The following is a 71243-nucleotide window of genomic DNA, read 5'->3' on the forward strand; positions in this document are numbered from 1 at the left end:
GCAAGACTTTGTGGGGTAAAGGAGCCTCTGTAACTGTCAGGATGGAATGTAAACCCGAGAAGAAGGGGACAGGAAGGAGGAAAACCTGTCGGTGACTGTGAGTCGGGTCAAGGTCTGACAGTGCCCCGTGAACAAAATGTGCTGGCGGGGTAAGCTACGCAGAGGAAGAATGGGAGGTGTGGCCGGTATTTCAGACGGAACGCAAATTCGGGCCCCAGGAAATCTGAGAAATGGCTGGACAGTGTACAGGGTTGGGTATACCGAGAAACCAGATGTAGAGCAGGCTATCCCACATGGCTAGCTAAATCCTAAAGCCAGATGTAGAGCAGGCTATCCTACATGGATAGCTAAATGCTAAAGAGGAGGAAGAGGAGAAAGTAGAAGGGGGAGAAAGCTGGTCTCAAAGCTGACCTTCAGTGTACGAGAGGGGAGGAGGGACATTAAATACTAGTAATGGAAGGAGCGCAAGATTTAAAGACCCAGAAGAGAGCAACATGATTTGAAGGCAACCTTGTGGTGTGAGAACTCTAACTTTTAACCCTGAGGTATTCTTGGTGTGGGTGAGAAAACAGCATGCAGTGACCCCAGGGAAGGGCCATAAAAAGCAAGGCTGCCAGAGCTCAGACAAAGTCAAGAAACAGGTTGAGGTCACAGGGCAGTGCGCAGGCGGAGAGAGAGGCATGCAGGGTTGGGGCCGCTGATGCAAAGACCAAGAGGCCAGGAGAAGGCGAGCAGAGGGCTTGTCCAGGGTCCTCCACGCGAGGTGCTAGAGGCCGTCATGAAACAGCCCGAGAATCCGCATTTCTGGAAGCTTGTGTGAAGGAAGCAGGTGAAAAGGCCTGTGAGGCATGGTACTTCTTGTCCCTTAGAGCAAGGTGGCCATGACTCTCAACGTAAGCTGTCAGCTCTGTCAAGTGATGTGAGTCTTAGGGCTAAGGTGCTCCACAGTATTCCCGGCGTGCTCAAAGCTGCGTTCAGCCTCCAGCACTGAAAAGCAAGCATGTTAAGTCTTAAGGTTTTCTCTAGTGAGTTGTGCCCCTTCCCACGCCTACTGCTGTGTGTCAGCAGGCCTGGCTCGTCCCCGGGTCTGCAGAAGCCAAGGTCATCGTCAGCATGTCCTCACCTCAGCTCATTCCCCCAGCATGGCAGTTCGCCGGGCATGCCTGGCACTTTCTACCCACGCCCATCTTTCCCACCCCATCTCACATGTTCTTGTGCCCGCTCCCTCTTCTAAATCGTCCCTTCTGTCTAGGTTCTCAGAGTAACAACCAACGGTACTCTGTACTGAAGCCCACTTGACCACCGCTTTGAACGGTCTCCCTGCCCACCTCCGCCAGTTTGCTCTTATGAGCGTCCTAGCTCCATTCCTGCAACTGCGCATGCTCGCATCCTGGAAACGCGCTGGATTCTCTGGACCAAAAATTAGCTCTTGTGCAGGATGCATCTGCCCATAATGCTTTGTACCAGAAAATTCTGTCAGTTGGATGAATGTGTAGCATCAAACAACGTACACCTATTTTTCACCATCAAGATGTCTCTCCGTTTTCTTCCTGTCCTTCTGCTTACCTTCTTCCGCTCTCTAAGGAAGCAAGCCCAGGAATTCCCTTTCCCCTGCATTCTTCCTTCCGGATTCCTCGCTTCCCTCTTCAGCTCCTCACTGTCTCCTTCCTGTTTGCCCCTTTGCTGCCAAGTGAATCCGGGTTTTAATTTCAGTCCGCACACCACAGCCCCAATCTTGTGGCTTCTGGCGGACGCTTCATGAGCTATGTTCCATCTCCGGCAACACGAGAGACAAAAGCACCTCCAATCTTCTCCTCCGCCACCTCCGCTCTTCACAGAAATGCACAGCACAACCTGAACAGAAAGCAAGCGCTTGAGGGAGAAGAAAAGGACTTCCTGACAGTCTCTAATTTTGCAAGGGTGTACAAATGCCAGCACACATTCTGGAACTACTCCTTGTTCGGACCCATTTATCACCTTAGGGAAAGGCTACCTTCTCAGGTTGTGACTTGTAGGCAGTAATAAATGTTAATCTTCCAGCCACAAATGTGAAATCTAAATGACTTACATGTTTAATTGGTAGACCCGTGAGAATATGCCAACCTGTAAATGGAGCCATTTTTAGCTCGGCTTCCGAGGCTCACAGACCCTAAAAAGCCCAACAATGGGTCCAATTTAAAATCTGTTGAGAAAAAAAAGAATCAGGATTTGGTAGTATAAAGTTTCCCGTATTTATAGTTTTCATTTCCTTAATGAAAATAGACAATGTTAAAATTTATAATTGTTCAAAAGCCAATCCTATTCTACATACAGCTTAAAGGCTATTGTAAAGTAGATTCTTTGCACAGTGAACTTGTCAAAAACTGACAACACTGGGTTAGAAATTATGACGACACAGGGCACTTGCTTTTCCCATCTGCAAAATGGAGTCATTAATATTAACCACGCATTCTGCAGCACACAACAACATTTGCAACATTCTAATAGTTGCAAACTTCCGGGCCCCTTGGGGGTAGTCTCTCATTGAGGTTATTGTTTCCTTACTTAGTCGCAAAGTAGATACAATGGCTCGGCTGTTTCTTCAGCGCTTCTGTTTTCTGGGAAGGAACACCTGCCTGGAACGCACCTAAGGAGCGATTCCTTTGTTTTCTGATAATTAAAGTACTGCAGTGTTGATGGCCGACATCTGGATCCACTTTTAGCGCGCTCGCTGTGTTTTTCTGGCTCCTCGGAGACTCCGGAGGTATAAAGCAGTAGATGGGAATGCGTGATGCGCTTCACTTCGCAGGGGCAATTTACTCCTGCCTTGTTGTCTCCCCACCACGGCGAGTGGGGGCCCGCTGCTGCCCTGAGCGCTTAAGGGAGCCGAGCTGAGCTCCAGAAATTTAATACGCTATATAATGCCTGATTTATTTTTATTCTGGCTTTGACTCGACTTGATAAACTCGCCTGGGACCTTTGTACGGAATTAATACCCAGGGATTAATTTTTTTTTTTAGTTTTAGACAGTTTTAAAAAGTTTATTTTTGACATTTTTAGATTCATAGGAAACATTAAAGTTCGGGTCTCCTGCGTCTGATACCACTAGAGGAAAAAAAAAAAAAAGAAACTTGGGAAGCCATTTTAATATTACATATCATTTCCACCGGGGTTGGTTTGTTTTCTTTAACTGTACACCTTGGTTTCAAATTATAATTTCTTAGCCTGTTACACACAATAGAACCTATTCTGACTGCGTGTACAGAAAAGAAGGGTATTTAAAAAGTATCGGGAAAAGCATACCGTCCCTGGGACGCCAGAGAAGAGTGGCCCAATAAGCTAACTCGTTTCAGGGCTTAGAAGTCTCCCTGACCTGGCCTAGCGAGAGCAGCGGTCACACTGATGTGCCCACACTAAGTCCAGGTGAGGCCACTCCTGTTGTCCAACAAAACTGCAGCCATGTTTGGGATCCGGCCTGACCGGGGGCCTTTAACACACGCTGGACTTTCTGCAATCTCCTTCCCTTTGGCTTTTAGCACCCAAATCACCAGGTGAAGCCGAGGCCACAGATCTGCGCCTTTAAGAATCTGAAAGCAATTTTAGGGTTCTCCTTGCAGGAAAAACACACCATGTGTCTCTTATTTCCTTTTCTCGTGGCTTTGATAAAGCACCCTGAAGAAAGCGGCTTACGGACGAGAGTATTTAGTGTTGCTCACAGTTCAAGGTACTGTCCTTCATGGTGGGGAAGGCAAAGCAGCCACGGCTTGGAGCAGCTGCTCCAAACTCGGGAAAGATGGAGTCACAAATGCCCTCCTTCACTTAGACAGTCCAGCACCCAAGCCAGGAAATGGCACCACACACAGTGGGCAGGGCTTACCACCTCAACAAAGCCAATGGGACCCCGAGGAAGCCTCGCCCCAACTTCCCACCCTGCTGTTTTAGATTCTATCACGTTGACAATTAACCATCATACTATATATGGTTAAAAAAACAATCCCAGGGGGGCAATGGTGGCATACACCTTTAATACCAGCACTTAAGAGGCAGAGGCAGGTGGATCTCTGTGAGTTCTAGGCCATCCTTGTCTACAGAGTGAGTTTCAGGACAGCCATGGCTGTTACACAGCGAAACCTTGTCTCAGAAAAATCAAAAAAAAAAACCCTAAACAAAGAAAAACACATTTTTAAAACTTTGGATACTAGAAAATATTAAGATGTTCATGACAAGAAGGAACTACATTTCCTTAAGAGTACATGATGTGGAAGTCTCCTCTGTGTGCTGTGACTACCATTAATGAATAAAGACTGCTTTGGACCTATGGGGCAAGACAGAACTTAGCTAGGAAGGGAAAACTAAGCTGAATGCTGGGAGGAAGAAGGGCGGAGTCAGAGAGAAGCCATGGAGCCACCAAAGTCAGACATTCTGAAACTTTAGCCAGTAAGCCACTGCCACGTGGAGATACACAGATTAATGGAGATGGATGGGTTAAATTAATATGTAAGAGTTAGCCAATAAGAAGCTAGAGCTAATGGGCCAAGCAGTGATTTAATTAATACAGTTTCTGTGTGATTACTTTGGGTCTAAGCTAACCGGGCATCCGGGAACCAACAAGCGGCTTGCTTCTTCTCCAACAAGTACACGCTAAACATTATTGTTTTAAATCATAGTTTTTGATAGTCATAAAATATATACTGCCATGATTTTAATTATGGGAAAAACTGAGGCTCAGAATTACTTATCCCAGGTCATTTTGTTGGTAAAACAGAGAACAAGATTCATATCCAGGCCATTTCCTTTCAAACCTTGTGAGTTTTGCAGGTATTCTAATTTCTATTTCCCCATTTCTAGCTCATACAGAAGAAGGGAATTCCAAACCGTGCATTGGAAAGAGGCGTGAACGCATCCACACTGGGAGATGAAAGAAGACCTGTGTTATCTGTGAGAACACAGAAGTGCAGCTATACAGAAACTAAACAGGCCTGCTCTTTAGAAACGTTAGAAGATGTTGCAAAACTTCAACTGTTATGGGATGTTCGTGCATTGTTGTTGTGCATTGTTGACAATGTGCTGCTGTGATTAGTGTAATAAAAAGCTGAGTGGCCAATAGCTGAGCAGGAAGGACAAGTGGTTCTTGGTGGGGGCGGAGGAGGGGGGATGGAATGGCGGGGGGCAGAGGGGTTGGGGAATGGAACTAGGGCTGATGCTGGGTGAGATCTGATAAGACACCGAGGGAGTCAGATTGCAGACCAAAGGAGGGTAAAAAAACATTCCGCAAGACAGAACGTAGATTAATAGAAACAGATTGATTTAAGTTATAAGTACTAGTCAGGAACAGACCTAAGCTACAGGCCTAGCTTTCGCGATCAGTAAGAAGGTATCATTTGAGAGCTGACTGGCGGGACAGAGAAAGCATCGATACAATCAGCACTAACCGGACTCAGCAGTAAATGGTCCTTCTTCTTGGTGATGGTGACCTGCAGCGTTGGTTGGTGCCTTGGGGCATGTAGGAAGTCCTCAATTCAAGCCTCAAAAAATGCGGAAAGTTTATAGGCTGTGGATGTATGTAACTCACTGGTGACTTGCCTAAAAACACAAAGCCTCAGTTCTAATTCCAGTCCCAGTATCACCATCACTACTACCCCTACCACCAGAGGAGGAGTCTGAGGAGGAGGAGGAGGAGGAGGAGGAGGAGAATGACGTTATCCCATAGAACTTGTAAGATGGGGGGGGAGGGGAGGGGGAAGCAGCCAATTAATACACGATGTGCCTGAGACGCGTATCCTTCTAAAATAGTTTCCAGGAAACTGCAAGCTCCATTTAGAAGCAAATCTCTCAGTCTAAGCATGAGAGGAAGATGGTTCCTTTTCTCTCCTGGCAACATGAGAACCTGATAGAAAGGCAGGAGCTCCGAGATGTTCCTTTGGCCTCAGAGGTTCTATTGGGAACGTAGCTGTTGGCGAGAAGACAGCTCCTGGCGGTTTACCCAGGGGACAGGAAGCAGTCAGACATCTAGGTGTATCTCCAGCTAGTCGTGAAGATACACTTTATGTTATCAGCAAATTACATACTGAATTAATAAATCTGTTGAAAGAACCTGTTGGAAATGTTTTGCTTTGGGTTTTCTCTTGGGGGGGGGGGGGGTGAGATTTCCTTGTATTTCCAAGGATAACCTCAAACTCACTCTGTAGCCCAGGCTGGATTTGAACTCAGTCATCCTGCCTCAGCCTCCTGAGTACTAGGATTATAGGCCTGCAGTCCTATGCCCAGAAAGACACTTACAGAGCTAAATTTAATTTTCAGAATTTCTCCGTTTCTCCATACTGTAAATAAAGAACATTAGTGTTGTTATTGTGGTTTATTTTTACAAATATAAACTTCTGATTGGGTAAGAAATAGCAGAATTTGGTGTCACATCAATTAAAAAATTATATTGCATATACACAACAGCCGTTTCTTCACTGTACCCCCACAAACACCTCCCCTAACAATGGAGCACTGACAACAGCCGTTTCTTCACTGTACCCCCACAAACAGTACTCCTCTACCTTTGTGTTCGACCATTTTATTTGAAATTCCCCAAAAGAAATAATTGAGTTGTGATCTCTCTGCTTCTCTTTCTGGTTCCTTTACTAGAAGCACTGACTTTGGCAATACCACAGCCCTGGGCACCTCTCATGAGTCTTCTTCTTCATAATCATGTTGTAGACATTTTATCTCCGGAATGTCTTTCAAGAATGTTGTTTTTCCTTTACGGCCGATTCAGACCCGAATACCTCTCACCTAAACCACCTTGACGTGCTGCAGGCTGGTCTCCCTTTCTGCCCGGCAACCTTGGTTCATTCGGATTCATTGTCCTTGAGCTGTTGAAGTCATTTAAGAAGGACGTTATGAAATTTACTTGCTTCAGGTGTACAGTGCAAACTCTTCTGACTGGGTGTACGGAAAAGAAGTTAATTGAAAGAAGGCAGGGAAACCCAGAGAGTCACTAGGAAGCCAGAGAACAGTGATACAAGAAGCTAATCATTTTAATGCTCAGAAGTCTCCCTCGACCTGGCCTAGTCAGAGTGGCTGTCACCAGCACTGAGTCTGCGCGAGACTATTCCCATCACTCAGCAAAGCCGCTGCTGCCTTTGGAATTCAGCTCTCTCAGAATTTCTAGCAATTATGAGATTATTATGAACGTTATGAAATTTACTTAAGATCTGCAGCCTCCTCTGCTAGCAAAACTTTCCCAAAGATATAGCTGCATCTTACTTCTCTAGTTGCATCCCTAAAGATGTTCTCAGATCCCAACACTGGAGTACCGAAAACTTTGGAAGTCTATCCTGTAAAGTTCCCTTAGCCCTTCCTGCGCGTGCACAGGCTGCTAATTGAGCTGGGTAACCTGTACTGGTTCCCTTTCAGACATCCAAACAGTGTTGAGTATGCTGGGCTCTCTGTTCTGTCCCATAGCACAAGAGAAACTACGGGAAAGGGCTCGTTCTCTTGTCTGGCCTGCTGGCTCGTAAGCTATTATTAAGGTGGTGGTTTTGTCTTTTACCTTTGGAAATGCAAAACCAAGCAAGATGTTGAGTGTAAATATTATGTGATTAAAAGCCGGGTCCCATGTGTTGTACCGATTGAGGAGAGGACAATCTAGATAAACCAAATACATATAACCAAAACAGAAGGCATAAGATACAATCCCAGAGAACTCCAGGGCTCTTTCTTTTGTTGTTACTTTAAGGAAAGAATGCTTAATTCCAGTTTTAGGATATAATGGGGGCACACAATTGAGAAAAATTAAAGAAAAAAAAACATGGCAATTGAGAAGATTAACAAGTGTAATTTCAATACTTCAAGATTCCCCCAAGTTGGAGGAACTGTTTGGGCTCCAACCCTGATCGCATAAAATGGAGTGTAATATAAGCCTGGCAAGTAGTCCCACTGAGCATGTAATAGAGTCCTGGAAAAAGCTGACGAGGCAAGCTAGGCATTAAATGCTGGCTAAGGAGACATCATTGCCTTTCGAAGGAACTACAGGAGGCGACAGGCCATGATCAGCAGAAGGGTATTTCAACAACAGCGCTGGTCCAGGTGAGAAGAACAAGGCCATGTGTCATCGCTCATCGTCTGCCACACATCGTAAGCAGACGGCGGTTCAAACGCCGGCTCCCTTAGTTATTACTGAGATGACCTTGAATGTGTTATTTAGCCTGGCAATGACCTTGAACGTGTTATTTAACCTGGCAATGACCTTGAACGTGTTATTTAACCTGGCTAAGTCTACAGTTCCTTGCTTATTAAATTTATATAATGAGGTGTTCAGTGTTCAGATAAATGACTGATTTATTTCAGTTGCAAAGCATAAACGTCCAGCCAAAATTAGCATAAATAAACAAACTGTTACAAGACTTCTGACTAGGTCAATGGAACGAAACAGAGATAGAGGCCCCTACCAATGTAGTGATTGATCTCTGATAAAGGAGAAGGAACAATGCAAGGGAACAAAATCCATTTTTTCCCCCAAAGATGGTTGAGCACCTAGAAAAGCTAGCTGTGTATTCACATGAGTAAGTCTTGACACAGGACATACAAATTTCAGAAACACTAATTTATCAGAGGCAAATCTGATATGCAAAAATTAAAAATTCTTGGAAGATTATGGGGAAAAAACCCTACAAAACCTTTGGCTTGGAGATATGTAGTACTCAAAGATGCTGCGCAGAAGAAAAAGGAGAGCCCTGTTAGTCTAGTTAAAGTCTTCATTTGGTGAAAGATGTTAATGTAGCTGCAACATTTTTTTTTTTTTTTGGAGACAGTTTTCGCAGGATACTTCTCCAGTGAAGGACTGGTATCCAAAAGAAAGAAGAACTCTTACGTTGAAATAAGATAACAGACAAGTCAATTAAAACGGGCCAAATATGCAAAAATTGTATCAGGAAGTGGGCCACAAGCTATTTGTGTTACATTGTGGCTACAGATAGTTACATTCTGCCTGTGTCCCTAGAACTAGAGTGACGCTCAACTTAAAAGCCACCGACTGGGGATGCAAATGGCTCAGTGAGTAAAAGCCCTCATCACACAAGGTTGACAACACCAGGGCAATCCCTGTAATGTATGGGGGAAGAGGAAAGCAACTCCAAAAGATGTCACGTGTCAACATGGCAAATGTGCACCTGTGCCTGTAAACATAAATCACACGCATGCATGTGTGTGTTCACACAGTTTTTTTCTTTGTTTGTTTGTTTGTTTTTAGTTTTTCAAGACAGGGTTTCTCTGTAGCTTTGGAGCCTGTCCTGGAACTAGCTCTCTAGACCAGGCTGGCCCCGAACTCACAGAAATCCACTTGTCTCTGCTCCCTATGTGCTGGAATTAAAGGCATGTGCCACCACTGCCTGGCCTACACACACAGTTTTTAAAGTAACATACAAATGTTTTGGTAGAAAAAGTTTTGGGACAGGACAGCATTCAGGTGGTGGCATGGTTACCAATCCCAGCTCTTATTCGGGTTTGCAGTGAGAACAGACATAAAACTACAGTTTGGTAAATAAAGGAGCATGGCAAGTTTTAGATCACAGAATCCACGGGATCAAACTATATAAAGAGAAAAAGAGAGAGAGAGAGAGAGAGAGAGAGAGAGAGAGAGAGTAGGTGGAATCAGCGAAGCATGTAACTGTCAAAGGAGGCAGATGCTATGTAGCTGCCCATGAATGTAGCGCATGAACTTCGTGGCAATACATAAAATAATAGAAATGGGTTAATTTAAGATGTAAAAATTAGTTAATAAGAAGCCTGAGCTAATAGGTCAAACAGTGTTGTAATTAATATAGTTTCTGTGTAATTATTCAGATCTGGGACGTTGGTAATGAAAGAGCGGTCTTCATTTACAACCAGGAGCATAAATGTCTTTTGAGGAAAGCTGCACACATGGTACAGAGCTAGACTGAGAGAGATTTCTTAACTTGTGGGTGGCAGAGCTGGAGGCGGGGATTTTGCAAGGCTGCCGGGGCCCAGACGATTCCATTACAAGCCCCAGATGTTAGAAATGGAACTGAAGAGTGTGGTGCTTGTCCTGTTAGGTGTTAGTCTTGCTTTGATTTGATATTTCTTTGCTATGTCTCTACTGCTCCCTCTTGGAATAGGAATGTTTATATTGTGCCGGTGTATATTAGGGTATGTCTCCTTTAAAATAAGAAGCACTGAGATTGCTGTGAGTCTCAAACGAGATGTTGGTTTTTAAAACAGAGCCAAGCTTGTTAGACCATGCAGACTTTTGAAGTTGTAATGGATGCATTTTATATTATCAGATAGTTGCACACTGCTTGGGACCAGGGCTACGATGTTGCCATTTGAATGTGAAACATTTGCGTGCTCCTTTGTTGGCACACTGGATTCCCAACGTGTGAAGCTGTTTTGAAAGGTTGTGGACGCTTTAGGAGGAAGAGCCTTGGCAGGAGACGTGGGCCCTTCCAGGACGGCCCTGGGATTTTACATCCTGGTTGCTCCTGCGCATTTCTTCTTGATTGCGGACACAATGTAACCAGCTGGATTGTCACAATGTAATCAGGTGTACACAATGTAACCAAATGGATTGTGGCAATGTAATCAGCTGCCATGCCTTTAGGAACTGTATCTCCTAAAATGGTGAGCCACAATAAGCCTTTCTGTCCTTAAGTGCTTTTATTGTGTTCTTCCATTACTATATATGGAAAGTCTGTTCAGTGTTTTTAAAAACTATCAAATGCTCATCAACAGCAGTTCCATCATTTTTATTAGCAATGCATGAGCCTCCTACCTTTTCCACACCATTGTCAACACTGGTTAGTGGATGTTGTAGCCCTACTAGTAAACGTGAAGTGAAACTAGTAATAGTTTGGATTTGCATTTCCCTAGTGACTAACGTTGTTAGCTCCTGCTAGCAGAATTACCGTCCAGTTGGATATCTTTTGTAAAACGGCTATGTAGAACTTTTGCTTATTTTTAAACCTGCCCTATCTTCACTACTGAGTACCAGAAATGTCCACGTTTTGGGATCGTCTTTTTCACATTTGACTAATATCGTTCGAAATAACAAGTTGTTTTATTTAGCTAAAACTCAGCTTGTCTATTTTCCCTTTTGACTCTTTTCATTTCATGTTATTTACAAAGCATTGGCTAGCTGAGCCCAGTAACTTTTACTTTCCTATGGTGAGCGTTAGGCCAGAAAGTTTGGTAGCTTCTAGAAACTTCTGGAGTCAATGTCATGGCTTGTTCTCTCAGTCAAGGACACTGGTATTAGAAAACCGAAAACCAAAGCTCCATCTTCAGAAACCTATCTGTTACTCTCTTTTGCTGTATTTTCTTGAGCTGGGAATTCTGAGAGGGTGGGCTGGCCTCTAACTCTTCCATCCCTCTCTTTGTCAGTCTCTGCAGGACTGGGACTCCAGGAGGAAATGGCATCCTGCCATCCTGGATCTTCACAGTGGGCATCTCCTCCTCGTGGTAACTTGGGCTATGTGGAGTCACCAGGCTCTGAGAAGACCTGCTATCCTAACCCTCTCCATTACGACTGTAGACACCACTTTAATCAACACAGCATTGCTGTTTTGAAATGGAAAATTGTGAGTCTTTCCCAAGAAGGATGTAGATTATATTTTGAACCCCTGGCTCTGTGCATCTCAGAACCAGCAAAATAAGATGGGATTTTTAATGTGGGTAGCACTGAATTAACAGATCGATTTTGAAAGAAGCAGCAACTTCAACAATATAACATCTTCTGAAACATGGACGTTAGCTTTATTTCTATCTATTTACGTTTTCTTTAATTTTTAAACAGCTTCGTGGCTTTTAGCATGCACGTTCTACATTTCTTTCATTAAATGTACTCATCAGTATATTTTTACTAGAGTAAATGAAATTTTTATTACTTTATTTTTAGATTTTCCATTACCAACAGCTGAAAAACACTTGATTGTTACATATTGATTTTGTAACACTGCTCAACTCATTTATTACTTTCAGTAGGTTCCTTAAGATTTTTCCATATACAGTATCAAGGCATCGGCACAGATTTATGTCTTCATAAATCCATTTATGTCTGGATTCTTTTTTCCTTGCCTAATTACTCTGCTTAAACTTATAGAGTGATACTGATTAGAGGCTGCAAGAATAAACATTTTTATCTTGTTCTATTTTTAGTGGAAATATTCAATCTTTTACCCATTAAGTGTTACATTATTGTAGGTTTTCATAATGACTTTTATTAGGTCGAGAAAATTCTTTTATTCCTGGTTTGCTGAATGGTTTACATCATAAGAGCATGCTAGGCTTTGCCAATATTTTTTGTGTATGTCTATTAAGATGTCTATGGTATTTTTAGTTTTATGATATTCATATGGCATATAATATTGATTTTTCCAATGTAAAACCAATCTTTGATTCCTAGAATAAATCTCAAGATTTATTCAAGGGAGCAATCTCTTTTTTGTGTCCTTTTGAGACAGGGTCTTACTGTGTAGCCATACTGGTCTCGAACTCATATTCCTCCTTCCTCAGTCTGGGGTTATAGGTGCACACCATCATGCCAAGCTACACACCCCACTTGGTTGTGATGCATAATTCTCATTACACATTGTTGAATTTCACCTAATAATATTTTGTTGACAATTAACTTGCTTTTAATTGATTATATTTTCCTGACAGTGAGTAGTGGATAATATATTCAAATACTGTTCACCACTACATGCAGGGGTTTCACTGAGTGCTCGTCTATATAATCGTGATATGCATGATTCATATTTCCCCAAAGTATATTCAACTCATGTTACAGGAAAGTAAAACATAAAATGTGTCATTTTTAGCTAGCAAAACTTGTTGAAATAAGCTTTCAAATCCCTAACTGGACTCGTTCTATATCTTTATTCCATTTAGAGTGTTTGGGGCAAAATTATATGTTACAGTGGCGTGCATGGAGACTTGTTAGCACACACATGCACTCACACACAATCACTGCATCGGTTGACCTGGAGAACCAAACCATAGGAATCAAAAGCTACATTAGCAATACAAGTCCTACTTGAGCTTGGAGACTGAAACCTAACAGTCCTTTGCCTAGAGAAAGTAACACGTGACTGCAGAACTGAAGTCCAGACTGGCCTCCTTGGTGGGATTATAATAATCATTGTACAATTAACCCCTATGTCTTCTTAACTAGCTATTTTATAAAGCAATCTATATGCTTTGTAATAGAAATTGAATAATATTTTTGGTTTCTGTCTTACTTTTCTATTGCTGTGATCAAACAAACAAACAAACAGACAAAAAACATGACCAAGGCAACTTACAAAAGAAAACATTTAATATGAAGCTTACAGTTTTAGAGGGTTAGAGTCCATGGCCATGGGGCAGGGAGCATGGTGGCAGGCAGGCATGCGGCTAGTGTAGAAGGTGAGAGCTTATGTCTTGGTCCGTAAGCACGGAGCAGAGAGCAAACTGAGAACGGTGTGGGCTTTTGACACCTCAAAACCACCCCCAGTGATGCGCCACCTCCATGTGCACACATCGTAATCCTTCTCAAATGGTTCCACCAGATAGAGGCTAAGTGGTCGAATATGAGTCTATGGGGGTGGTCATTCTCATTCACTAAAGAAATTTTATTTTATTTTATTATTTGCTAATTTGTGTCTGCTACAAATACAAGAACTTTTAAAAGGCAGAATAAGGCTGGGAGGTATAGTGCCCCATTCTTTCTCTAAAGTGTGAGAGGACCTGAATTGAATCTCCATCATCCACAAAATACTGAGAGTCCAGCGACCCACATAGGTAATCCCAAAGCTGGGAGGGCAGAAACAGGCAAATCATTGAGGCTCCTTGGCTAGGCCAGTGTAGCCCACTCCATGAGTTCCAGCTCAGTGAGCTGCTGTCAAACAAGAAGTCAACAAATAAAAACGTTAAAAAGATGGAGAGGGAGGACACAAGACACTGCTCTCACTTCAAAGGTGAACTGAGTGAGTGAGCTGAAGTTTTACAGTATCAACATAGAACATCCTACATAAATTAAGTCTTTCCAAAACATCGGTGGAAACATCAGGCGGAACAATCTCTTTTCTGGCCCCACCCAGATGTAATCTGTGAACTTTCTTAGCTTCTGGGCTGGTGGAAGCTGACGCCCTGCTAAGAAGCTAACACATTCCAAAGGTCTCACCTGATATTCACCAGGAAGCTGGCCATTCAGGGACACAGGTGGGTAAGGAAAGGCTAAAGGCAGCTCAAGATAGATTATAATGAGGCTCTGGACTTGCGACAGTATAACTTCTCCCCAGTCGCTCAAGTTCTAAGCAGTTTTTCACTCTTGCAGAAACTTCAATTTAAGTTTCGACTCCTTTCCAGGACTCTCACTCCTCACACCCAAAGTCCACCTCAGGCCTACACCGGTAAACAAACCCACGTTCATGTCCGCACAAACAGTGTTAAAAGAACACTTTTAAAAATATTTTTTAAAATATTTTTCCCGTCTTTAGCATAAACTTGGCCCAGTACTCATTCGACACAATTAGACATCAGAAGCTGCTGTTCTCATAGCTTTCCTATAGTTTTCAAACTGGTTACAAAACCCTACATAGAAAGTCCTACTGGCTGTACACACCCGCTACAGTAAATGTGTCAGCAAGCAGGGCGATCCTCAGTCTCCTCAATGTGCCCTGCCCCCTCTACCAACGGGAAATGCACACATTTTTTTGTTTGTTTGTTTGTTTGTTTGCAAGATAAAGGAGATCGCTTCCGCTCGGGGGCACGCGAAAGACTTCCAGAATTATCCTGCTCTGTCCCTGACCACATAAACCTCACCGTGAACTTCTACCCACGACGCGATAGCTCAGCGACCCCGAGCAGCCGCTACCGCTCAGGAGCCCGAACCGCCGCCGGCACCAGACTCCCGGCTCCCCGACTTCATTCCGAACTTCCCGGCGGGAGCCTCGTCCACCAATCACAAACGTCCTTCCCCGGGCTCCGCCCCCTCCAGCCCCGCCCCCGACGCATGCGGCGCGCTGACGCCATCGGCGAGCCGGGGCCGTTGGGCAGCGGAGGCCCCGCCCTGGCCGCCCGGTGCGCGGCCCCGGCGGCTCGACCTCCCTCCCCCTCCACCCCCGATGAGGTTGTTCAGGCGGCGGCCGCGGTCCCCGGCACTGGTGCTGCTGCTCCTGCGGCCGCTGCTCGCTTCCTCCGGAGCCTGTGCGCCCGGCTCGCAGCCCCGAACCATGAACGCGGGGTGCGGCGGCGGCGGCGCGCGGGGCTGCTGCTCCCGCTTGCTGCGCTCCACCGTGCCGGGCTCCGATCCGCAGCGCTGCAACGAGCTGCTGCTGCTGGCGGCCGGGGACGGGGCCGCCCCGGAGCCGCAGCACCACGTCGTCTACTTCCCGGGGGATGTGCAGGTAACGCGGGCCGGGCCTCCCCGACACGCCCACGCGGGTTGTCACACGGGAGGCGGGTGACGGGGGAAGGGACCTTGGAGGCCGCGGTTGTCTGTCGGTCCCGGGGCCGCAGGGGTGGGGAAAGGAGAGGCGTTGCAGGGAGTGGGACATGGTCGCACAGCTCCAGCCTTGTCTGGGACGACGGTGTGCGTGCTGGGCACGGGGCACTGTTTGCAAAACGCCGTCTCACTAAAATACAGCCGTTGATCCGTTACTGAAGTGTGACCTCTTCCGTAACCCTCAAACACGGAGTGAAAGAAATTGAATGGCGAACCCTGCTAGGGATGCTGAGGCCCATTTGAATGCTGCACGGTGCGGTGTGCGTACTTGGTGTTGCAGGGTTCACAGCTGCAGAGCAACGTCCACGCTGGAGCTGTCCTGGATGCCAGGTTTTCCCGTCTAAAACTGCATTGTGATGAATACATTAACCACGCGAGAGTATCTGAATTGGTTAACGCGAAGAGGCAGGGCTCTCTGTCTCTTTAGTTGTGTGCCAAGTGTCAGTCACCCCAGGTGACTTGTGTGTACTATGTTGGACAGCGCAGATCGCAGATCCAGAGAGCCTTTCTGTAGAGCATCAGCCAGCCCAGAAAGTTTTGTTAGCGCTAGGGTAGACATGCAAGTTAGAATAGAACAGCCGGATGCTTTCCCCCTACTAGAATTTGTTTAAAACTATTATTGTTTTGAACTTGGTACCTGAAGATGTTAGACCTAGCGATCATAGTGGTACTTAGTATCTTCTCTTGCTCTCAAACCTATCCATTGACTTGACTGCTTATGGGACCTGAAAAAAAAAAAAACAACAAACCTCAGTGTACTTAGAATGCAAAACAGATATGTTGCCTCTGACATTAACTTGCAGAGATTTGCGACCAGCTACTAAATGCGTCCAGGTTGTGGTGGTGGTCATGGCGGCTGCGTACTTTCTGGCTTGAGTGTGCCACAGACAGAACGTTCCCCTGTCTTCGAATGGGGCCCAAAGTGCTGCAGATATGGTCCGAGTGGCGGCTTCTGTTGCGCAGTCATCCATCCCGTTAGCATCCTGGACCACGGCAGAGTGGTCACTGTGCAAAGTGTGGCGTTTTACAGAGCGAAAGAAATGGAAGGAAGTGCAGCGCGAGGTTCCAAGGCCAAACTGCCTAGATTTAACATTCCCGTTCGTGCCTTGTAGCTTAAAGCCTGAACAGACTTTAAGTCTCTCCTCTGAGGGCGTCAGTCAAGGTCAAATACTGGAAGAGCACAGTACGACCCCTCCTCCCCTACAGGTGCGGTCTCCATACTTTTCTACTCTTCCACTCTTGTGGCTCTGCCTATTGGCTGTGCCCTGACAACCCCTGGCGTTTATTTCGTCTAGACATAAGCTGGATGTTTATGGATTCACCAATTGCAAGCCAGTTTCCTCCTTTGGATATTTAGTAGCCTTCTAGAACTGACAGTCTATTCACACCTCAGCGGCCTTCCTCTTCCAGGTTAATGAAAATACCGACTTCAGTCGCTCAGCTCAGAAATCTGAAGTCCTCCTACCTGAATTTCCTACCTCATTTCTGACCCAGCGCTAACAGCAGTGCCTCCACGCTGGGTGTTAGTGCATCTAAAATGGTGAAGATCGACTTATACCGCCCCTTTCAAAACCCATATGTATCTTCCTCTGTAGAAAGAGCCAGTGTCCCTGAGTACCGGGATCACCGATGTCATCAGATCTGGCTTTCCCGAAGGGTAAATGACCATGAGAGTATGTCTTGACCTTATTCTCTGGGGTCTTTTAGCACTTTCTTAAGCCGTTCCCTTCGGCTGGATCCCACTCCCTGCTTAGTTGGACTGTGTACTTTATTCTGCTGGTACATTTTTAGAGATATGTGGCTTCTCCTGGCGTAGCTCTCCCCTTCCTTCTCAGGTGGTTCAGAGGGTAGTTCATCAGCTTTAACTCCTCGGCATGGCTGTTTCTAAACTCTGAGAACCATGCAGTTTTTGGCAAAGATTCTTTGGACCCCACTTCAGTGTAACATGGGAAGGACCTCTGAAGTACCTGCAGGTCAGCCAGCATCTAACTGGGCTGAGCCCTCCTAGGTCTGCCTCAGTGGGCATGAGTAGAGATGTAGCCTCTACTTACTTCCTGCAAGCATAGTTGGTGCGGAGTATCCGCGGTAAGACGAAGATTGGAAAGAAACCCCTTTCAGTCGGTTAACTGTAGTTAACAGCCTGGGTGCAGAGCCAGTTTGACTATGGGGTGTCTGGGCCGCATCTCAGGATGGGGAAGCACCTGCCCATGGTTCTTGGGTCTGGGTTTGATGTAACCGTAACGATCCCAGTGTTCATTTGCTGCTCAGGTCCTCGGTACTAACACTTTTTCCCTTTTTGATCATGTAACCTGGAACTAATGGGGGCTGATGTATAGATTACAGCCCCTGCTATTTGGTGTAGCCTAAACTGAGTCACCAAATCTGCCTCACTTGGCTCATTAAGTAGTAATGCAAGCAATTGTATAGGTGCAGGACTTCAGAGTTCTCAATTATGATAAGCTTGCTTATTTATTTATTTATTTATTATGTATTATTTCTGAATGGCTTCACTATTCCTCTTGGGCTCAGTCTCCTGAGTGCTAAGATTACGGGCATATGCTACCACACCTAGCCTATGAAATGAACTAAGTAGGAGGCAAGAAAAACAGCTGAGTGTCATTCTCTGCTACATAATGGGTTCAAGGCCAGCCTAGACTTCCTGAGACCTTGTCTCAGAGACACAAAATAAAATCAGCCGACAAGATGGCTTAGTGGGCAAAGGCGCTTGTTGTCACGCTGGACACCCTGAGTTCAGTTCCCGAGAATCACAGGGTGCAAGGAGAGACGCTTTCCTGCAGACGTCCTGTGGCCTCCACACACGCTGGTACACACAGAACTAATGTTTAAAAACAATAACAGAAAGTAACAGATAAGCCCTTCCAGGTCTAAGCTGCTTATTTTATGATGGGTTTTGTACAATAAACCTGGATGTGAAGAAGGTAATGGCAAAATCCATAAAAAGTCAACTGAAGAGCTGCTTGGAATAGATTTCAGACATACATAGCTACTCTCAACACACGTGACAAACGATTAATGAAGTAAATTACTAGGAGTTGAACATTACAGGGAGGAAGTTATCAAAGGACATAAACATGGCCAGCAGGCAGAAAAATGTTTAACCTAATTTGAAGTCCAATATGCAGATTAAACTGAGAGCATTGCATAATCTTATCCAACCAGGATTTTAAAAAATGAACCATTAGCATTGAAGTAATGGTGTGGAAGACAGTGCGTTCTTGTACATTGCCAGTGAGGGCTTTACTGTTAGTTCCAGGGGTATTTGACTGATATTTAAATACTGTTATGCAAGTCTGTATTGATATAGAGTCATGCCTTTTAGAATATTTTAAGAGAAAATTATATCTAAGCTTATGGTTGCTTAGTAGAGACCATGAGGTAAGGCTTTTTTACTTTAAAGCCTTTCACGATTTGAATATTAGGTGTCATGTACATTTTTTCCTATTAAAAATAGACTGCCATCAAAATTAACTCTACCTACAAATATATAAAGAAAAAATTCTAAGTTCACCAGTATTAGGAATGATTAAAATGGATAAGGCTAGCAGTTCAGTGTTCTCTGGTACATACATATATGTGTAATTATGTATATGAGAAAATATTGTATGGTCAAAACAAAAACATACTTTATTCAGAATGCATCTAAACAAATAAAATCTGTACAAAAGGCAAATGGTATGGACAGATAAGGCAAAGATCTAGATAGTAATAATTTTTGATACATCTAAGTTTGAGCTATCTCGTGCCTGTGAAACCGAACAAGCTAAGAAAACCATGGAAGGCGATTTTGTAGTGTTGATCACCAGCTTAACTTGTGATTAAGACCCGGTGTCCCCCCATGGGAGTTTTAGATGTAGTTACGGATTCACGTTAAGATTTTCTGTGCTGTCCTGCAGCTTTGCAGGAGAAACACTGGCGTCAGGCCTAGCAGTCAGGATGCTGGGGGAGTCTCCATGCCTGGGACAGACTCATCCCAGATACACAGGACCGCAGCTCATAGCGGTCAGGATGCTGGGGGAGTCTCCATGCCTGGGACAGACTCATCCTAGATAGCAGGACCACAGCTCACTGGGAAGAAAATATTTCTAAATTATGTCTTGATCAAAAGATCTGTAATCAAATCTATTATTTTCAGTTGAATTAAGGAACTTAATTACATATGCACTAATTGAAAGCTATAAATGATTTGTAGAGCTAAAATTTGTCTTTCTAGATTGTTTTATTCAGAAATTCTTAATACTTAGTGTAAGTATATATTTTTTTTACACTGTCTCTTAATGAAATTTAGGCCGAGTGAAGTGTTTGGTTCAAAATCTTAGAGCCAGAAAGCACTAAAAAGTTTTAGGTTTTATTTTGAGTACATTAACCATAGGTCAGCAAACCTTCAATAATCATGTAAAGCTTTTTGGGTAAATACACTTTTAATGCGTGTTCATCTTCCCTTTCAGAATTACCATGAGGTCATGACTCGTCATCCTGAGAATTATCAGTGGGAAAACTGGAGTCTAGAAAATACCGCCGCCATCCTGGCCCGCCGTTTCCCCGACAGCTCCATCTGGGTGGTCAAGTGCTCGCGGATGCACCTGCACAAATTCAGTTGCTATGACAACTTCGTGAAAAGCAACATGTTTGGCGCACCGGAGCACGACCCGAACTTCGGAGCCTTTAAGCACCTGTATATGTTATTAGTTAACGCTTTCAACCTAACTCAGAACGGCTCGCTGTCCAAGAGGAGCGTTTGGAATAAGGACTGCCGAGCAGCTAACTGTGAGTCTGATCCTGCTAGTCCTCGTAATGGTGGCCAGGAGAATGAGAGGACCTGTGGAAACGCTGCCGAGGCCGCTGTGAGCTTTGCTCCGCTGTCACTGAACGGCGCCTCGTTCACTTTGGTTGGGTTCAGTAAAGGCTGTGTAGTTTTGAATCAGTTGCTGTTTGAGTTGAAGGAAGCCAAGAAAGACAAGAACATAGACACTTTCATCAAAAGTATAAGAACAATGTATTGGCTGGACGGTGGTCATTCTGGAGGAAGCAACACTTGGGTCACATATCCAGAAGTCTTGAAAGAATTTGCTCAAACAGGGATTACTGTCCACACCCACGTGACACCGTATCAAGTACAGGATCCAATGAGGTCCTGGATTGGAAAGGAGCACAAGAAATTTGTTCAGATCCTTGGGGATCTGGGCGTGCAGGTGACCAGCCAAATTCATTTCACAAAGGAAACTCCCTCCATAGAGAATCACTTCAGGGTTCATGAAGTGTTCTGAGACCTAGCGTGCTTCCTCAGCGGGAGAACTGCGTCCTTTGTCCTGAGCACAGGTGATGGATGTCAAGGGTAGTTAGATGCATTGTCAGCGTGTGGGCTAAGAAGATGCACATTCCAGAACTCTGCGTGTCTTACACAGTAGGACTCCTTGCTTGTACATGTGGGCAGCTTTACCTTTGGATTGGATCAGAATTAATTTGAAGTCCAGAAGGGTCGTGTGTGATAATTCTCTGTCCTTTGAAAATGGAAGAAACTTGGTGTTCGTCTTCTTAAAAGGTGACAGCGTTGGTGCTGAGAACAGCCGATCTTCTGAGACCTCTTCTCCACCAACACCGGTAATAACAGCAGTTCAGCGGTCGACCACAGACGTTTCCCGCTTTCTCTGTCCAAGGGTCTTGGGGAAAACTTGCGCCCTACAGCCTGCCTCCCGGGAAAGTTTTGTGAGCCCCTGAACTCATTCTCAGTTCTCCCAAATGTTTGTTTTGTGTTCTTTTTTTTTGTTTTTTAAAGTCAAAATATATTTATTTACGCATATCTAAGATGATAGAATTGTACAGTTGGTTTTTAAAACACAGTGCACAAAGCACTGTAACTTAATTCTTAATTGACAGTTTTTAATTATGTTAGTGTGCTGTCATAAGGAGACAGATTCCACAGACCCAAATCAGGGTTTCTTCAGAAGCATGGTTTTGTCTGCCAAGAGAAAATAGCTTTCTTTGGCCAAATGTGAAATTGCATTGAGATAAGAAAGGTTACAAAGGAAAGTTTGGAGACACAAATAATTTAAATTTTGGCCCAGAAACTGAATTTGCTTAACACTGCTACATAATTTGGGTGAAGTTTCCTTCTGCCCATTTTTCTTTACTAGATAAATGCATTTTGAAAAAAAAACCAAAATCTAACGAATTTCAAGCAATACTAGAACAAAGCTGTGTGGTTATTGAAAGTGGTACTTTTTATTTATGAATAAACTTGGTTATTCCATGACCTCTAAAGTTTTAACCAAATAGGGAAATAACATGCTGCTTTGGGGTCGAAAAGAAAATATATACTAAAGCGTAGTGTTAATATGCAACATGTTAACTTCTCGATCTCTTCCAGAATGACATTTGAATCACCCTCTATTCCCAGTATTCACTCAGCCAGATGTTTGAGATGAATGTGGTTCCGTCGACTACAGATGAGTGTCTACGTTTTCTCTAGTTTTCTATTGTTTCAGTTGGAATATCTTTTGAGACTAGCACTTCCCATAGTAGACCAAGTCACCTGGTTCTACCTTATCACGCATTTCCTTAACTCAGAGCCCTATGATCGGGTGACTACATTCAACTTGTGTAACAATCATCAAAGGTCCCACTCAATGTTGAACAGCTGAATTCTGATGGTCATATAGAGGGAAGGCTTGTCTCGGTCCTCCAGGCTCCGCTCACGGGAGTGTTCCATTGTTGCGGTAAAGTGGACATTGATCCGAGGGACACCTGATATGCCATCGCCCCTGGAGACAGTGTTGAGTAGTACAAGTGCTTTGGAGTGGAAATGGTTGTTTGTCCACACACCGGCATTTCTGTGTAAAACTACAAATTGGTCCTCTTCCACATCTGTTTTAAAACTGTGTGCGTTAAGTCTGTTACTGTAAACGTGGGTCCTACTTGATTGTGCCTTTGTAAAGTCACCAAGGGATGCGGTCCTACAAATGTGAACTTAGTTCCCACCACAGCATGGATGTAAACCTGTATTAAAAACAGTAACCCACAGAAAGGTCGTTTGGATGTGTTTATCTGTCCACCTTGCTACTGTGTCTGCTTTGACTCTCCTGTCTTTTCCAGGCGAGCAGCTCTCCTTCCACGGAGTACGCCTGTCAGCTGCTCCGTAACTGTCTGTAGGACACTCTTTTCTTCTGCCGGGCTCCTAGAGGAACTCCTAAAGCCTCTCCCCTTGCTTTGCTGCTCATCTTAGCTGATCTATTCTCCTTTATCCCCATAAGACTGTTAGAATATAGTGTGGTTCACTTCATTTCATTTCTGCAGTGTCCAAACACTTGCCTAGTCTAAGGAGAATCTAAACCACAAGGATCTAACAAGTCCCAGCATGTTAGCGGTGAAATAACTCAACAGCCTGGAATTTAGGAAGGAACATCTTATACAAAGTATCTCACCCGAAGTCCTCTTAGAGGAAGGTGAATTCACAAACAAGGGGTAATGATCTCACGTGTGATCACACTGCTTGAGCTGAAGTGGACCTCGCAGTTCTCAGTGATGGAGACGGTGTCTCCTGGCATGTTTAAGACACCCAGTGAGGACTTCTGCAGTTCTCAGTGATGGAGACGGTGTCTCCTGGCATGTTTAAGACACCTAGTGAGGACTTCTGCAGTTCTCAGTGATGGAGACGGTGTCTCCTGGCATGTTTAAGACACCCAGTGAGGACTTCTGCAGTTCTCAGTGATGGAGACGGTGTCTCCTGGCATGTTTAAGACGCCCAGTGGGGACTTCTGTGCTTGAAGCATGGCTAACAGCAGTGCCGGCCTGTAGTTCCTCTTGCCCCATCTGCCACCCAACACTGGAAGGAGTCACCGCAGCCTGCCTTTCACCTCCCCGAATGACCTACCCTACTCCACAACTCCTAAGATTTAACACAGCTTTTAGTAGGTAGGAGATGTGCTGCGTTATTGGTTCTTTGCAGATGTCCGCATAACTGCCACAAAAGGATAAAAGAAACCTAGCCTTGTTGACTGTCTCTTGGTATTTCATACATTTTGAAATTATGGAATACCTGCTCTTAATGCCCTAGGCCAAGACAAATACTGAGTCATGCAGAGCTAACAGTGTTTTGAAACGTTTTTGAACACGATGTACAAAGTCAGATGGGTCTCCCACGGCCACTCGGCCTCATCTCAGCAGCTGCTGTCACTCGGTTGGCTGTGTACCTAGCGGAGCTAATTCTGCCTATGTAAACGTTTACAGAGCACACACTGTACAGACGGCAGGACTCTAAAGGGTTTTGTGTAATTAAGCTGGACAAATCCCATGCCAACGCATATCCAGACTCCTTGGTTGCATGTTTTGTATTATATTCTGCCATCTTCTCATTGACTGTTAGTTTTCATTTATGTTCATGTCTGTATCTAGTAAGCCATATATTCATTTTGTTGGGGGACAGTGAGCTTGCTCAGCCCTGGATCAGCTGGAACAATGGGGTGTGACTCATATGGCCACCACCACTGTAATCTGTTTCTGTAGCCACTCAGTTAACCAGAATCGTCTCTGCAACCCAGGGTGATTATGTAATTTCTAACATACCTTCACTCAACAATTAAATATTTTGAATCCAATGAATTAGTTAATGTATATGTTATTCACTTGGCCTTAAACCAAAAGATTAAAATATCTTTATTTAAAAATATGAGCAGGAGAATGGTCTGAAAACTACTCAGAGGATTCATTGCCGTGCTGTGGACTTCAGGAGGAGCTAACTAGCAAGTCTTAGAGGAAGACAGCTGACTAGCCTCAGTCACGTGCTGGCCCTTACCTGGCCTTTGTAGACGGTGTTATAATCGTTACACTTTCAAGGTGAAGAAGAATAGATCCCCCAGTCCCCGCTAGGCTACCTAACAAGGGTTCTGTGTAGGCCAGTTTGGGTCTGAACCCAGTCACCTGTGCTGTGTGAGCACTCTACCACCGTGTGTTCCCAACCCTCTGTACGACTCTGGTTAGTTTACTCAAAGCTAAGTAAATACTGTGTGAAGTAAGGGTTTGCATCTTTTCCTTTCTGAGAGAAGAATAAAGTCAGTGCTTTGCTCAGGCTAAACAGATGAAAAAAGAATCTGATAATTAGCCATGGCTAGCATACTAAACTACTTTTGCCAGTCCACGTTCAACCTTTGCTTGTCTCGGTAATTTCAGTTTTACTTCCAAAGATGACTAAGTCATGATTCTTAGATACTTTTCCTTTCTCTGTTCAATGCCTGACGTTATTCCAGCTCTAAAGAGGGCACCAGTGGATGAGCTTCCTTCAACAGTAACTGTTTCCTCTGTAATTGAAATGTGTTTAATTGATGGACTCATTACGTTAGATGGACATGTGTTCATTAAAGACCGTTGTTCTTCAGTGGCCCTGAGTAACAGGGACAGCACACACACAAATGGGTCATTATCTTCAGAGATTACATCCGTGGGCTTTCTCACCTTTCAAGCTGTTTGTGAGGAAAACACTGAAGTTTACATGTAAGTATTAACTGGAAAGAGACAGACAACATCAACGCGGCAGGAAGGGCCAGGGTCAGACGAGATACTTGTTTTGGACAAACCCCAGAGCTCACGATCTACCGCACCATCAGATGTGTTCATTGTTAGCATCCTGGAAGCTTTACGAAATATCTAAACCGTTCTGTTCTCTCACACTCCCTGTGCCCCGCGGAAGAAGATCCCCCTCGTGTTTACTCTCACAGCGTGTGATGTCTGGCTCACTGATGGGCAGGGTCAGCCACTTCAGAGCTTCAGGGCCAAGGGCTTGGTAGGGATGCTGGAAAGCGGCTTCATGGAAGACAGGGCCTGTGGATTCCAGCCAGGCGGCTCCACTGCATACAAATGAAGACACACAAGGCCCCAGCTGCTGCTGGCAACCGTCCAGGACCACGAGGGTAGCTAGACCTCGGATGATGCCAATCCTGTGGCTGAAAGAGTGGGGTGGGGGTGGGGCGAACAAAGGTTTCTGGTGAACTAATAAATCACTGCGAAAACCAAAGGCCATTCCGTCAGCAGACTCCATGCAGTGAATCAATACATTTTTTATTAAGTAGGCATTTTACTTATTTATGTCTTAGAACTAAAGGATGCTTGCACTAAGCACTCTCAATCTGTACCAAGTAGAAATCAGATATGCATCTCCCTTTATACCATAAATCTGAGACTGGGTTGTCCAATTTTTAAAAAAGCATCTTTAAATGTTTATATCTTATTATAGTTCTCAAGTTCTTGAGCTGATTTTTATTTATTTTTAAATTTTTACTACAGTTAGTTCACTTTTCTTTTACTCCAAGTTCTTGCTGTAGGCTTTGTCCTGAATACGCAGGACCATTTGGCGTGCATAGAAGTCCCTGTACTCCTCTGGTAGGTCAGCCAGTGTCTTCAGAGCTCTGTCCAGGATCTGCACAGCTCTGGACGCGGCCACAGGGTCTTTGTTGCCATAGGTGTCTGTTCTGTCGTAGCATTCCGATGGGAGGTGCTTCCAAAAGACATTCACTCCGACTCCAAACGCCTCAGAAGTCACATTATGGAACCATAAAGCTGTACAAAGTTTTTTTTTTTAAACAAACAAACAAAAAAAACAAGTTAAAAATAAAACTTACAGTTTAAAAAAAAAACAAACAAATGTCAGTGAAATATCACGATTGCACAGAGCCGACGTAAGAAACGGTCTTTGTCAGGCTCCTGGGGCATGCATACCCTGCTTTCCAGTCAGAGCGTCAAGAGCACCGCCCTGTTCTAAACCCCTTGGGAATTTTCATTTTTCCCACCTAGCTTGAAAGACATAATAAAGTGTATTTGCTTTGTGTTCTCTGATTTGGGGCAGGCTTTTGTGTTACATGTTTATACTTCCTGACACACACAACCACATCAGAACATGGAGTGTGTTTGTACACAGAACATTTTAATTATTTGAAGACCATGCCTGGTCCTTTGTGATTCAATTCCATACTTGTTCTCCTGACTTAAGGTAGCACACACCGCAGCTTCAGGTTTTAGGTTCTAAGCCACTCAGATCCAGTCTCTCTCTGCTCAGCTCCGCTCCTTTACCAGAACTATGGAGACCACGGCCGGCCCTGTGGTGCTGAGGAAGAAACCTGCCCACACTAGCTGCTCTCCACTGACATCTTCACAGCGTACGCGCTGTAAGAGTATTAAAGATCACCTCCGTGGAGCAGATGGGGCGCTAACCATGCCAAAGTGTTCAGTCTTATGAAGGAGGGTTTCAATCTTAGAGACACTCGTTCTGGGAGTGTTCATGGAAAAACAGTATTTTATAAAGTTGTCTTCAACGTTTGATTTTAATTATAAGGTCTTTCAGAATCTTTATTAATATACCAGATATATTAATTATACTTGTTAATATACCAGAAAAAACTAACCATTCTGATAAGTAAATCTAAAGATGGAAATCTTGTTTTACATTAAAATATATGCAAATACTTAATTTCCAGATAAACTGGATATAGAGTAAGAGAAGACTACATAGCTGTAATCATGTTCTAAAGAACAAAAACAGATTTACTTTACTAAATGGCAACAGGCTCTACATGAAGGAGCAGCTGCTGAGGAGAGCAGTCTAAGTCAGTGTACCCGGCCCTGACCAGGCCCCGAGCTGAGGAGAGCAGTCTAAGTCAGTGCACCCGGCCCTGACCAGGCCCCAGCAGGCGCGAAGGGTGCTGGCCTGGGGGAATATGAACACCAGCAAGGACCTGGTTCCTGATGCGCACGGGACTTACAATCGACCCTCAAGTATGTCACCTGGCTTTCACTGGTTATAGAATTACAGCAAATAGAATTACACAAGTAACCTTGGTCAATAAACCCCATTACTTAGGATCTTTATAATTTTAAGGTATGCACCAAAGTGTTAATTACAGATAATAACTATATCACCATAGTTACTAACATGGACATTTATGAGCATACAAATTAATATTTATTTATTGAACATAGAAACTATACAGAAAAGTTTTCAGATGTTGGTATTATAATATTTTGATATTTAACAAAAATTTATAATCTTCTTAGAAAATATTTACCATTTCTAAAATGCTCATATATTTTAGAAATAAAATGATTTTTAAAAAACAACCAGGTATAACCTTTTCCCAGATATAAGGTATATTAGTCCACATTATTTAGTAAACTAACTTAGAATACTATCTCAACAAGTTATGGGCTGCTTTATGACAGAAATACGTTGACAATGCATTGTGTGAATAACACACACGGAACGGCCTACTACATCCCTAGACAAGATGGTACAGCCTACTGCTAGGAGGCTGCACCCTTGTCAGCAGTTCACTGTCCTGAAGACAGGAGGCAGCTGTGATACAATGATAAGCACCTGTACATCTAGACAAACAGAAAACGCACTAGTGTGGTCTAGAGCCTTACCAGGAATGAAGAGAACATCACCGGCGTCCAGGGAGCACTCATACCTCCGCGCCTTAGGGAAGAGTGGGTATTTATCTAGGTCTGGGCTGTCAATATTCAGCACTTCTGACTTAGAACCTAGTTCCCAAGAGAGATCACACAGATTGAACCAAGTCTGTATTGTTTAAGAAGTAATCAGAAATATAAACTTGAAACTTAACTCTTTAATTGCTGTATTTACTGTGAGAACTAATTTTCTTCTGAATCCTAAGATAATTTTCAGTGATCATACTTTATACAAGACAACCATCATCCATCACCCATGCAATACAATAAAATAATATGAAACCTCTCTGTGGTTTTCTGAGCCCTGGCTGCCCTGGAACTCACTCTGTAGACCAGGCTGGCCTAGAACTCAGAGAGATCCACCTGCCTCTGCCTCCCGAGTGCTGGGATTAAAGGTGTGCACCACCATGTCTATCCTTGAGACTCTAATATACTGCCTGTTGTTACTCCACACACACCATGGAGAATACAGTACACAATTAGGAAGACATCCTAAAGTGTGGTCTTCCTACATTACTAGAAACAGAATAAACTGTAGAAACATAAAGTCAAGCCATACCTGATAAATATAAGTAGTGTGCATCTCGAGGACTGAACAGTGTGACTCGCTTCTTCCCCGTCACTTGTATTAAAAAGTTATCCATTACCTGAAGACCAATAAGATGTAGTGTGAGCAGTATCTACAATTCAAGTCAAGGGAGCCAATGACACTCTAAAGAGTTAACTTCAGCAGGGTGGTGGTGGCGCACGCCTTTAATACCAGCACTTGGGAGGCAGAGGCAGGCGGATCCCTGTTGAGTTCGAGGCCAGCCTGGTCTACAAGAGCTAGTTCCAGGACAGGCTCCAAAAGCTACAGAGAAAAAAAAAAGAGTTAACTTCAAACTCCATTCTTTCCTTTTCTCTTTTTTATTGGGAAAGGCTTCGCAGGGCCTCACTATGTTGCTCAAACTGGCCTTCTGATGCTCCTGCCTCAGCTTCTGAGGAGCTGGGATCACAGGCCTGTGTCACTGCGTGTTAAACCCTATCCCTTTTGTAAAATTCAACCCACACAAAACCCTTATAGTCATAATTCAAACCTAATAATGAAAAGCTTGCATTCCATGTACAACTATGTTGTTATTGAGGACATTTTCCTCATGTTTCTTAACACGGGAAGACCAGCATTAGGAAAACAGGAAGTGGAGTAACAGCAGCTGTGCCCTGCGCTCCCTTGGTTAAGGTCTTACTAAGTTGTCGAGCTGTGCCCTGGGCCAAGCAGAAAGCACCCCTGCAGCTGCTGCTGACCTCTGCATACATGCCACCCACAACGTGGTCATCAACACCGTGACTGTGAGACTATTGTACAGGCCTCCCATGAGGCAAATTCCCACGGTGTACTTTCTAATGAACCGACGCTGATTCTCCCTGAGTACACAGACGGTGCCCTCTCTTGGTGCAGATTGTGAAAAAATGTTACAAGGCAGACAGGAACGTGACTTGGTTAAAGAATTAAGACATGCACTGAGCAAGATGTGTGCCTGGTCATCACATATTATCAACACTGACACATTTCTTCTTTCAGTACGAAACCTTTACTTAGCAAACTAATTCTGTAACTATAATTACTACTCCTCTGATTTTTTTCTTTTTTTAAGTTTTTCAAGACAGGGTTTCCCTGTTTAACAGTCCTGGCTGTCCAGGAACTCGCTTCCACCTGCCTCTGCCTCAAGGTGTGTGCCACGACCACATGGCTCCTCTGACTTATTTTTAAGACAAACATTATGTAGTCTACTGTAATTCAAGGTCAAAGGAAACTACTTAAAATATAAAGCACAATCAATAACGTTAAAAATACATGAATTTTCTCACCAATCATTCAAACAGAACTTTTAAAATAGGCTAAGATTCCATGTTTGTCTCAACTAATTATAGAGTTACTGTACTGAAATTCCCTGTAAGTTCTCAATGTCCTAGAAGTACGCACATGTCCTACAGTTTGGCATCCTGCCACATGCCGGAATTCCTGCCAGCTGGGAGGCAGAGAAAGAAAGATCTGAGGTCAATCCAGTCAGTGCTTCAAAACGGAACTCCTGTTTCAACACAGCAAAAGCCTACGGGAAACGCAACAGGTGCCGCAGCTTCCTGTTTCTCCAGCCGCCAACACCAAACTACACACAACACCATTTAAAATCTGCTTACTGTGCTTACAAATACAGTCAGCAGATAAAGTCAACGAGAAGACAGAAGCAAGATCAAAGTCTGTTCACCCTGCTCTTGTACAGATCAGCAAGCATTTGGTGTTCTCAAGGGATACGTATCCTCAGGCCTTCAGGGACCCCAAATTCTTACTCTTGCAAACCATTCCCCACAATTTCTTCCTTTCACTGGGATGGCAGTCAGGTGTTTCATTGAGACGCTGTGTTCCCACATCTTCCCCCACTAAACCATGATCTCATAGTTACAGTACAGAGGAAGATGTAGGACTAGGCTTTGCTCCAGCCGACACCACATCACTACTACCCCACAGTCGGCTGACTCCCTCAGCTCCATGTTCCGCCAGTGGCGATGCTCAGGTCTCTAACGGGCCCTGTAAAGCTCGATCTGTGAATGTCAGACCCACAAGAGCAGCAGACGTCTGAACCTTCCATTCCTTATTCTGTAACCTACGTACATCGTAGTGGGTCCAGAGCTGCAGGCCAGCTGAGCTGATTCGAAACACACTGGAGAAGAACTGCTCCTCTCTGAAGAACGCCGGGAACTTGATGTCTCCTCCCAGGGAGGGAAACTGCTGTCGGATATCTGCAACATCCTGCACCGACAGACACACACATCCGGATTACAAACAGTATCTGGGAAGAATTTCAATAATAGCAGCGTTGGCATGAGGTTCCTGAGAGGCACAGCACGTGGGCAGTAAGGACGAAAGAGGCAGACGCCTGTCGAGTGCCGTAAGGCCCGCTGATGCGACACCACCAGCCCCTCCACCAGGGCTGCTCAGCCTGTGGCTCAGCACACCTGTGCATCACATCAGATGCTACAGTACGTTCCTAACAGTAGCAAAGTTACAGTCACGAAGTAGCAACGAAGATCATTTTATGGTTGTAGGGGTAACCACATGAACTGTTAAAGGGTCGCAGCGTCAGGAAGGTTGAGAGCCGCTGCTCTCACCTTTCTAGTGAAGGAGAAACAGACTCAAGTATCACTACTGTCAGCTTTAATATATGTAGTGAGATTCTGTTGTGTTTTTAATAAACCTTGTCTGAAGATCAGAGTGCAGAGCTAAGCCACTAGAGGCCAGGCAGTGGTGGCTCACATCTTCAACCCCAGGACCTGGGAGAACTCTATGAGTTCAAGGTCATCCTGGGCGACTTGAAATTGATCCAGTCTCAAAGAGAAAAACAGCCAGGTGGTGGTGGCCCTCAGCTTTAATCCCAGCACCAGGGAGGCGGAGAGGAATGTTAACCGGGAAGAGATGGGAGCTGGGATGCAGTCTGAGGACTAGTAAGGACAGGAAGCCTCTCGGTCTGAGCGCTGGGAGAAGAAAGAACTCCCCAGCGGCAGGCTGCACCGCTTCGTTGACCCTGTATCTGACTTCAGGTTTTCATTATTAACACCAATTAGAATCTGTGCTACAAATACCCTCACTAACTCAGATGGTCCCACTTCCAGCAAGATTCACAGAATGCATATCTAGTCTAGCCTTATGAATTTGCCTCTGAATACATAAAGGCTCATCTAATGAGTCTTCAGGACTCTTAGGTAAGTACTGTATTAGTCGAATGGCCATCTATAAGCTATGGAGCAGTAGGGACTCTTATTGCGTAGAAATTAGATGACTGAGATTCTACAATCCCGAGTGACTGAATAATCATCTTTAAAGATTCCTCAATCAGGGACACAAATCATTAAAGAAACCAAAGAGGATGAAATGGGTGATGTATCCAATAATGTCAACTTTACAGTGACACTGTGAAGATGCTCACGGGCATTTTAAGTGACTGCTTTAAATCCGCAATTCTTACCTTCCTCGGGTCTTCTCCAAGTGACCGCAGGTAGTATTTCTCATCCTAAACATCCCAGAGAATAGCATCAGTATTGATTAAAACCAGTGAGAGCTAAGAGATGGAGTAAATCTTAAAACAGGGCCAAGTTAAGTCATGTACTGACGCCCCCTGGTGGTCACATAAAGGAACGTCTTGATATGCTGCTCAGTGGGTCCAGCACACAAAAGGAATTCTAAAGGCAGCATCAGCACGCATGAAGCCATCGATTAACCGGTACTTCAATGTACGCTGCTTTAACGTTTGGTAAACCAAATGTGAATCCAACAAGCAACTTCTTAATACAACCAAGAAATGAGATTAAAAACCTTATCCTTTAGCACAGTTAAAAAAAACAAAAAACAAAAAACAAAAAACAAAAAACAGGGAGACTGTGTTACACCAGACCATGCCTAGCCCCAGCAACCTGCATTCTCCCACCACATCCTTAAGGGTCAACTCATGCATGATTTAGAAATGCATCATTTACAAGAGCGGAATTACATATGTAGTTTTAAAGTCATCATTTACACTTCTGACTACCTGAGTAGCTAAAGAAGAGAAGGTATTATAGATCGGTCACTGCAGGGCTGGGGCCCCCGACAGCCAGGACTCTACTCCCACGCCCACAAACAACGACAAAAGCACCCAGCGCTGTGTGCATTTCCCAGGCAGAGAACTGAGATCTAGCAGGTCAAGTAAGGCACAACCCACTCCAGAGTGCTGCCTTCCAGAAACCAATGCAGATGCGTAAATTTGATATCTCATTTAACCCTACAATAAACTATCAACCTGCATTCACAAATTAATAGCTTAGCTGTTTTCACATTTGTGGTGCCACACCGAAATGATCCTTTAGCTAGACTTCAAAGCACATCCTTCAAAATCTGAATATCATTTCGTCATTAGACTGCTAGCCGGTTCATCAAGAAAGGGCTCTTTGCTTATCTACAGCTGCCGATTTCTTCAGGCTCACCTGAGCATCTGACACAGGGTCACACTCTTCACACAGGACAGATCCAAGCAACAACCAAAGAAGATGGAAAGCCATCTATGCAGGACCCCTCTAAGGGACAATGTTTGCTCAGGGTTCCGCGAACTGGCAGACCGTCAGGTGTGTATAGTTGTGTCTGATGGACACATGGACTCAAGCTCATGCACACGTGTACATGCACACACAGACACACACAAAATCCATTGAGTATATGTCTATTAAAGGTTTCTAAAAAAATTACCTCTGAAATAAAGAATTCTTTATGCGTTTCTTCGGCTGCTCTCTGAACCAACTTGTTAAACGGTAAAGTTCTGAAATAAACATAACAGAATCCTTAGACATAAAAACAACATACCAACTAGCAATACCATCATGATGCACGCAGGCTTGGTGCAGTTGGGTGCCATGTGCTGAAATACCCAGCTTTTAGAATAACCCATGTTGAGAGAATTCTGAATATTCAAAATTCATTTAGCAGTATATAAATTTGACCTGTTATCTGAAAATTTAGACTTAAAGGTTTTAAATGTATGGTTCCGATGGCTCTTCAAGGGTCAACATCCTTCTTCACAAGTCACTGAGAGATACTGCCATGGTATCAGGTACTGGGCTGAAAAGCGGGATCCGCGCTTAAGAGCACTTGGTCCTCCTGAGGACAACATGCACTCAGCTCCCAGCTCCCACATGTGTGGCTCACAATTGTCCATAACTCCAGTTTCAGAGGATCTGACTCTTCTGGACTCCATGGGCACTGGACACACATGCAGGCAACTCATCCACATAAATCAAAATAAAGTCATAAAGTAAAATACACGAACTTTGAGGTTCTGATTGCCACCTGTCTTTATGTGCCTGGGCCAAATAAATCTGGTCAATGGGACAATCACTCTCCTCACACTAGTAAGGAGGAGCAGTGAGATCACTGGTGAAGACATTCCAGCCCCCGCTGGTGCCTGTCACCTCAGCACAGGAGACGGCAATACTCTCACCTCCTGCTTTCCCTGTCATCTTATGGCTTCTGGAGAAAATGGCTGGACATTCTAGAAACAATGTTTGCTTCCATTACCACATTCTTCAAGTTAGAGAGTTATCCTTGCTCTACTCATCCGAGTAACTAAAAGCACTTCCTACATGGAGCTCAGGGGCAGAAGGCTTCCTAGTTTCATCAGATCCTGGAATCCTGGAATCCTGGATTTTAACCCTACTACCAATAAATAGATAGATAGATAGATAGATAGATAGATAGATAGATAGACAGACAGACAGACAGACAGATAAGCAAAGCCATTCTCCAGTCATGAAGATGCTACTGTATCAGTAGCACGACAAGGAATCCTCCCAAGCTTGTCCTCCAGTCCCTCACTGGGAATTTGTCCGTCTCATCACCAAGGATGTGTAGGGGAGGAGGAGGGAGAACTGTGAACTCTCCTCTGAGAAGCTGACCTGGGGCTAGCTACCCTTCCCCAGAAACACACCGAGTAGGGATGAAGGTCTAGTGTTAGCTAAGATCCCAGGCATCACAGTTTACTGGACGAGAAAGTGGCTTTCCTGGGTACCGTGTGTGAATACGCCCCTGTGGCCAATCTCAAACCACTAGCTTTGGGGGGGGGGGGGGGTCCACTGCCCTAAGCTGGGGTTGTGTTCAGTACGACCTCCACGGTCTTGTTCTGTTATAACTAAGCTGCCTCCGGCTGACAAAGATGACTCTTGAGTCACACGATTCACTGATAACATTCTCCCAGCATGCTGTTCCAGCCTCGCACTCTGTCACACTGTCTCTACTCCAGCCTCTGCTCTGGCGTTCAGCAAGCTTCTGTCACTTTCCTATTCAAGGCTCCTACCAAAGGTTCACCACACACAAAACATTCGGACCTGGAGGCTGCTGTGCCCACAGCTACCGGCGTAACTGCTGCACTGCCCACACTTAGCTTCTTTCACTAGAAGAACAATGAATGCTGGTAACTTCTTTCCCAAAGCAGCACTGACCAGTGACCCTGCAAGAGCAAGATAAAACAGCTCCCAGCAAGGTCCAGTGTCAGTCTGCCCACAACCTGCCCTACACAGCAGCCGGGAACTTCCTCAGCCTGGGCTTTCTCTGTCCGGCCTGTTCTAAGCAGAAGGTCTTCTATGACAGAGCCTTTTTTCAGGACCAGCACACAAAACACTGAGACAGTATCACAGAAGGCTTCTCATGGATTCTGGGATGAGCAAATTTGAATATACACTTGGGTTTTATCATTTTAAACCACACAATCTTAGACAAATTGTTTAATATTTTAAATTTAATTTAAAATCATTACATGCATTTATTTGTGTGTGTGGGGGTCTGGATGGATGTGGGTGTATTCACACCATGGCATGTGTGTGAGGGGGGTCTGGATGTGGGTGTATTCACACCATGGCATGTGTGTGGGGGTCTGGATGTGGGTGTGTTCACACCATGGCATGTGTGTGGGGGGTCTGGATGTGGGTGTATTCACACCATGGCATGTGTGTGGGGGGTCTGGATGTGGGTATATTCACACCATGGCATGTGTGGGGGGGGTCTGGATGTGGGTGTATTCACACCATGGCATGTGTGTGTGTGGGGGGTCTGGATATGGGTGTATTCACACCATGGCATGTGTGTGGGGGGGTCTGGATGTGGGTGTATTCACACCATGGCAAGTGTGGGGGGGGTCTGGATGTGGGTGTATTCACACCATGGCATGTGTGTGTGTGGGGTCTGGATGTGGGTGTATTCACACCATGGCATGTGTGTGTGGGGGGTCTGGATGTGGGTGTATTCACACCATGGCATGTGTGTGTGTGTGGGGTCTGGATGTGGGTGTATTCACACCATGGCGTGTGTGGGGGGGGTCTGGATGTGGGTGTATTCACACCATGGCGTGTGTGTGTGGGGGGTCTGGATGTGGGTGTATTCACACCATGGCAAGTGTGTGGAGGTCACAGGACAACTTGCAGGAGCTGGCATTTCTACCACGTGTCCAGGGCACTGGACTCGGGTCACCAAAGTGATAACATGCACCTCATCCTCTGGGCCATCTCATGAGCCCCAAGTTACGTTTTTAAAAACCTTCATTTTCTCCTCTGTACAACCACTGTAAGCAATATCTACATTAGACTATCTTATAGTTTACGTGGGAAGTTTAACTTAGAGTTGGCGCAGCACCTAAGACGCCATGACGACACACATGAAGACACCACCACCCCTGAATGCATCGCCCAGTACTCTGTTTCTGGAATGGCCGCTCTCCGAGAGCGACAGTGAGAAGAGGTGCGGACAGAACTGGGTGCTGTTGTGACTGGAGTCCCCAGCTTAGCTCACACGGTGCCCCTGCTGAGAGCATCGCGAGGTGCTAATGCTACTTAGTTCAGGCACGACCTAACAGCCGAGAAAGGATAAAAACAACCAGAACCAATGTGATTACATATCAATACGTTATGAACATGTTATCTACAGGATTCCTGATGTTTCAGTATCTCTAGATTAAATTCCTTCTGTCCTACTGCTTAGTAAATGTTAAAACAAATCAGAACAAATTAAATCTACTTTTTATCCTTGTGCAAAAATAATTTTTCACGTTTTTATAGCTCTAATAAAAGGCTTTGCAGAAGCTGCAATAGAAATTATTACATAATATATGTGTTTTAAAAGCAAGTTTTGAAAAGTTTAGAGGACATGAAAAAATATCCAAACCATTCGAGATGAAGTCTCAACACCCATTTGCTATGGCCTTTGTCTGGAGTATAAACAATCCTGACCACAGGCTGAGAAAGTCTCGGCCCTCCAGTACTTTCTTCCACTTTTTTGATTGAAAAAAAATTGCAAAGTTCTTACACTTGGAAAAACTTACGGCAATTAAGCTCAGTCCGTGGCCTGTTCAGTAATCCGAAACTACAATGGTGAGCGCTCGGTGGGAAATGGAGAAATACTTTGGCAGTTACTACACAGGCTTGGACTGCACTGGTGAGAGAGGAATGGCCCCGACACCAGAAACCCCTGCTTAGCTCATCTCTCACTGAATCTGTGAACAACGGGGTCTTTCAGTAGATTTAATTTGCTGGGAACTGCACAGGCTCAGAATGTGAAAGTTGTTTGCTTTTTAATCTAACATTTTTAATGACTCTCGCGGGAATCAACAGCACAGGAAATCTGCAGGCTGACATCTACAGCTTTCGATGGGGCCGTTCAGCGGCCGATTCACCTGCTGAAGAGTGCACAGCATACAACCAGCATGGAAGGCGCTCGAAGCTCAGCATGGTTTTAAACGCTACTAAAGGGAAGACTGTGTGCACCAAGTACAGCTGCCCTGTGCTTCTTGAGAGGCAGAGAGACAGCATCCTGCACTGGGCAGTAAAGACTGAACGAACACCACACACAACTTTAGAGGCCACCTAACTCCAAGAATAGAAATTCTCTGTTCCTTGACTCCACAGGATACCCTATATTAAAAGAATAAGACTGTGGAAATGTCTCTGTACAGTTATACAAACTCAGAATTCTTGTCTTTTAAGCCACTCATTAAAAAGCAGCAAGCTATTCCATGATTACATAAACTGGATTAAAGATGAGATGCAGAATGGTCTTATATAATGATGTAAAAATATTTTCAAAGGTTTAAGAAAGGGTCCCCGGAGTAACCTCAGAAGAAAATACCTATACACAAAGTTCTTACTAATGAAGTCCATCTGTGCGACGGCAGCGACGTGAATCTTCACCTCTTTCGTGCCCCCAGCCTGGCTCAGGTAATCCACTGTCCATTTGCTTGTGCAGGGCCCCAAGTCGAGTCCTTCCAACACAAGAGGCTTCCTCTGTAAGAAAGGGAAAACACAACACAACTGTGAAAACAAACACTCCACGGGGGCTGCCCTGGAGTCACAGGGTGGCTCTGAGCTGAGCAGGAGGAGCTCCGACTGAAAGCATCTAACAGTTTGTGCTGGGACTCAGACACGCAGATTACCTGATCATACACCCAGAACAAACCTAAGGTCAGGAAAACAAACAGCATCATCAGCAGATAAATTCAAATATTAAATATTTTCATGTTATTTATGGCAAAATATAATTATTAAATTTTACTTCACTTTTGTAGCTTTTAATTTTGCTATCACTTTGAGCTTTGGAAAACAATGCACGAACGTGAGAGCGTCCATCTTCTGTCCACCTGACTCTTCAGTGAGAAGCCGCCTGTGCTGTCAGCTGCTCCCTCACTGCTTTGCTGAACCACCTCAAAGTGAAATTGTTACTATCATGTCCTCCTCTCCAAAACCGAAGCATGTTTTCTGAAAATAGGCTATTCTCTTCCAGAGCAATTACCGAAGAAGCATCTCACGCTGACGTTATTATGCAACCTTCACTAATTATCCCAATCATCTCCTCCCTTCCCTGACCTGGAATTCAGGCTGAGAAGCTCAGACTCAGGGACCACAGCTCTTCCCATCTGGTTCATCAGCTTTCTTTGTCTTCTTTGCCCAGCTTCTGAGCACAGAAGCCAATTAATTTGTTGGAGTCCCTTGGATTTGGGTCTCTAGTTTCTTCATGGTTAGATTTTAGGTGATGCAATTGAGCAAGGACTGTCCCAGAGAGAAATGGAGTAGTCCCCCAGGGCACACCGGGGGGCACATGACATTCTCCTAACATTTACTCAATCTCTCTGCCTCCAAGCTTACTGGTATAATTCTAATGCTTAAATCATCACAGATGTGACCATTAGGTCTCTTTGGACTGGTTCCTGTGACTTTAAAACTAAGCATCTCCTTATTTTATAACAAAATAGAACAATCCAGGTATCTTTTTCATTGTCCCTGTCTAGCCCTGCAATCCATCATTTCTTTAGGAAACTCTGGTTTCTCTGAAGAGAGAGCTCTTCTTTTAACATTTTAATGATGTGTATAGTGTATTTTTATTCCATCATCTACCCTAAAGGGGCTCTTCCGTGTTGTATCCTAACTTCTGCCTTCTCATGGTAAGAGCTGAGAATCATGTAAGGGCATGTGTATAACCCTCCCAATACACAAATCTAGACATGCAATCACATGTCTTTATCTCTCATCATCTATGCACCACATGTACATATACATAAACTTAATGTATTATGAGTAATACATGCGTCAAGGTTAAATCTAGCCTTTACTGTTTGTATCTTTTTGTTCAACAGTGAAAAACTTATTTCCCACCATCGATATTCAATCATCTGCAAAATTCCAGACTTTCCAGAAAACACTTTCAGAACTGCCAGTTCACAGGGCTATAAGTAACTTACCCCATAAAGCCCTCAGACAGGCTCACTTGTTACTTATTCCCTTTCTTTCTTTTTCTTCCTGAGACACTGTTTCTGTGTAGCCTTGGTGGCCCCAGGAACTCACTGTGTAAACCAGGCTGGCCCCAAACTCAGATAAACCTGCCTCTAAAGGCACGTGCAGCCAACCACCCAGCTATTTCTACTTTAGGGTTATTTTGTTTTTAAATAATTTCTCACTTCTGTTGAATTTTTGTTTTTCTTTTGAGACAGAGTCTCACTAATTAGCCACGGCTAGTCTAGAACTCACTATGTAAACCAAGTTGGCCACAAACTCACAGAAATCCATCTATCTCTTCCCAGCCCAGTCACTGCTTGTTTTTTAATTATTACTTTAGAATGTAAAATATTAATCTGATTCCCCTCAAAGCCAGCTATACCACCAAATTCTTCCAGCACATACTCACACTCACTCATCCTCTAGCGACAGTCAATTAATTACTTTCTTTCTTCCGTCCTTTCTTCTTTCTTTTCTTTTCAGGTTTTTGAGACAGGGTTTCTCTCTGTCGCACTGGTTGTCTGCAGACCAGGCTGGTCCCAGACTCAGAGACCTGCCTGCCTCTGCCTCCCAAGTGCATCAAGGCTCGCACAACCACTGCCTGTATTTGTTTTATTTGAAGTGCCCCAAACACACATTTGTTTTCTCCTCCCCATCTCCCAAAAGACTACATTTCCCTTTTAAAGTTTAAAAACATATACTTTGAAAATTATTGCTATCAGTTCCTACATTATTCTTTTTTACAGCTTAGTGTATCAAAAATAATGAGCAAAATGTATCTAATTTCCCTCTCTGTAGGGGCCCACGGAAGTGGGTGGTCAGAGTTTACACCTTTCAAGGTCTATTCCTGCTCCTTCAAGGACGTGACAGGAGGTTTGACCCAGGGAGTGGCAGCCTGCTTCATCTAAGCATCCTGTAGCTGCTGCACGTCCTTCCTAAATGACAGAATGCTTAATTCAGGAAATAGTTGCTTGGTATTTCAGGTATGGAAGCAGGTAATTAGTTTGTTCTTTGTGTTACATTAAAGCTGTCTCCCCCACTCCTTTGGATTAGGGTATATAGGCACATGGAAAATAAACATGGATGAATTCAGTATTCACTGGATTGCTCTCCTGAGGAGAACCTGCCGGTTCTGTTCCTTTTCTTTCCTATCTCTTTTCCTCCTATCTAATATTTCCAATCCACACACCCCCTACCATGGAACGTGTGAACCCCCTCGAGGCTGGACCCTGACATCTCTCATGTATACTTAGTTTACTTCTAATAACAGTATAATAGAATCCTGTAACTATTATCATATATTTAGAGAAATATCTGCAAAGTAAATCCCTAAATAAGAGATTGTTTGGTAATAATTAAACTCAGTGGGACACTACACACAGCCATGAAGTAGGAGGGGAAGTTGTTGATGAGATTACAACAGGACAGGAGTGAAAAGGAGCAAAATTCATTATGTTATGTATAAAGCTGTCAAGGAAAAGCTGTCAAGGAATACAGATCAATCAATTTTAAGAATTGCTGAGTTATAAAGTAAATATGTAGCATGGGAGCTGTACCAACAGTTCAATCACTTGGTCTAAATCACTTGGCTGCTATTTCAATACACCCCCTCCCCTGCAGGGGGAAATTATGTCTTTAATCTTAGCCAATGTAGGTGGTAAGAATTAATATCTCAGTGCAGGAGTGAGCAATCCTGCCTGGTTCGCAGACATAAATGTTGATTTAAAAACTGCTGTGTTTTTCTGTCGGTTCGTTTGGTTCTGCCTCAAACACACTGTAACTGAGGTTAGGCAGAAAGACAAGGAAAACGATGGGGGACCTCCGCCCTGCAGTCTGAAATCTCCCACCAGCTGAGAGTGAAGAATTCAGCACAGTTAGACTGGCATTGTGGTACATACCTTTAATCCCAGCACTGGGGAGGCAGAAGCAGGTGAATTTCTCTGAGTTTGAAGCCAGCCTGGTCTACAGAGATAGTTGCAGGACAGCCCGGGCTACACAGAGAAATCCTGTCTTGAAACCTCCCACCAAAAAAATTCCAGCACAAAAATTAACAAAATTTGCTGGGAGGTTGCCTACATGAATACAGTATTTCTTTCTATAAGGAAATACTTCAAATAAAAATATTATAGTGAAGGACCCCAACTCGTTTTAACCACAATTATACCGTTTTGCAAAGGTTCACAGATAACAAGCTTAATTCAGAACCTCCGGAATGCTGAGCAAAGATACCTGAGATTAGAGCAAGGACAGCCTTATCTGGCTGCAAGACAGGGATTTATGGACTGGCCATAGAAACGAAGAAAGAGAGGATTGCGAGGCCTGAGTCATGTATAAAGCGGGGCTCTCACGAGTCAGGGGCTGTGCAATCAGACATCTGGTCGCCAGCCAGGAAAGGGGGGGGCAGGATAGGAGGAACAGTAAACCGCTGAGTAGTCCCCTCATTGTTATTTAGGTTAAAAATTTACCACCCTGCATCTTGCTTCTGTAAACCTCGCTTTTTGCTCTCCTATAAGAACCCCTCACCCCCAATCTGCAGGCGCGCAAGTCCTCGAGAGACTTGTCGCCCCAGGTACCTGCGTATCCAATAAACCTCCTGCTGTTTGCATCCGGCTGCGTGTTTTCGACTGATCTTTGGGCTTGGGGTCTCTCCCGAAGGAAGATGCCCGCGGGAGTCTTTCAATAGCAACAAATCATGTCTAAGGCCAAAACATATATAACCAGGTATAGCTTTTCTCCTCTCCCAAACCTGTACACCAGCTATTTTCTAGGATAGTAAAAGGCGGGTCTTAACTTCTGTGTGCAACCTTAGTGACCCACGGTTTTACCCGATAAGACTATATCATCCAAAGCATCTCTCTGCTGAAGCAAACTTAAACTCTGCCTCATATGGACTCGATCAGAAACCCTTCACTAGAGTGCCATCAGGAATTTTGTCTTCTAAGCAGAGAGCTCTCAAAGGTGCACAGACTGCAGGCTGGTCCAGCCTGTCTCCAGATCCCACACCACTGCCACTAACAACCTTAGAGACCTTTTCCCTTCGAATATTCGCCAGAATCCTTACTGGTTTTCCTGAAACTTGGACTATCTTGCAACGTCCTGAAAGTAACCCTTTTTCTTTCTTTTTTTTTTTTTTTAAAAAAAACTACTTTCTGCTAGTTTTTCTTTTTTTCTTTGAAGGCTAAAGGGCTTATTAAGCCTTAATCACGATCCAAGTTAAAACCAAAGACCTGTACCAGAGGAAACGTCCGGGAAGATTCCCATTGGTTTCCCTGCTGTCCATCTCTCATTGGATTGAAATGTTGTGCTTCAAAAACTTAATATCTCGAAATAGACAGAGACTGCGAGGATCAGGGAGGCGGGTAGAGGATCCTATGCTAAACTTTAGGAAACCCCACAGAAGAGGAGCAAGCGAGGCCGGAAAAGCCGTCTCCGCCCTCCACACTCGGGTAGCAGGAGAGCCGACGGAAGTCCCGGTAGATCTTCCCGCCGCGGTCTCCTCACCTGTGGGTAGAGATGCTCCAGGAATTGCTCCCGAGAGACGCCCCGAAGCCTGGGTATCGGAAAGCACTGCTCCGCCATGCTGGGCCCGAGCTAGTTTTCCCAGGCGGACGTGTCCGTGCGCGAGTGATCCTTCCGGAAACACAACCCCGGGAGAAAAGGGCCGCCAGGATGACGGATGACAGTGGGCGGCTGGTTCGCAGCGCGGGGCGGGGAGCCCAGGGCAAGCTGCCTAGGTTGGCTGCTGTTTGGGCGGCGTGTGACACAGCCGCAATGGGCGGACTCACCAGAGGCGGCAGCAGCAGGCGTCCATTACTCCCCTTCCCCGGCACCGCAGAGCTGGTTTCCCTCCGGCCTCCTTTCGGGACTGCACAGGCGTGCAGAGGTGAAAGGTCACAGACATGGCGCTGGCCGCCCGTCTCCTGCCTCTGCCCGGCCGGGCCGCCCGACTTCGGACTCTCGGCGCCGCCGAGGTGAGGCTGTCGCTGGTTGAGTTTTGCTGCTTGTGCCGCCGCCGCCTGGGCTCAAGTGCGGCCCCGGTCCCTCGCTGCACTTGGGTCCGGTCGAGCCCGGCCCTGCGCTCTTGGGGCCCCCGGAGGCCGCTGCTCCGCCAGGCAGAGCTCCCTCCGTCCCTCTCTTCCTTGCCCACTGCTCCCAGCCGCCGCTACAGCACCGAGGAGCAGCCCCAGCAGCGCCAAAAACCCAGGATGATCATTCTGGGCTTCTCCAACCCCATCAACTGGGTCCGGACTCGAATCTACGCCTTCCTTATCTGGGCCTATTTCGACAAGGACTTCAGCATCGCTGAGTTCTCTGAGGGGGCGAAGCAGGTTGGTTGGCTTCCCCTGACCTGGGTGCCTCATGCGTTTCCGCTTTGACATGCTCAAGAGTTTAGTTGTGAACGACTTCGTGGCAGTCCGAGTTACCAAACGATGGTAGGGACCCAGACACGGAAGGTTTCAGCCTCTTGACGTTAATAAGCAGCTAGGTGTGTTTGCGTGGTCGTCAAGAAGAAGGGGCTCGGTTAAGTTTGAATCCAGACTGTGTGCCTCTTTCAAGGACGGAAGGCTATTTTAATTTCCTCTTCATCTTTCTTCGTCAATGCCTGGCATTTCAGAGAACTATTGACTGATAACAAAGGCAGAAGGCATTGTTTATCCCCCAGTTCATATTGCCAAAGACCAAAAATCATTAAGCATAATTTAATAACACGGACTATAATTATATGCTGGTATTTATAATTTTACTCCTGACCTACTTCAGATTTTCTTCCATTTTGTAGCCATAGATACCCAACTCCCATGTGATAACATTAGTTAGAAATTAGTGTTTTTAACTTCCTGTAATCAGTGTCCTCGTTAACTTCAGTGTCCTTGAGTCAGCTCTTAGCTAGTACCTGTGTTTACACAAATAAAAAGGAGCCAGCTTGAGTAATATTACCCCCCTCAACATTCGGATGAAGGGTACATTTGCTAGTCGGTGTGCTGTGTCCATTGTGCACGTATAGGTAAATCAGGGTGATCCTACACTCTGCAGTGCCCACGTGTGAGTCTACCTCATCGTCCGGGCACAACTACACTAGTGCACACATGTGTCAGGCATGAACATCCTCATATAACATGCAATTGAAAGGTCCTCTTGTCTAATTTTCTTTTAGCCGTGATGAAATCAGGCTTTAGAAAGGTTAAATTTAGCGTGCGTGTCAACACACCGAGAGAGCGTGTGCTAGAGACAGAGTTCAGTGTTAAAGAACGCAGGCTGTTCTCCCAGAGGTCCCAGGTTCCATTCCCAGCACCCATGTGGCAGCTCACAGCTGTCTACTGTCTATAACTCTGGCTCCAGGGAATCTCCCCCTATCCTCCGACCTCAGAAGATACACTGTGCTCACGTGGTACACAGACATACATGCAGGCAAAGTACTCACATACATAAAATAATAAATAAATTTCTAAGAAATAATAAAAGCCATCGTGGTACTCCAGAGTCATCAGCAGTTTTACTGGGTAGCATATAATCTAGGCAAGTGTTTATCATGAGATAAGGAAATAAGGAAATACGTATCCTAATATACCCACTTGTCGTCCCTACCTAAAAATTACTGTCTTCTTAACTACCCTTGAGCCATGCGCTGTTTCTTAGAGCTTTCTTGTACAGTTGTTCAGTGCTTTCAGTGAAAAAGAAGACTTTCCAGAAATACCTTGAGGTCGACATTCCCACGCCACTGAGATCTGGCCAGGGTAGCCTCATTATGACTATTAACGTTTAGGGCGGTTTTCTCAGGTATGATTTTGAGCACACAAACTAGAGATGAGGGTTCTGCGTAGTGATGATAGTTCCTTTTGTCCATAGCACCAGTCATATTGCAAGTGAGAGCTTACCAAGCATTGTAAGACCTCTGGCCCTGAGGACCTCTTTAGTGTTCAGGGAGACCTTGAGTCCATTTGTCCACGTGCATTTTCTGGGCATCATCTGCGTTGACTGTAGTAGTTTACTAAGTGTTACAGCAGAGGACCACAGACTGCGTAGCTTAAACAGAAGTGTTTCGATATCTCAGTATCAGAAGCTGTGCCTGCTCCCGAGCCTCTGCATGTGTTTTTGTCCCAGCATCGCTACACATTTCCTCCTGTCGTGGATCCCAGTGGTCCTGGATTAGGACCTATGCGCACACATTTCCTCCTGTCGTGGATCCCAGTGGTCCTGGATTAGGACCTATGCGCACACATTTCCTCCTGTCGTGGATCCCAGTGGTCCTGGATTAGGACCTATGCGCACACATTTCCTCCTGTCGTGGATCCCAGTGGTCCTGGATTAGGACCCACGCTCACCCCTCATTTTTCTATCCAGTCACTTTAAAGGGGTTGTCTCCAGATGGAGTCACAATCCCAGGGAGAATTCTAGGCTTCAGCATAAGCGTGACAGGGAGGACAGCTGCACCAGTAATACTATACAGTGCTTCTCAGACCCACTCTGCTTGCCCTCTGGTAATTCCTGAAAATGTCCTCTCAGCAGACTGAATGCTCCTGAAGCACAAACAGAATCAGAATGCGCCAACTTCCCTCATTGCTGGGAGTGTACAGAGTGTGCTTTTTCTTCCCGCCTTAAATCAAGACCTCAGAGTTGAGGCTGAGGTTCCCTGATGGAAATGAGAAACTGGTTCTTCTCTCCCCCTTTCCCTAGCCTATGTTATATCTCGTCTAGGGGTTCTGTCTGTCGTTGAGCTTTCTAAACTTCCAGTACAGCCTAGACTCTATAGAGTGCCCTACTTTCTCATCATCTGTAAATGATTAAGAGGTAGATCATAGTTACATCATCATTTTAAAAAAACAGTAATTTTTAATTGAAATATCTACTATATAATTGCCACACACTGTCATCTCCCAGGACTTAAAATTGGGTTCATAATTAGTAGTTTGTTGACTGAGGTTTTCTGTCCTGCCCAGTCCTGCAGCTGTTAAGTCCCAAAGAATCACACAGAGGTCTACATTAGTTATAAACTGACTGACCCAGTAGCTCAGGCTTTTTCTTAATTAATTCTTATAACTTATGTTAGCCCATAATTTTTGTCTGAGTTAGCCACGTGGTTTGGTATCTTCTTTGGTGAGGCAGTCACATCTTGCTTTCTCTGCATCTGGGTCACTACTGCAAAATGAAACTTCCCTCTTCCCAGAATTCTCGTTGCTTCGCCGCTACTTTGTGCCTGGCTACTGGCCAGGCAGCATTTTTTGAAATACAAGTGACATGGTACAGGCCATTGTCCCACAGCAGCAGTGAGCTCATTTGTAACTACTCATGTGGCCATGCCATCTGAAAAAGTCAATCAGCTTACAATAGCAGCCAGACCCAACATTATTGTAATAGTTGCCATAGAGCAAATCTTTGTTACAATACTCTCTTAAGTATGTATGTTGTGTGGTATTTTATATGATCCTTTGGAGTAATCTTTACCCTTCTGTTTTCCCCAGGCTTTTGCTCATGTATCTAAGTTGCTGTCACAGTGTAAATTTGATCTATTGGAAGAACTTGTAACCAAAGAGGTAACGTGTTCTTTTAATTTAAAAAGTGTCTGATTCTTGCAATTGAATGATACAAACATAGTCTCACTTATGTTCTATCAGTAATTGCCGAGTTGAATAACTTGTTCTTGAGGATGAGTAGATAAGGCAGAATATTTTAAAAATAGGTTTTGGAAAAACTCCATAATAAATACCACTTTTTAAAATGCTTTAAAAACTTAAATGGATAAACTTCTGGTTTTCTTTTGTCGACTCAGGTGCTGCAGGTGTTAAAAGAGAAGGTCACCTCGCTGTCTGATAACCGTAGGAGTGCACTTGCTGCCGATGTTGAAGATATTGTCTACACGTCCACAGGAGACATCTCTATCTACTATGATGAGAAAGGTAACGCTGGCCGAGCGACTTTGTGGCCGTTAATTGTTCAAGTAAAACTGAAGTGCCACAGGACAGAGGAGTTAGGTCTGTGTGAGCAGACGCTGTAGCCCTTCAAAACCTGTGTCACTTTTCTAGTTTATAGAACCAATCATGTATGCATAATAAATGAAGAAATAGGAGTTTTCAAAGAAAGAAAAAATATACCATATTTGCTGTTTAAATACCTAACTCTGGAAAGAGTTGGTGCCTGGTAGCGGGTTCTGGCTAGATCTCTGCCTGGTTACTGCTGTTTACTATACAGGAAGTCCCAAGGTCAGGTGTGATGGCCACACCTTTAATCCCAGCAGAGGTGGGAGGATCTCTGAGTTGAAAGCCAGCCAGGATAGATAGACCCTATCTCTGAAAACAAAAAAAAGAGAGGGTTCTCACATATGTTGATGAAAATAGTTTGTTTAGAATAGGCTGCTCCCAGCCAGATGGTGCAGATGGTGGTGGTGCACACCTTTAGTCCCAGCACTCGGGCAGCAGAGACAGGTGGATCTCTAGCCTGATCTACAAGAGCTAGTTCCAGAACATGGACCAAAGCTACAGAGAAACCCTGTCTTGAAAAACCAAGAAACAACAACAAACAAACAAATCAGGCTGCTTCCGTGTTTCAAATAAAAATATTTATATATTGGATTTCATAAAGTGTAGAAAACACGAGTATTTTACTTTTCTAGCTGTGTGTTATAAGGAAGGAATAAAGTATAAAAGAAAACCAAAACAGTTTGAGAAGATAAAGACAGATAAGAAGATTATAAAACTCCCAGATTGAATTAGGCAACAGTGGCAAAGCTGGAAGGAACTTTGGTGGTTGTTCGGTTCTCTTCCTTTTCCAGTATGTGAATTTTCCAATAGCGCACCCAAAAGTCCATTGACTGACTCATTGGTCCATTTACAGATTTCCTATGTGTGCATCCCAAGGCAGGCACGCAGAGGGATAGCCTCTGCTCATGCCCTTTCAGCAGTGACAGCACAGATTTCCTATGTGTGCATCCCAAGACAGGCACGCAGAGGGATAGCCTCTGCTCATGCCCTTTCAGCAGTGACAGCGCAGATCTTTAATAGATAAACTCACCTGCAGGTTGATTGGAAATACGTGGAAAGGTGTCTTGGGTGACATTTCAGGTTCCGTGTTAGCACCCTTGTTAACCGAGTTACACATATGCTGTGAGACTTAGGGCACAGCAGAGTCAAAGAACAGAGGCCTTTCTGTCGGGACAGCATTGTGGGTGTGGGGTGGGGGGCAGGCATTTGCCTTAAGATCCCTTTAGTTTTAGGAAGTGGTGTAAGTGGAGAATAATCCGTGTGGTTCATTAGTAAAGCACGTGATTAGCTAGCAGTAGATTGGTTATTGAGATGCAGAGAGGACAGAAGAAAAAGAAAATGGCATTTATTCACACATCTTACGTTATCTGGAGGACGTACAAAGGCTGATCTGCCTGTTTCTGATTTTGTTCCGGATACGAAGTTGATAGATTATTCTGATTTGTATGTGTGCTTGTGTGTGTGTGTGTTTTCTCTCTAAGGAAGGAAGTTCGTTAACATCCTGATGTGCTTTTGGTATCTGACTAGTGCCGACATCCCCAGTGAGTCTTTAAGTGGAGCCAGTGTGTTCCAGGTGAAGCTGGGGGATCAGAGCGTGGAGACTAAGCAGCTGTTTAGCGCCAGCTATGAGTAAGTACGGCCGTGCGTTTCGTTCTCACTGAAGGAAATGGGAGGCGGAGGCAGAGTGTGAGAATGCAGGGAGCCTTAGGGGGAAAAGGGCTGGAGCGTGACAGGCTCGTACGAGGGAAGCGGAGTATGAAACAGGGCTGTTACAATTCCAAAGCGGTAGCATTCCAGTGGGCTTGGTGATTCCGAGTCTTATCCTAGCCCTTCAGGCTAGCCAGGGCTACACAGTAAGGCCCTGTTTCTAAAGAAAAACAGCCTGTCCTCGGTGGCCTCAGACAGTCATTGCCTTTGCCTATGATGTATGTGCTGAGTTATGGGAGCTCAGCCCTGGGGCTTCCTCTGCCTCACCTGCATCAGGTGGGGTCTCAGGGACAGGGGCATCCATTCCCGCAGTGGCTTCGGCTGTCATGTGTGGCATCTCTTTGGCATCTTTTCTCTGGGACTTACGCAGCTTGGCTTGTGGCTTTACTTTAACCATTTGCCTGGTGCCTGGCTGCCAAGAGGAAGAACCTGGAAACTGATGGCCCAGATGCGGACTAAAGCAGCAGTATCTCACTGTACTGTGCTGTCTGCCATCACAGGATCTGTCGCAGTCCGCATTTTGAAGACAGTGAATAGCAAGCTCACATTGCAGAGCTGTGTGTGGGGTGAAACACAAGATGCTGCCATCTTTAGAGATTCGGGTCTGCCACAGTTGACACACTCATTCAGAAGACATTTTCATAGCCTTTCATGTGCTGGACACTGTAGGTCAGGTGCTGAGTTGAAGGGACGCTCTTAAAGAGATTGAGAAGAAGCATTGTTCTGTAACGTTTGCACAGGTGAGCAGCTAGAGCGGGTGGGTGGAGACGCACTTCCTTAAGAGAATGCTGTGTTAGTTGCCAGGCATATATAAATCTGTCCTAAAGTAACAAAGCAAATGCCAAAATGTCCTGGGAAGAGAAAGAGACTCACTAAGTTATATAAGAAGTTAATCTCCTCTTGTTTCTCTTGTCTAAAAGCTTTCTGTTTCGTGCACTTGTGTATTTAGAGACAGCTTCCTGTCTAGTCTGAGCTCTCTCGGTAGCCCAGGCCGATCTAGAGCTCACAGGTCCACCTGTCCGTCTCCCGAGTGCTGGGATTAAAGGGGTGCGCCGTCATGGCTAGCCTGAGAAACGCTTGCTGTTATTTTATGCTTTGATTATAATTATCCAGAATATTTTCTGGATATTAAATACTTATTTAATTTAAATCTATTAATCACCTCTTTTAAAATGCCTGTTTATAGTTAAGATCTGTGTCATCAGTACTAAATTTCTTCTCTTGTAATATTCCTTATAAGACCAATATGGCCCAAAATGCTAAGACTAGGGCCTGAAGAGATGGTTCTGTGGTCAGGGCACACACTGCTTGTGCAGAAGACCCAGGTTCAGGTCCTGGGCCCACAACCACGTGTGGTCCACTTCAGGGGGAGCTGATGTCTCTGGCCTCCGTGAGCACCCTCTTCCACATGCACACGCTTACAGACACACACACACATAATTCAAAATACAAATAAATCCTTTTTAAAAACCTGATGCTTTAAAGATTGATTTAATGTATATGAACTGAACCAAATTCTACTATTTTTCACTAAATTGGTAACAGTGTGGGTTAAAGAGTCTTTTCCTGTATGCTGATATTTAAAGTGAGTTTGCATACCCAGAGCCCAGTTTGCTTCTGCTCACTTTAGCGTGTACTTTAGTTTAATAACAAGATCCAAATTTCTGTCAGGGCTGGTGGGTGCTGACTATAGAACAGACCATTAGAAATGCGGGGATTAAGACTGTACTTCAGTACTATGAGATTGTTCTGACGCAATTAAAAGAATAAACATTTTCATTGTGATTTACCATTAACCATTGAATTAGCTTCTTTTTAAACACTGCTTTTAATCTATGCTTGCGAGTTGTGTAGTTACCTGAGAACGTTTGAGTTGGTGGAAGATGACAGTATTTGTTCTGTTTTTCCTAGATTTCAGAGGGAATTCACACAAGGAGTGAAGCCCGACTGGACGATTGCACGAATCGAGCACTCGAAGCTGCTGGAATAATCTTTCTGGAAAAAAAAATCAGGGTGTGAACTCTTAATAATTTCTGTGGAAACTAAGGAAGAAATGTTTCTGGATCATTTGATTTTCACTTAATTAAGTCTGGATTACTTTTGTATTTGGAAATATTTCTTGCAGTATATATATAGACATGATACAATAAAGCATTTTCCACAGATTGGTGGTGTTCTTTAAAGGGGGTGAAAGTAAAACACAGAACTGCAGCACCGCATTGGTGTCGTGTTCAGTGTCATGCTAATGTCACGTATGTACACATGTAAATACAGAACTGCAGCACCACATTGGTGCCATGTTCATTGTCATGCTAATGTCACATGCACACGTGTAAACACAACTGCAGCTCCACATTGGTGTGTTTATTGTCATGCTAATGTCACATATGTACACATGTAAACACAGAACTACAGCACCACATTGGTGTCGTTGTAATGTTTTATATGTACAGATGCACAGACCAATTTTATAGACATGAATTATTGGAACTACTTATATGTCTCTAAATTAACAATCCAAGTTTCTGTAAAATTTTAGGTCTTTGTCGCCTGACGTTTAATTCCTGTCCAGATAGAAAGACTGGATAGAGTTGTAGCAGCTTGACCTCTGTAGAACGTCCATGTTCATTCACTGTTCACCACAGTGAAGAAAGGGAGCCAGCCCAGATGTCTACCCATATGGGTATGTGAAGAGAACATGGTACATACACACAGGTATGTGAAGAGAACATGGTACATACACATAGGTATGTGAAGAGAACATGGTACATACACACAGGTATGTGAAGAGAACATGGTACATGCACACGGGTATGTGGAGAGAACATGGTGCATGCACGCGGGTATGTGGAGAGAACATGGTACATGCACACAGGTATGTGAAGAGAACATGGTACATGCACGCGGGTATGTGGAGAGAACATGGTACATGCACACAGTGGGATTTTATTCAGCTGTAAAGAATGAATTCACAGCACTTGCAAGAAAATGAAGGGAACTGGACATCGTTGTCTCATGAACTAAGACTCGTTAAAATATGCATCTTTTATATGCAGAGTCTAGGTTTAAATCTGTGTGTTGGTGTAGACCATGAAAATAGAAAGGGTAGTAAAAGAGGGGAGGAAGATGTGGGGAGAAGGATAATAGAACACACGCATTAAACATGTGTTGCAGGATATGGAACTAAAAGGGAGGTTTATGGTGGGGAAAGGAGAGGACTGGAGAGAGCACAGGAGGGTGGGGGCCAGAGATGAGTATGATAGAGTAAAGTGTGTGTGCGTGCATGTGTTTGTATGTGTGCACTTGCGTGTGTATGCATGTGTGTGTGAGTGAGCATGCGTGCGTGCATGTATGTGTGAGTGAGCGTGCGTGTGAGTGAGCGTGCGTGTGTGCATGTATATGTGTGTGCGTGCGCATGTGTGTGGTGTATGTGCATGCGTGTGTGTTCATGTATATGTGCACGTGTGTGGGGGTGCATATATGTGCATGTGTGTAACTCAGTACTTGATATGCTAAAACATTTATTTACAAAAATGAACCAAGCATCCCCTAGGGAACTTGAAGCCTAGGAGCACAGCTAGAGTCCGGAGTGGAGCAGTGTTCCAGCCGGTGCATGGAGACAGTCTTACATGCTTGGCTTTGAACTAAAGGTTAGAGGCTGGGTCAGAGAGACAAAAACATGTTAGGAAAAAATAGCTACGGGTTTTCCTACTCGATGAAAACTATAAACCAACAGAGCCAGGAACTTCAGCAAGCACGGTAATAACACGTTGTTAACTCTTTTTTCTTTTATTTCTGAGGTGATGTCATTGCATTGTTTCTCCCTTCCCTTTGTCCCGTTTGAACTCTTCCCATAAGCCCCTTCTTGCTCTCCTTCAAATTCACAGCCTGTTTTGCATTAATTGTTACTTGCAGTCCGTATAATGTTACTTGTATGTATGTTTTCAGGACTGACCACTAGGCATTGGGCAATCGATTGAGAGGCTCTTCCTTGGGGAAGGCTGTTTCTCCCAGTCAGCGTTTCTCAGCTGCTTGTACATTTAAAAAACAATCTCATCTGGTTTATCAATGACATCATCAGGAAACCAGGCAGTATTGCAGAAACATCTGGAATGTAGGAGCTGGGGGTTGGGGAGCAGATATTCCATACACACCCCACACTGGAAGTGAGTAACAACTTCTTTCCTGCTGCAGGGGGAATAAGGGGTGACATCTTTAAACACTGACACACAGTGCTACCTTTATAAACAGGGAATTTGACGGAAGGCTTTTGGAGGGAAACTAAGAGCAAATTTGTTACTAACAGACACGTTTCCTAAGAATTGCTGTGGACCACTGGACAAAATGAGCTCAGAACCTGAACCACACACACTTAGACCACTGATTTTACAAAGGTATCAAAGTCATTCAGTAAGGAAAAGAATTTTTTTCAACAAATGGAACAACTGATGTTCCTACAGGAAAGGAGAATAAACTCTTGGTTCACAATTTTGGGGCAAAGTTCAGATTTTAAAAAAAAAATGGATGATAGACTTAAAAGCTGAAAATAGAAATTCTAGAAAGAAGCAAGAGAAATGTTTGCTCTATGTGATGGCAAACATAACCAGGCAAGAGATTTTTAATCTTAAATTTAATACGCTGGAATTGCTCTTAGAAAGACGGCAGTAAGACTCAGAGCGCAGTTCCCGGTTGTGAGGAATCGCTTATCATGCACATATCTTGCAAAGGCATGACGGGAATGAGTAAATAACCCTTGGAGCTCAATAAGGAACCGGTGACCAGCGTGGCAGAGCCGAAGTGAAGTCAGCACCAGACATCCTGAATACCAACAAGATACAAACCACTGCAAACCCACCAGGATAGCTTGCGACCACTGTGGCTTCGCTCTTGCGGTTTTCTGGGGATGGCAACAACCAAACGGGGTGAGACCTCGGCTTTACTTTTGGGCCGTTTGGCTAGTACAAGGTTGAGCGACCACACCCTGCGGCGCGCCACGGCCTAAGCGCCACCATACAGTTTGTGAGTCGGGCAAGGGGCTGGAGATTGAAGCACACAAAAACACACAGAGACAGAGACACATAGGTCATCCTTGATGCCAGAATCCTTGAAACAGGAATGCCCCAAGAATGCCCCCTTTATTGTGTCCAGGGGCAGCTTATATGTGGATAGCCATGCCCCAGCCAAATGCACCAGAAACCACTCCCCTGCCATCAGGAACTCCTCAAGGCCTCATGCTCAGAGCAGCTGTCGGCACTCAGATCAGGAGAAAACAAGTTGTTTACAAGAAATTCAGGATCTGGGGGTTCACAGCTCCCAACAACACCCAGTGATGGGCTTCTTAGAGGACCTTACTGTCTAGAGGGACAGAAGCAACCAGGTGAATGTGCATCTTTGACAGCCACCAGGCAGTCACGAGGGTTGCACCCAATGACCTTATTCAAGGCCCTCCCTCCAAACACCAAACACTAGAGGTCAAATCTCACTCTCAAGCTGCAACAGGGATCGGGCTGCAGTACATACTATGAATGCTCAGACCACTGCCAACCAACAAAACCGCTGATACTAACAGCTGAAGACCTGGAGTAATTGGAGTTCTTGTACATTGCTAATAAATAGGCAAAAAAAAAAAAATAGTACAGACACTTTGGAAGAGAGTTTGGCAGACTTACCCTGGGATCTGCAGTAGTTAGAGAAGTCTTCCCCGTGGATTCGCCTGCTAAGCATTCGACCTCTGGTTGGTGATGTTTGTAAAGCTATGGAACAAAGGGAGGGACGGAGCCTTGTTGGGAAATTGATAACATCATTCCCCTTCCAGGTCACCCTGCTTCATGTTTGAAAACAGTTGCTCAGCTTCCCGCTCTGGCTGCCGGCTGCCATGTCCCCCAGCCCCTGCCATTATGAACTCTCCCTCTGGAACTGTGAGCCGGAATAAACTCCCGTGTAAGTCTCTTGGTCAGAGTGTTTCACGACAACAATGAGAAACAATGCAGGGTCCCTCAGTTCTATCCTCAGACATTTACCCAAGAAAAGTGAAAACCGACTCTCTTCTACATAATTATTCGTACAGGGTTTTTGGTTGGTTGGTTGGTTGGTTTTATTGCCTCCAAACTGGAAAGCCCTGAAGTGCACAGCAAATGGAGAGTTACACAAGTTCCAGATCTGCTCACTTTAACTGTGTGGTTGTACTCTGAGGGGTTTTAGCGAAGGTTGCCGTAATGGCACCCTGGTGGGTGCTGGGGACTGTGGAACCAGAGTTGGGGTGCAGGGGCAAGTGTGGAGCTGTGATTTTAATGTATCCAAAGCAGGTTTGGGGGTGCGATAGAAAGGGTGTATACCAGCTCGTGGTGGTTACGGGGCTCGTCAAAGTCAGCCTAAAATGGGAGAATTGTGCTATGTTACTTTGTGTTTGTGCAAATTATAACTTTATATATATATATATATGTTTATAGCAAGAAACTGTTTTATACAAACGTAAGGTGAAAAGATCCTATTTTTGTAAACTATTAAAAACCTAATCTGTATTCCCTCTGAACTCAGATCTAGTCTTCCTGCAATTGCATTTACTGCATCACAGATGGACTGCACCTCAATGAAATGGAGGTGATAACAGCTAAACTAAAGTGGACAGGACTGAGAATCACAGCCTGCCACTCCCCGCTGTCAAGCTTTAAGGAGCATCCCCAAAGGTTTCAGAATGGATGAGGACAGCGAGTTACGGCCACGGATTCCTACTGATAATGGACAGATGTCAATTATGCTTCATAAAGCTGGGGGCAGGGGAATGGCTAGTGCCTAGATTGTGGTCTTTGTAATTTCAATCAAAGAAGGAATTCTTTAGGATCAGTAAATTCCTACTGTGCAGAAAATGTTACCCGAGATACATTTTTGTATGAGAAAACACCATCAGGCATACCTAGAATAACGTTCAAAGGACAAAGAAGCCAACGTGAAAGGGACGCACGAGTTAAGATGGACCAGTGCGGGCGTCCGTGAGATCGCGGTCTCATAGACCCAAATAAGACAGCTTTCGAAAGTCATCCGTTTCTTTCAAATACGAGAACATTCTTTGAATACTTGGGACGTCATTAGGTGTTTAACTTCATTATAAAAGTTGACCAGGATGAAAAAGCCCTTGTGGCGGTCAACATTGCCGTGTGCTTGGGAAGATCTGGGATCACACCGTGACAAGCCTCTGGGAACATTTGTGAGGGAATTTCTAGTGTAGATTTGTGAAGGTGGGACTATTCCCTGGGCTGGGGTCCTAGACTTTCTAATGTTTTAAATAAATGTAGCATCAACGATAGTAACTATTCACGTTGCTGCTAACATATTCTCCAGTTTTCCGGGGGGGGGGGGGGCTGGAACCTCTCTGTAAACAAATTAAATGTTGGTGTGATCTGATAATGATTTTTTTTTTTTAGTGGTTCTATGTTTTCTGGCATAAAAACACACTCCACAGTATTCTTTTCCTCCTGTCACGGACCTGGAATAGGGGATTTCTCTTATGATTCCTAGATTCTGCTCAGTGTGAGAAAATTTCAGAACAGAGATAAACACATCTTGGTGCCGTTCAGTCTTTGAAGTCTAAGAGAAGGAAAGCTCACACTGAGGGCAAAATGGGGACAGACAGATGCTATTTCTGTTAACTTGGTTTAGAATAACCCTGCCCCCATGGTTACCTGTACTCTGGTCCTAATTTTATCATCCCATCATCTCCTTAACTGAGAGGCAGGAACTTGCAAACCATTGTAGTCTCAGGTCCTACAGAGTAGAAAGTCAGTAGGTATTAGTTGAACATATAAATTGTGACGCTCGCTTTCTTGAACGTCCTCGTTCGCATGAGACGAATAATTTCCCTCTTCCTCTTGCTTTGGCGTCCTAGAAAACTGGATGGGATTTCTAAAATTATACACAATCCTTTCTCAAGGAGTACAGGGTATTGGATATGCAATTCTTCTGCAACGGGCAATAAATGTCATTTATTCCAAATAACCACATGGTGGAGCTCATTGTGTGTGGAATCCAAATGGCAGCGTCGGCACTAAGTTTGGTAGGTTCTGAAGTCACTGAGGATGGCTTTGCTTACTGATGTACTTTTGTGGTCAAGATATGTAATAAATCATCTGGTTGAAAAGGTTTGATGAACGTTAACTTCGTGTAGAGAGGGAAGCACAAGGCAAAGTAGAGGAAGCTTTCCTCACATCTCTGTGATGGCTGGAAATGAAGACCATACCCTTCCATACCTCTGGTTGCTCCTCCGCTCAGCAGGCTGTTTTGGGGCTAGAAAGTGTGTCAGGACAGTACACACACAAAAATAGCAACTCTAAACCAATGGACTGGAGCAAAAGTAAATGTTTATTTTTTTGGTCATACTGTATGTCTGGGAGGAGACACCCAGTTTATCTGTGTAGTTATCTCCCACCGCGGACACAGGCTAAAGGACAATCACTGCGTGGCACCACGGTAGGTGAAATATAAACTCGGAAGGGTGGCTTATTTCTGGAAGCCCCACATTAGGGAGGCTGAGGCAAGAAGGTTGCTATGACCTCAAGGCCAGCCTGGATTACATAATGTGAGGCCAGTCAGGGCTATATAGCAAGACCTGACCTCAAACCACCGCCGCCACCACCACCAAAAAAAGGGTCACTTAAAGTAACTTAGATCATCCTCTGGTGCTAAGGCAAGCCCAGAGAGAAGCTATGTTGGGCTGGGACTATTGTTTGGGGGCCCCAGCCTCCAGCAGCATGGGACTTTGAGAGGAATCCACAGAGATGGTGTGAACTAGACTTTTCTATCTGAGGAGAGTTTAAGAATAGAAACATGCACACACTCTTTTGACAACTTCCTTCTCTACTCTATGTTCTTCCTACTCTATATGGTTTTTTTCCTACGGCTTATATACGCCAACAAAATCTTTCAGGCAATATGGGTTACATTCTGTTTTTCAAGTAAAGATTTCAATGAATACAAAACAGACAGTAAAAGTCTCATGTTTTCCCACTCCCTCACACGAGTAAACATTTTCCACACTACAGGTGAAAACAATCATCCCAGGAACCCACAGACATCCAGACCCAAGCCACTTGTTATAGATTAAGCGTGTGGGCAAACAAGGTGTTCTTGTCAGGTTAATGACAGGGCTGGATTCTGCAGTTACAAAGAAAGGGCCAATCACTTCATTACTTATCTTGAAAGGTAATCTTAGAAGGAATCTTAAAGAAATCAAAAACCTAGACTTTTATATATGAAAAAGAACCCGTTGGCTCTACTCTAAGACTCTAGGGTACATACCCACTCATCAGTAGCTTTTTATATGAGGAGATTGAAGGCAAAAATGGGTATAGGAAATTAATGGCCACCATTGGTCGTCAACCCAGCCTAGTAAGAAAGGTACTCCAGGCAACAGTAATTGGGCTGCTTTGTTCTTGGTTCCTGACCTTAACGAGTTCCACATTCAACTGTATGTATGCCTTTCTAAGACTTTAGATTGTCTTGGATTGTCTTTACCTCAAAGCTATTTAGCAAAGACATCTTAGTCTAACTTTGTTATTGTCAAAAAAAAGCTTTGTTTCAGCTGTGATGCACTCCGAGACCTGTGTGCACATCTCCCAACATTAAGGTTAAAAGACTTTAAACTAGCTGGGCTACTGGGACTCAGCCGTGAGTCCTTAGCTTGAGCTACAATCCACGCATCTCCTTAGGTGAGACTCACAGGCGCTGGCTGTGAAACATATCCTTGTATTTATTTTTATTCATCAAAACTCTGTATAGGCTATCATTAGTATGACCAAATTATACAGAACATCTTAGGGATGTCACCTTCTTGACGATCCACGGATAAAAATGTCCAGTAGGATGAGATGTTTTCAAGAAATCAGCACACTATAGTACAGGTAGTGGGGCTCTCCATGCTCGACACCAGAGGAATTTTGCAGTAACACGCATGGAAAGACACAGCCGAAGCAAAAGGCACTCTGGGGTCTGTAGTCCCGTGGCCCTGTCTAAATGGAGATTCACCCATCAGAGAGCTGGGCTGACACCGCCAACTTCAATCACTACCTGCAGCTCCTCTGCCGTAGCCATCAACAGCTTGAAGTACCAACTCCACAAAGTCCTCAGGAATCCTGCCTCCCTCTGGTCATTGTGTCTTTCTTAGAGTAGGAGCCCTGTTCTCGTGAGTTTATCCCCAGATAAATAAACCTTTGTTATGCTCCATTCTGGGTGACTGTGGAACTCTTTTGTACGCCAACAAAGTGCTATCCAATGGAGGGCACTATTCATGCTCGGCCTTGATGAAATCGTCTTTGAACTCATCTGCCTCTTTCTGGGCCTCAATCACATCAGGTCCCTACTGGGCTCCTTGACTGGAACTTTGTTCCCTTGCTGTGTCCTTTGTCCAGGGCCGGCCACTTCCTGTCATTTCACCTCTCCAGAGGAGACATCCTTGGTCATCTGAGAGAAAGAATTCCCAACCATCATTCCACCCTACCTTACAGAAGCACTTTCTACCTGTCAGGAGGTGGAAGTAGCCAAATGAAGGAATAGAGTTGGCGGCTGACTTTAGAGATGCAGTCTATGTTTAGCAAGGAAGAGGGAGTGGGGGTAAGGCGAGACCCAGCACAGCCTTGTTTGCCATACTCAGGCCTAGAAGAGCTCTTCAATGGCTCCTCACTGGGAAGCTCCCAGGAGGGCTTTCCTGTGCACTGTAGAATATTTAATAGTGTGCTAGCCTTTGACCATTAGTCACCTTTCTAGAGACAACCAAAATGTCCAGACCAGACAGTGCTAACTGTGGAGAAGTAGTCATCTGAACAGTTAGTGGGTGAGCCAAAGTTACATTTCAAGCTTTAATTATTATACCTTAGGGACCCATGACACAAATGTGCCTCTAATCTGCAAGCCCCTGGCCCAGAATAGAGAGTCCCTGAGGTGCTGGTAGCTGTTGTTTATGGGAGATAGCAAGCCACATGTTTTCACTTCCCTAAATGAGTTTGTCTGACCCATCTGCACTGATGGGTTTAATCACAGGTGGACAGGAAATATGTCAGGATAGATGCTTGCCCCTGATTGGATATAGGCAGGAAACACGTCAGGATGTGCTCTTGCCCCTGATTGGACCTGATGGGAAATGCTGTGATTTATGGGATTTCCTATCTAAGACCCTGCAAAAACTTGAGTGAAGCCATTTTTATACGGAAGCAGAAATGGAACTGGACAGAGCCCCTTCATCTACCTAATATTTAATTAAAGCTTGCTTCAAATTTGGCTTTAAGTTCTCAGTCGGTGGAATTAACATTAGCGGCTGTTGTGAGTGTTAATACAAAAAAAAAAAATTCTATTAAAGGTAGCCCCTGCCAGACAATAGTAACACACACCATTAATCCCAGCACTTGGGAGGCAGAGGCAGGTGCATCTCTATGAGTTTGAGGCCGGCCTGGTTTACAGAGTGTATTCCAGGAAAGTCAAGGCGACACAGTGAAACCCTGTCTTGAAAAACAGAGCAAAACAAAGACACAAACAAAATGGTAGTCAGCCCGAACAAGGCTTAACCTTCCTCAACCTTCACCTTCATCATGCAGCAATTAACCAATCATGCATGACTGTGAGGTCCAACTTCCACCACTGCGATGAGACCTTCTTTGGGGACGCCATTCTGGCTGAGTGTGTTGGTTAGCACCCTTTTTACAAAAAGAAAGTACTTTGCTGAATACTCTGCTTTGTCCATGCGTTCCTTTTGTGTGACTTGAAGATGCCCCTTTTCCCAACAGAAGGAAGCGGCATTGTCTTATAAGTTCACAGATTGCCTACAGTACTCTAGGGTCTTCCACTCAACAACCCTTACCGAGGAGTCCTTGTTATCTTCGTTTTACAGATAGGGAAATGGGGGGCATCAAATGAGCTATAAACTTGTCTAGGTTTGTGCCATTGGTAAAGTCTGGCCTTCAAACCAGGTCACGGGCTGTGGGACACTGTGCTAACGGGAGGGGGCACCGCTGTGAGAGTGTTTGCCTGCTCACTAGTGCAGAGACCAGCCAACAGCCAGGCTCCCCAACCCGTGCGGCCACTCCGAGTGACCGCGCCCACTTTCCCCGTCTAAGCCTTGGCTAGTGCTTTCGGCTCTCATTATAACAGGGTTGGGCTGGGGTTAAACACCACGGCACATGTGAAAATACTTAGCTGGTTTCTGGCACGCGGCTAGTTTTGAATTCATCGTCCTTCCTCTCCATATGGCTCCGAGCCCTGAGCTCTGAAAACAGATCCTAAAGACCTTGGTCAGACAGGTCCATTGGGAAATCTAACCTTCAAGCAATCTGTACTTCACTGTTAGGGTTCAGAACCGAGGAGGGGGCAGCCTCCTCAGAAACATCCCGCCGTGTGAGCATCTTGGCTCACCTTGCTAATGGCCAACAGTACCAGCCATCAGCGCTTCCCCGTTAAGCCAGAGGGGCCTTTAAAATCTGTACTGATTGGATGCCATGGGTCCGGGTTGACAAGTCGCCTCCCGCTCCATTCCTTGGTGGGAATTCATAGCCTGATCCATTGTTTCCTAACGCAGCCAATTAAGTGAGCAGCCTGAGTATTTTGGCCAGCAGGGGGCAGCCTTGACTAATCTAACGGCTGGCGCTCCGCTACCTGGCAGAACCCCACCAAAACCTGGTGGCCTGTGAAGTTTACCAGGGGGCAGCTTTGAAACTGGGGCGGGCCACAGATCTCCGTGGACAGAATTCTGCGTACTCGAATGGGAGGAAGCACCGTATTGATTTTCATACCCTAGCAGCTGAAATTGAGAGTTAGATTTCATTGTGAAGGTCGCGCGTCGTCACATTGGCAAGCAGGATGTTTGCAGATCCTACTCTGGACAGCTAGAGAGACCACTCGCGTTTCTGGTTGCTTTAAAACCGCAGTGGCCGCAGAACCTGCTGCTGACTCTTGCTGTTTAGCGCTTTAATAAAAGAAGGACACGTAGGTCCGTATCACAGATCTGTTGGTTCCTCTTCGACATTTTAAGAACTACCTTTTGATATCCTTGGTTCGTTTTGAATCGTTACGAACTATTTTATTTCATTTTCAGTGTATTTAATTTGAAGTCTTTCTATAAGGAGAAGTCTATGAACCTCACCGCACTGTCAACAGATGCAAAATTTACAAAGAGGAGCGAGAGTATCCAACTACCTAAGGCTGCCCCGACTGTCTCAGGAGAAAAGACCTTGGGAGGGTTCTTTGTATTCAGGGATTGTGACTCAGCTCCTCTCCTTCTGCCTTTCCCCACACATGTGGCCATCCCTGTATCAACACTGTTAGCCACGATGCCGGCAGAGCACAGTGTACCTCAGGGGGAGCTTTGGCTGTATTCAGATCACATTACTAACTAAAGCTCCAGCATCTAGGCCTTCCTGGCCCGGGGAAGGAAGAGGCCCAGCGCTCACGGCTGTTTTCACATTTTCGTGTTCTGCTAGATTTATTGCCATGACTCAGGAATCTCCTAAAGTCACCGAGAACAACTTCCTGTCCAGCAAGAAGCCCTGGGCACGCTGGAAGGGTTGCTTCTGGAATCGGCTTCCCTCCGCCTTTAAGAAATTCCAGACTAGGTTTAAAAGGAGAGGAAGAAGGGGGAGCTTCAATACACTTTCTTTTTCTGTCTTCGTGTTTCCTTTCTCCCGAGTAAGGGACACCACACTAATTGGGCAGACCCAGTCCGGGGCCAGGTGCAGGGTCCATTTTCCTTATACGTTGTCATGGAGACTGCAGGAACCAAACAAGTCGGCTGGAGGAATGTTCCCCAACTCTTTGTGATTCTCCCTTTCTGAACTGTGTTCTCAGCCAGGTCTTCCCGCTGTCTCTGTCCCTGCTGCTCCCTGCTGCTCCCCGCCAGCTACCCTTCCACCCCCAGCGAAAGTTCCTGCTCTCTTTTGCTGTGCTAAAGACCCGACCAAGGCAACTTAAGGGAAAGAGTTTGTTTTGGCTCAGAGTTCCAGGGGCCTAAGAGTCCCAGATGGCAAAGTGGGGGGAGGGGGGTCATGCAGTAAGCAGCAGGCATGGACAGAGAGGAGCAGGAAGCTGAGACTCCGCATCCGGACCTGCAGCCATAAGCACCCAGGGATAGAAATGGGGATGAAATTCCTTCCTCCCTCCTTCCCTTCCTCCTTCCCTTCCTCCCTCCCTCCCTCTCTGCCCCCTCTCTCTTTTTCTTTCTTTCTTTGTGTGTGTAACTTTTTAAAATTTTTGTATTGATTCCTTGTGAATTTCCTATCATCACTCTAATCCCACTCATCTCTCCCCCCCACCCCCCCCATCCCCACCCCCCCACCTCCACCCCTGCTCAAAGAAAATAAAACCAAACAATCCAAAACTTGTGCTACGGAAGCAGCAGTGAATCTCCGTGTGTCATTTAGTATCGCCTTTTGCCGGATAAGCCTTACTTGCAAATGTTCATTGCAATGAGTCATTTGGTCTGAACTAAGGCCTCTGGCTTCTGCTACACCACCAATACCTGGTCCTCGGCCAGACTCTTCCTGAATATCCAGTTGGTGCCCTGTGTCATGGAGATCCTGTGGCTATGGTTTCCAGGGGACTGGGGTCCCTCATACACTCCAGCAGTTCACAGATAGGGTACATGTTGGGGTGGGCCAACTCGAAGCCCTGGATCTGGGCCTGGGTCGTGGCTGAGTTGGTCAAACTCCCATCTCCCCAGCACTGCTGAGGTAGGGCCAGTTCTCACACCCTTGTGCCCTTAGGGCTGGCTTTCCAGTGCCCATGCCACCTGGTCCAGCTCTGCTCTGCTGCTCAGGTGAGGTGCATGGCCCATTGTCCCAGTGCTGCAGCTGATGCGGGCTGAGACCAACTCTTCCCTGCCCACACCATGAGGCCAGTGAAGGGCGGAACCAGCTAAGCACGGTCCCGTGGACATAAACATGGCTTCTGGTGGCAGTCCAGACCACGGACAACCACTTGACCTTTGGCAACAATGCAGGTCACAGTCATCAGCACAGATCCTGGCTGCAGGAGAGCCACAGACCCAGGCATGGCTCTACGTGGTAACACAGGCCTCTCAGATCAGTATGGCCCTCCGACATCAACATGGCTTCAGGGGGCAGCACAGGCTCCTCAGATAGGCTTGTTCCTCACCGCCACATCTCCAGTTCCACCCCCTCAGTCTCCCATCTCTCCATTATATATTTGTTCATCATAGTGACACCTGTTACCTTGGCTCCAGGGGTGGGGGGGGACTTTCAAAGCCCACCCAAAGTGACATACATCCTGGAGGAAGGTCACATCTCCTAAACCTCCCCAAACAGTGCCACCAACTGGGGATTAAGTATTCAAATGCCTGGGATTATGGAGCACATCCCCAGTCAAACCACTGCACCCCCCCATTCCCTAAAAAGACACTAGCAGCATCTCCACCAGCAAAGAAGCAAAAGCAGTAAGATCCCCTCTATTTATTAAAGACTGATGAGGAGCAAGTACTGCATGGCGTGTTTTTAACTGTCCCTTCCCACATGTCCTCTCAACCAAGCATTGTGTGATGGTAGCACCTGCCAAATCCACATCCACCTTCAACCTGAGAACTTGATCTTTTGGGAGTCTTTGCATATGTATCACATTGAAAAAAAAGGAGAGCATTCTGAACTAGAGTGAGTCCTGAGTCCAATGGCTGGTATTCTTTTGAGAAGGGAAGAAGACACAGTAAGAAGGCTACTGTGTGAAGATGTGGTAGCCCCTGGAGTGAGGCTGTTGTGATCTGACAAGGCTTGGGGTCAACACAAGCTGGAAGAGGCAGAGGATTCTGAGGAAACGTGGCCTGATGTATGATGATTTTGGACTCCCAGGCTCCCAGACCATGAAGGGAAAAGTTCCTGCTATTTTGAACCCCTAATCTGTGGTACTTTGTCATGGCCTATGGGGGAAAACCAACACAATGAGATGCACACAGTGAAATGACAGCCAAAGAAATGGCCACCACCCTTTCTTGTCAAGTGAAGAAATGTAATCGGGCGTTTCTCTCCTACCCCCACCCCCACCCCAAATACACACAGCCACTTCCCAAATCACCACACAGAGACTTGATTTATTTATATTTATATTTATAAATTTATATTTATCTTTATATTTATAAATGCTCAGCCAATAGCTCAGGCTCATTACTAACTAACTCTTACATTTTTAAGTTAACCCATATTCCTTATTTACACTCTGCCACGTGGTGGTACCTTTATTAGCAAGGCATATTTAATCTCCTGCTCTCTCTGCATCTGGCTGGTGACTCCTGACTCTGCCCTTCTTCTCATCACTTTAATCTGGTCACCCTACCTATATTGCCTGCCTGGCTACTGGCCAATCAGCGTTTTATCCAACCAATTCAAGTGACAAATCTTCACAGTGTACACGAGGATTATTCCACAGGAAAGGAACCTAAGCAGATGGGCTGAGTGCTTAGAGTGCTGAGATTTGAGTAGCCCTAATACCTTCTACTGCCCATCGGTGTTGGATCTGGTTAGCTGATGACTGTGTATGCTGACCAAACTGATTTATATTTGAGCTTATATTTAGGGGTCGTTCGACACAACCCATGGTAGCTGTGCTGTCAAGGGGAATAGAGAATTCCCGATGAGCCTGCTGCTCATCCGAGGAAGGGAAGGTTGAAAAAGAGAGCTTCACCCATCTCCTACTATGTGCTGGGACTGCCCTCCCTTTCTCCCCTCACTGCCACGCCTAGTCAGGCTGTTGTAAGGATCCACAGCTGTGCTGATGAGTGGCAGACATCTCATCTGCAGAGGCCGCCTCCTCCTTCCCAGCAGAGCACAGCGGGGACATTTTCATAAGCCAGACTGGCTCTACAACATGCTGACGTAGGCATTGCTCAGGAAGGGCAGAGGGTACCGCTTTGTCCAGCTGCATAGCTATTCATAGGGACATTTCTAATAAAATGAAACACTGTTCTTTGTTTATTTATTATTTATTTATTTATTTATTTATTTATTTATATTATGTATACACTATTCTGTCTGTGTGTACGCCTGCAGGCCAGAAGAGGGCACCAGTTCTCCTTACAGAGGGTTGTGAGCCACCATGTGGTTGCTGGGAATTGAACTCAGGACCTTTGGAAGAGCAGGCAATGCTCTTAACCTCTGAGCCATCTCTCCAGCCCCTGAAACACTGTCCTTATAAAACGATTCCACTCCCTGTGGCTCGGGTCAGTCCTGCTCACACCACATGCCCCATCCTCTGGTGTTTGGGCCCGAGAGATCCGTCACTACGGTCAACTTCAAATTGTGTCCCCATGCTGATGTCTGGCCTGTGACTCGCTAAAGTAAGAGTGTCAGGGAGCCAACGATGTCAGGTCACATGGCTGAGGGGCTGGCAGTCTATCCAAGTTCCTCTCCCCGGCTTGTCAAAAGTTACCTGCTTCAAACTGACTGCGGGGGTTTTTGTTGAAAAGAACAGGATTTCTGAGACAAGATCAGTGGTGGTTGTGGTGGTCCCGATATTGTCACGTTAGGTAAAGCTCATGCCAGGTCAGATGGCTGCTCAGGTCTCACCAGGTGGGTGTCCTCTGGCAAGTCCCTGAACTTCTACCATGATAATATTAGCTCATTTTAAAGGCTTCTTCCAGACTGAACATTTCAGTCAAACAGAAAATACAATAAAAATGAGAGAAAGCAGAGCAATAAAAAATGTGTTTTCTTTCTCCAAATTTAATACAAAGAGTTATAATTGGATGTGGATATAGCCAGAGAGCTACTTTCCCCAAACAAGAAGCAGCATATTTTTCTAAATGAGAAAAATAAAACAAACAAACCAAAGAACCTGTTGGTTCCATTTTTTTTCCCAGTTCCTACCTAATGCTCAAACACACATAACACACATACCCATCTTTAATCCACCCTCACCATTCCTGAGGGCCATCTCACTGAGGGCCTCCCCTGTAAAACTACACCAGTTCTCTTCCACGTTCTACTCTCTATGCGCTATGGAAACTAAGCTGAAAATTTAAAAACATATACATACAGACAGAGACAGACAGACAGATGGCGCCACGGAACATCCTTGTGACAAGAATGCCCACTTTATTGTGCTCAGGGCCAGCTTATATAGGACTCTGGCCACGCCCCAGCTCTCGGGATCTTTCAGCTGCAGACTCACCAGAACCCACTCCCCTGCCATCAGGATCTTGTGCTCAGAGCAGCTGCAGGCTCCTCAGAGCAGAGGAAAACAAGTTGTTTACAAGAAATTCAGGGTCTGGTGGTCCGCAGTCCCCAACAATAGAGTTTAAAATAAAGCCACAAAAAGATGGAAAATACACAGAGTCTGGATACTGTATGTTACTGTGTTGTCTTTGAATTGTTTGACTGCTGAGGAGGGAGCAACAGCTGCTAAAAGACATTTGATTATAAGTTGTGGTGGTACACACCTTTAATCCCAATGCCCGGGAGGTAGAGGCATATTGACCTCTGTGACTTCAAAGGGTAGAGGTAGATTGACCTCTATGACTTCAAGGTATGGTAGCTTGCACCTTTAATCCCAATGCCTGGGAGGCAGAGACAGACAGATCTCTGTGAGTTCAAAGTGTTTGTTGTAGCACACACCTTTAATCCCAGCACTGGGGAGGTAGAGACAGAGGGATCTCTGTGAGTTCAAGGACAGCCTGGTCTACAGAGTTATTCCAGGACAAAGATATACAGAGAACCTGTCTCAAAAAGTAAAAGTAAAAATAAAAGAAATAGAGGTTAAAATAAAGCCGCACAAAGATGGAAAATACACAGAGAATCTTGTTACTGTATGCTATTATGCTCTCTTTGAATTGTCTGAATGCTGAGGAAGGAGCAACAGCTGCTAAAAGATATTTGTTTATAAATGCTGCTGAACTAATCCAAGATGGATATGTTGAAAATACCTTGACTTCTGAACTTGGATCTAAGGATATGATACTTTGGAAAGGAGGTTCTTCTTTTGTTTTCACAGAGGATGAGACCCTGTGGATTGCTTCTATCCCAATATGGTATGATAGACCACGTCCTCCTGAAAGGTTGCTGTGAACACCCTCAAAAAATTTCACTCAACTGCCGACTGAGATGAACCTGGCAGACAGGTTATACCATGAAAGACCTGATTAACTGCGCCCCTATACAGCAGGAAGAAGTTTGGAGAGAAATAACTACGTCCATATTCCCAAATATTGTTTATAAATGTTCTTTTACATTTAAAGGGGGATATGATATAGATATGAATAATTTGCTTTGTTATGGATTTTAAGGTCAATTTTGTTATATGTATATATGTTTCTGATCATGATTGAGGTATTGTGATTGTGTAGTTTATTTAAAAATGCAATGTATAATTAAAAATATAGGTTGTTAATGGATAATACTAGCTTGTAGTGATGTTAGTCTGATTTTCTAGAAATGCATAGATATATTTCAGATAGACATTCATACCTTTCAAAGACTACAGAACATGGCATTTAATGTTTTAATAACTTAGGACTTTTCATGACAATGAGACACGTCTGCTCCTGGCAGCACCAATCTACTTCAAGAGGAAGATGGGCATCGAAGAGGCTCCTTATGGAGTTGGTTAGCCATTTGGGCAAGAAACTGCTCTTGCCTGGACTGTTATATAAACTGGACACAGAGAACCCGCAAAGAGAGGACTGCTGAACTTGCCTAAAGGTGAGATGATCTTTCGGGGTTCCTGATTCATGAAAGAGTCTGCGAGACATTCTGTAGGACACAGCAGATAGTGACTGAATTGCCTTTGAAATTTCCTGCTTCATGGAAATGTCTCTGGATATTATGGGCCTGAAGGCTGAAGATGGGTGCCCCAACGATACAGAGGAACTTTGGGTGACTGTCCAGGCAGTGAGATGTCTCTGTCATTTCTAGAGTTTTGGAAGTTGCTTACTTCTTGTTTACTTAGGTAATATATCCTTCTGGAGTCTTTGATGGAGTTAAAGAATGGATAGTCATAGTTATAGTTTTCCATTATTATGATAAAGATATAGTTATAAATATTGTGACTGTAATTCTTGCTTGATAACTGTTTTGTTATATGTAATTTTACCATGTTAAAATGAAAGCCTTTCTTTTTTGTTTAAACAGAAAAAGGGGAAATGATGGAGGATGGTTATCTGTCTATTGCGTTATTTTCATTGGTCAATAAAGAGACTGCCGTGGCCCTTTGATAGGACAGAAAATTAGGTAGGCGGAGTAAACAGAACAGAATGCTGGGAAGAGGGCTATGATGCAGACGCCATGAAGCCAGTCACCAGGTCAGACATGCTGAATCTTTCCCGGTAAGCCACACCTCGTGGGGCTATACAGATTATTAGAAAATGGTTAATATCAAGATATGAGAGTTAGTCAGTAACTAACTCTCTAGAGATAATGGGCCAGGCAGTGCTTAAATGAATGTAACTTGTGTGTTATTATTTCTGGGGCTAAGCTAGCTGTGCGGGAGCTGGGCAGGATGAAAAGCAGGCCTGCCCGCAGCTCCTTACTACAATAAGTGCTGCTGAATTAATCCAACCTATATATTTTGAAAATGCTCTGACTTCAAAATTTAGGTCCAAAGATATGTTACTTTGGAGAACAGGTTTGTTTTTGTTTCCACAGAAAATGGGAGGCTGTGGATTCATTCTGGATTAAGAAAAATCAGGTTTGATCAAGGAAGACCCCCCAGAAAAATCTCCAATAGGAGCAGATGGCCCAGATGATCCAATACTTCAGAGGATGCCTGTTGGAGTTTCCTCTGAGATCAAGAACATAAAAAACAACCTCAAAACTGTTGACTAAGAAGATGAAGCCTCACAAAATATTCCAGTCAGGACTTGACCATAATACTAAATTTTCTTTAGGTCCCCATAAGATTATCAGCACCCCCAATCAGCAGAAAGTAGCCTGGAAAACTATGTCCACATTTCAAAAAATGAAATGAAACAAAATGAAACAAAAAAATGTTGTTTTTCTTTGTTTAGAGTGTTGGTTACTTAGAGTTCTTGTTTTGAAAAAAAAAAAGAAGGGTGAGTACGATGGGACAATGGTCTTATACCCTATAAATATTTGTCACTTGTATTTTAATAAAATGCTGATTGGCCAGTAGCCAGGCAGGAAGTATAGGCGGGACAATGAGAACAGGAGAATTCTGGGAAGAGGAAAGGCTCAGCCTGCAGTCATCACCCAGACACAGAGGAAGTAAGATGAGGATACCTCACTGATAAAAGTACCAAGCCACGTGGCTAACACTGTAACATGAGGGCCGGCTTGTTGGGGTTTCCGTCCCGCCCGGTACCCCAACAGCCGGCAAATCCCAAAGAGAAATCACACACAGGACTCCATAGGGTTATAAACTGATTGGCCCATTTGGTCAGGCTACTTATTAGCTCTTATAACATATATTACCCCATTATCCTTATCTATTTTAGCCACATGGGCTCAGTACCTTTCTCAGTGTGACAGCTTACATGTTGCCTCTTCGGTGGTCTGTGCAGGAGTGGCTAGGGAGGTTCTGCTTCCAGAATACTCCCAGTCTCTTTGCTCCACCCCTACTTCCTGTCTGGCTTTCCTGCCTATACTGCCTGCCTGGCCAATCAGCGTTTTATTAAAATATGATTGACAGAATACAGATAATTCTCCCACACCATTTCCCTCTTTTTTTTTTAAACAAAAGAAAATACCCATAGTCCATTTGTTGGGAATGTGGGCGTAGTATTTCAGGCTACTTCCTGCTGGTTGGGGGCGCTGATGATCTTATGGGGACCTAAAGAAAATTTAGAGTTATAATCAAGTCCTGACTGGAGTATCCTGTGAGTCTTGATCATCTCAGGCAGCAGTCTTGAATATGTTCTGGATGTAGAATTCAGACATCCAGGCCATCTGTTCCTGTTGGAGATTTTTCAGGTGGCCTCCCTTGGTCAAAGGTGATTATTCTTAACTCTGAATAAATCCAGAGTCTCTCATTTTCTGTGGAAACAAAAGCAAAATCTCTTCTCCAAAGTAACATACCTTTTGACTTCAGTTTTGAAGCCAAGGTATTTTCAAAATTCCTATCTTGGGTTTGTTCAGCAGCATTTATAAACAAAAGTCTTTTAGCAGTTGTTGTTCCTTCCTCAGCATTCAAACAATTCAAAGAGAGCATAATAGCATACAGTATCAAGATTCTCTGTGCATTTTCCATCTTTATGTGGCTTTATTTTAGCCTCTATTTCTTTTATTTTTACTTTTACTTTTTGAGACAGGATCTTTGTATATCTTTGTCCTGGAATAACACTGTAGACCAGGCTGTCTTTGAACTCACAGAGATCCTCCTGTCTC

At 44.7% G+C, this 71243-nt stretch overlaps 3 protein-coding genes across 4 annotated transcripts; 2 read left to right on the top strand and 1 right to left on the bottom strand.

Annotated features, from left to right (window-relative positions):
- The first annotated feature begins 15035 nt into the window (after window positions 1-15035).
- On the top strand, window positions 15036-24082 carry C27H2orf69 (chromosome 27 C2orf69 homolog). 2 transcript variants are annotated; one of them, XR_015000089.2, is made up of 3 exons: window positions 15036-15368; window positions 19933-21085; window positions 21852-24082. XR_015000089.2 is itself a non-coding variant. In XM_048455981.3 (2 exons), exons 1-2 carry the CDS (start codon window positions 15087-15089, stop codon window positions 20749-20751), a joined length of 1101 nt encoding a protein of 366 aa, XP_048311938.3. In that variant the 5' UTR covers window positions 15036-15086; the 3' UTR covers window positions 20752-24082. The 2 variants fall into 2 exon arrangements, 1 of the variants encoding a protein (XP_048311938.3); XM_048455981.3 differs by having other exon boundaries at window positions 19933-24082.
- Window positions 24083-25513: 1431 nt separating this feature from the next.
- Tyw5 (tRNA-yW synthesizing protein 5) lies at window positions 25514-42910 on the bottom strand. Its single transcript, XM_048456098.3, has 8 exons — window positions 42752-42910; window positions 37611-37765; window positions 33192-33261; window positions 31939-31983; window positions 30588-30725; window positions 28497-28584; window positions 27893-28009; window positions 25514-26032 (listed from the first exon to the last, which is right to left on the bottom strand). The coding sequence occupies exons 1-8, from the start codon at window positions 42827-42829 to the stop codon at window positions 25776-25778; spliced, it is 948 nt and encodes a 315-aa protein (XP_048312055.3). The 5' UTR covers window positions 42830-42910; the 3' UTR covers window positions 25514-25775.
- Window positions 42911-43134: 224 nt separating this feature from the next.
- On the top strand, window positions 43135-51096 carry Maip1 (matrix AAA peptidase interacting protein 1). Its single transcript, XM_048456099.3, has 5 exons — window positions 43135-43578; window positions 46711-46782; window positions 47019-47145; window positions 48708-48855; window positions 50845-51096. Exons 1-5 carry the CDS (start codon window positions 43150-43152, stop codon window positions 50921-50923), a joined length of 855 nt encoding a protein of 284 aa, XP_048312056.3. The 5' UTR covers window positions 43135-43149; the 3' UTR covers window positions 50924-51096.
- Window positions 51097-71243: the final 20147 nt, after the last annotated feature.

Source organism: Myodes glareolus, chromosome 27 (assembly GCF_982192425.1).
Source record: "Myodes glareolus chromosome 27, mMyoGla1.1, whole genome shotgun sequence".
NCBI lineage: Eukaryota > Metazoa > Chordata > Mammalia > Rodentia > Cricetidae > Myodes > Myodes glareolus.

What these genes read in the sequence shown, in the direction of transcription:
- C27H2orf69 (XM_048455981.3), top strand. Translation starts at nt 15,087, where the DNA reads ATGAGGTTGTTCAGGCGGCGGCCGCGGTCCCCGGCACTGGTGCTGCTG. An exon ending in ACTTCCCGGGGGATGTGCAG is followed by an intron (nt 15,369 to 19,932) that starts GTAACGCGGGCC and finishes CTTCCCTTTCAG; the next exon opens with AATTACCATGAGGTCATGAC.
- Tyw5 (XM_048456098.3), bottom strand. Translation starts at nt 42,829, where the DNA reads ATGGCGGAGCAGTGCTTTCCGATACCCAGGCTTCGGGGCGTCTCTCGG. An exon ending in AAGAATTCTTTATTTCAGAG is followed by an intron (nt 31,984 to 33,191) that starts GTAATTTTTTTA and finishes TGGGATGTTTAG; the next exon opens with GATGAGAAATACTACCTGCG. An exon ending in TGATGTTCTCTTCATTCCTG is followed by an intron (nt 26,033 to 27,892) that starts GTAAGGCTCTAG and finishes AACTTTGTACAG; the next exon opens with CTTTATGGTTCCATAATGTG.
- Maip1 (XM_048456099.3), top strand. Translation starts at nt 43,150, where the DNA reads ATGGCGCTGGCCGCCCGTCTCCTGCCTCTGCCCGGCCGGGCCGCCCGA. An exon ending in AAGAACTTGTAACCAAAGAG is followed by an intron (nt 46,783 to 47,018) that starts GTAACGTGTTCT and finishes TTGTCGACTCAG; the next exon opens with GTGCTGCAGGTGTTAAAAGA. An exon ending in TATCTACTATGATGAGAAAG is followed by an intron (nt 47,146 to 48,707) that starts GTAACGCTGGCC and finishes TTTCTCTCTAAG; the next exon opens with GAAGGAAGTTCGTTAACATC.